Genomic DNA, 60948 nt, shown 5'->3' with positions numbered 1-60948 from the left:
TGCTAGATTACTGTTTCTAAAAGCTTTCACAGCAAATCTTCTGGGGCACAGCCCCACCCACCATGGAGGATTTGAAAAATATGGCCACTCCCTCTGCACTATCTGTTATTTTTTTCCCCTTGATATCCTCCAATACATCTAATCCAGTCCTGGTAAGTTCTGAACTTTTAAGTACAGCCAGTCCTTCTAATACATCATCTTTTTCGTGTTTTAGTTCGGGCTAGAATCAGATATTATGGCTGAAGAAAATGGCTTTAATGGTGGAGTTACTATGTGCTCGAAAGCTCAACTGGGGAACAAACATAACATCATTGTTGTGAATAGCCTTCAGGTCGACAGTTGGCTTACTCATGTGTGTGTTGGCTTAATTTTATTACATAAAGAAGAAGTTACTTCTTTACTTGTAAAGTTTAGTTTTATTTATTAGGCTCAGAAATCAATTCAATCGTACAGTGAGATTTAGTTTGTTTCCCAAGTATGCAACAGTTTTAAATTCAGAGATGAAACTATTCACTAAAACACTTATTTGTGTACCACATCACTCAGAATGAAGTCCAGCATTGGTGTTAACATTTCAGGGAAACTTTGATTACAATGTGGAACATGGATAGTTTGAGTGTGAGGCCTCTAGTGGTGCCGTTGTCACGTCACTTCCGTCAACAACACCACCACTGACGCCAACATTACTGCTCTTGTGACATCAATCGCCTCAACCTCTCCACCTCTCACTCACTTCAATCTCTCCCCCAAGGAATGTGCAGCCCTCCTCTCCAACTCTAACTTTATTAATCAAACCCACAGATAAAAGGGAGGTACAGTAGTGGCATGGTGCACTGACCTTCACATTGCCGAAGCCAGGCACCAACTCTGACACCTCCCCCTACTGCCCTCTCGATTATGACCCCACCCCTGACCAAATTATCATCTCTCAAACCATTCATAACATCATCATCTCAAGTGACCTCCCACCTACAACCTCCAAATTCATGATTCCCCAACCCCACACCACCCATTTCTATCTCCTTCCCAAAAATCCAAACCTGACTGCCCTGGCTGACCCATTGTCTCTGCCTGCTCCTGCCCCACTGAATGTATCTCTGCTTACCTTGACTCTGTTTTCTCACCCAGTCCAGGAACCCCCCCCCCCAACCTACATCTGGGAAACTATCCACACCCTCCACCTCCCCCATGACTTCCAATTCCCTGGCTCCCACCACCTCATCTTCACTATGGATATCCAATCCCTGTACACTTGTGTCCTCCACGCAGATGGCCTAAAAGCCCTTTGCTTCTTCTCCTGCAAGCCCATCTGGTCCCCTTCCACCACCAACCTCATCTGCTTAACTGAATTCGTTCTTAACCTTAACAACTTCCCACTTAGAACATAGAAAAGTACAGCACAGTACAGGCCCTTCGGCCCACGATGTTGTGCCATGGAATAATCCTAATCCAAAAGTAAAATAACCTAACCTACATTCCCCTCAATTCACTGCTGTCCATGTGCATGTCCAGCAGTCGCTTAAATGTCACTAATGACTCTGATTCCACGACTACCACTGGTAAACTATTCCATGCGCTCACAACTCTCTGGGTGAAGAACCTTCCTCCTAGCAGCTTAAAACTATGACCTCTCGTGGCAGTCAATCCTGCCCTGGGGAAAAGTCTCTGGCTATCGACTCTATCCATGCCTCTTGTACACCTTTTATTCTTCTCCCACCTCTGTATTTGCGTCAAACGTCTCTCTAATATTTTCAATTTTGATGAAAGGGTGTCAGCCTGAAATGCTAACTTTGTTGCTTTCTCCACAGTTGCTGTAAAATCTGCAGAGTTTTTCAAGCACTTTGTCTTCCTGGCATTTGAAAGTTCTGCATGTATGACTGTTTGTTTGTCTCCTACTGACAGGCTTCCAGTCATTCCCTACCTCCTATATCAAGACACAGTTTGAAGTTCGACTAGTTGGTGCCAATAAATCAGCTTTGTTCGAACAGTGGTTCTGCTGGTGTTGCTGTGTCAGAGAAGAGGATGAACTCAGAGGAAATTCTAAGTTTATAGTTGTTAGAATTTCAACTATTTAAAATGTAGCTTGAAAATTTTAAGCAAAATTATAATACTAATTAAAACTTACATGAGTTCACGATTATCCTCCATATTTTGTGGCACCTAACTTTGAGGTTGTCTGTTGTTTGTTAAATAAACAGTGCATAATACCAAGCAGAGATAGAAGGAACTGCAGATGCGGGAATCAGAGATAAGTGTTGAGCTGGAGGAGTGCAGCAGGCCAGGCAGCATCAGAGGAGCAGGAAAATTGACCTTTTGGGTCAGGACCCTTCTTCAGAAATAGGGAGGGGGAAGGGAGCTCAGAAATAAATAGAGATGAGGGATGGGGAAGGGCAAGGTAGATGGGATAATGATAGGTGAGTGCAAGTAGGGAGTGGTGGGGATTGGTCGATGAGGTGGGAGAGAAGATGGACAGGTCAGGTCAAGGAGGCAGGGAAGAGAGGGAGAGTTGGATATGGGATGAGGCCAGAGGTGGGGAGATTTTAAAACTGGTGAAATCCACGTTTACGCCATTGGACTGTAGGCTTCCGAAGTGGAATATGAGGAGCTGTTCCTCCAATTTGCAGGTGGTATCGTTATGACCCTGGAGAAGGCCCAGGGTGAACATGTCACCCAGGGAGTTGATCAGGAGTTAAAATGGTTCGCAACTGGAAGGTGTTGTTTGTTGCACACAACGGTGTCTTGAGTCTCTGCTTGGTCTCACCGATTGTAGAGGAGGCCACATTTGGGAGCAGCGGATCCAGTAGATCAACTTGATGGATGTGTACATGAACCCCTGTCTAACATGAAAGATTTGTTTTGTGCCTTGAATGGAGGTGAGACGGGAGGCGTAGGGGCAGGTGTAGCACTTCCTGTGGTTGCAGGAAAAGGTGCCGAGGTTAGTGGGGAGTGTGGAGTGGATGTGGGAGTCACAGAGAGTGCGGTCCCTACGAAAGGCAGATAGGGACAGGGAGGGAGATATCTGTTTGGTTCGGAGGGCTGCTTGTCAGTGGCAGAAGTGTGTTGGATGTGAAGGTTGGTGGGGTGATATGTGAGGACAAGGAGGATTCTGTCTTTATTTTTGTTGTGGGGAGGGGATGTGAGGACAGAGTGTGGGAAACACAACAGATGCAGGTGAAGGCATTTTTGATCACCAGAGGAGTGGAATGGGGAAGTTGAAATAGGAGGACATCTGGGATGTGTGGGCATGGAATACCCTATCTTGGGAGCAGACATGACAGGAATACCTGTTCAGAATCTATGAAGTTCCTAATTAAAAGATTGCATTCTCTTCCTTTGAGCTTCATTTCAACAGTGTTGGCAGATGAAAGAATGATTAGAGCAGAGTTAGGTGAAGGATTAAAATGACCAGTACCTTGAATATCAGCACTTGGAGACTGAAGTGCCGCCTGCTCCAAGTGAGTGTTACATTACAGAACATAGAACAATTCAGCGCAGAACAGGCCCTTCGGCCCTCGAAGTTGCGCCGACCTGTGAACTAACCTAAGCCCATCCCCCTACACTATCCCATCATCATCCATATGCTTATCCCAGGACAGTTTAAATGTCTGGACAAGTTGATTAAAAATATTTATCAATACTGTGGCTACAAATCAGGTCAAAAGTTAGGGCTCCTGTGGTGAGTAACTCACCTCTTGACCACAATCTACAACACACATGTCAAGAGTGAGATCAAACACTTCCCATTTGGCTGGAAGCAGCTGTAACACTCAATACATGTGACACCATCCAGGACAAAGCAGATTGCTTGACTGGCACTACAAATATTCTGCCCCACTACCACCCACGTTCAATAGCAGCAGTGTGTACCATCCACAAGAAGCACTGCAGAAATTCATCAAGAATCCTTAGACCACATGCTCCAAATCCATGACATTTACCATCCAGACAGACAAGGGCAGCAGATATATAGGAACACCAGCATCAGCAAGTTCCACTTCAAGCTCCTCACTTGACTGATTTGGAAATATAGTCGTTGTTTCTTCAGTGTTGCTGGGTCAATATCCTCAAACTCCCTCCCTAGTGTCATTGACGGTCTGCTTTACAGCAAATGGACTGCAGTGCTTCAACTATTCAGCTCACCATCACCCACTCAAGGGCAATTGGGGATGCGCAATAATGGTTGGCCCAGCCAGCAATACCATAATTCAGTGAATGAATTTTTAAAAATATTAACAGAATACAAATCAACAATTGTTTGACCCTGAAGTAGTAATTGGGCACATAAAGTAAGTTTAAAAAAAGGGAGCTGTTGCTTGTACTAGGTGTGCACAGGATGGCGCTATGTGAAGGGCAGAGCGTTTCAGGATATTTGAAGCAGTATGGTGGAGGGAAAGATCCCTTTGGAATGTTGAAAGAGGAGGGTAGTGGCAGGAAACATTTTGTGTTAGCACCAATATTCTAAGCTACACAAACATGCAGCAATCTTGACATTTCTGCACAAGTGAACACAAGTTGCTTCCTTTAAGTTATCATATACGTGCAGCTGAACAAAGAAAATTAAAAGGCCTATTCACATAAGTGAACAGACTGTACAGATCGGGAAAATAATGTTAATGGGTAGATTAGATTACGTACAGTGTGGAAACTGGCCCTTCGGCCCAACAAGTCCACACCGCCCCTTGAAGCATCCCACCCAGACCTAACCCCTGCAACCCACACACCCCTGAACACCACGGGCAATGTCCCAAGGCCAATCCACCTAGCCTGCACATTTTTGAACTGTGGGAGGAAGCCGGAGGAAACCCACGCAGACACGGGGAGGATGTGCAAACTCCACAGACAGTCGCCCGAGGCTGGAATCGAACCTGGGTCTCAGGCGCTGTAAGGCTACAGTGCTAACCATTGAGTCACCATGCCGCCCGCATATAGATGTATATCTGTAAATGCTAAATGCAAAGAATTTACCTCCTAGGTTTTAGCATTTGAACCCAGGAAATTAACATTCCATTCCCAGAAATTCCTGGACAATGCAGGGACACTTGGCAAACCTAACTTCACAGCTCGTATAAGTTACCCTCCCTCCCTCAGCAACACGGATCAGAGAATAAAACCAACTGCGACCACTGTTACAGCTCACCCTCCACCTCCCGCAGCGATCGGCAATCACGGGACTTACCCTCTTATTAGCATAAAACCTAAATCTCTTCCTTTATCCACTGACGCATACCAACTCAACCCTTCTTTCAACAACTTCTACCTCAGTCAACAATCCATATTTAGCTTAAAAGTAAAAATTAGATCCCGGGTTAAGAAGCGTTGGCCAATGCGCACGCGTATAGTGAAGTGGATCACGTGCTCCGGAACTGCTCACGGACAAGTCACATTGGGTAATATTCCTTTCAACTATCTGTGGCGTTTCATTGTTTTCTTATGTAGTGATCTAATAAGGGTTGAAGTTCAGTTGGGTTAAGCAGGCCTCATTGTTTCTCAACGCTGAAATTAAAAAATGGAAACGCAAAACGTGTTGGAGATGTAAGACCGCAACTTAGTGGTCTCCCTCTTTCTGTGAAGGATGTTGATAGCGGCACAGCTGTTGTGCGGGAGCCGTTGGAGTCTCGCAGTGCTCCGGAATTTGAGTTCGGCGTGTGCTGGCTCATCGTGCTTGAACCTGGTGTCCCGCATGGGCTCTGCGGGTGACCAGCAGGAGGCCTTTAGCTGGGAGCCAGCTCGAGCGCAACGCAGGAGCTGGAGCAGCGGATCCGTGTTGGCAGGACAACAGCTGCTGTTGTCCGAAACCCTGTGCGAGTGGGAGAAGCAGCTGCTTGACCGGCTGATCGACGGACTGCTGGGTGGGCAGAGATCATGCCTGGCGGAGGCGATCACCCTAGTGGAGTCGTCTCACAAACACAAGAAGTGTTTGGCTCGGTTACTACTGCAGAGAATACTAGCGTGTCAAAAGGAGCGTGAGCGTCCGAATGGAGGGAAGCCGCTGTCCTTCAGAGTGGGTCAGTACCGCTCTTTATCATTCGGTGTCGGGTAATGTTGATAGAAACAAAAAAAACTTGCCATGGAGGAAATCATTTGGCTCGTTATTACTTATGAACAGATGCAAACATAACGCAGCCCGAATTTTATTTTCCGATGCTTGGTCCCTGATGCTGTATGTTATCGATTTCACAAGTGTTTTTAAATGCGACGAGGCCTTCTGCCTTTATGGCCCTGTTAAATCTTTCCCCTCTCAACTTAAACCTATGCCTCCTGGTTTTGGACTGCCCCACCCCCGGAATAACACCTAATCCATTTACACTATCCATGTCCCTTATGATTTTATAAACCTCTGTGAGGTCACCCCTCAGCCTCTGATGCTCCAGGGAAAACAGTGCTAGTCTGTTCAGCCTCTCCTTGCAGCTCAAATGCTCCAGCCTTGGCAACATCCTTGTAAATCTTTTCTGAACCCTTTCAAGTTTCACAACATCTTTCTTATATCAGGGCAACTAGAATTGCACACGGTATTCCAAAAGTAACCTACCCAATGTCCTGTACAGCCTCAGTAAAACCTCCCAACTTCTATACTCAACACACTGACCGATAAAGGCAAGCATACCAAACAGCTTCTTCACCATCCTATCTACCTGCAACTCCACTTCCAAGGAACTATGAACCTGCACTCTGAGATCTCTTTTTTTTGTTCAGTAACACTCCCCAGGACCTTACAATTAAATGTACAAGTCATGTCTTGATTTGCTTTTCCAAAATGCAGATGCTCACACTTAATACTCTGTGCATTAAACTTTATCTGCCACTGGGTTCATCCATTTCACTAAGCAGACGATGCCTTTTTGAAGTTTTAATACTACTTACTGTTCACAATCCTTCCAATTGTCATCTGTAAATTTTGAAATTATGCTATGTACAGCAATTACCTAGGTCATTAATGTATGAGAAAAACAAATGCCAGGTTGCCAGTCACTCAGCCAACTCTATATCTATGACACTACTGTCCCGTTTATTTCAAGGCCTTAATGTGTAGAAGTTAACTATTGAGCCCACGGAGTTTGATCTGTCATTCAGTGTCTTCATGGCTGATGTGATAATCCTCAATTCTGCTTTCGTGTCTTCCTAATAATTCTTGATTCCCTTATTGATTTAAAATCTCATTAATGAGACTAATGAAAGATCCTGCCTTGGCAGCTCTACACAGTAAAGAATTCCGTAGATTCACTAATCTGAGAAAAAAATTCCTCTTCATTTTTATCTCAAATTGATGACTCTTTGCTCAAAATTATGTTCTCTGGTTTTTGATTCTTCCTCAAAGTAAAACAACCTCCTAGTATCTACCGTATGAAATACACAAAGATTTATGTTTCAATAAAGTCTCTCATTCTTCAAAACAGAAATGAGTACATGTCCAATGTAGTCAAACTCTCAAAAAAACTTTATATCCAACATCAATCTACTAAAAGGTGATAATTATAGTCACAAATGTTATGCAGCACTATAACAAACAAAAATATTGGCTCTAAAGAAAATAATCCAGTTTAACCAGTATTTTCTATGTAAAATAAAAGATGCTGAAAGGAAACGTAATTGAACTGTATAAAGTTACTGAGGTCCAGATGTAGCAGAAACACACATTGCAATTACTATAAATGTCAATAACCAGGAAGCATTGATTTAAAGTAATTGGAAGGAAGATGGAGAAAGTATGGTGCAAAGTCATGATCACATTTCCAAAAAGTGCTGGAAAATCTGATTAAAACAGATTGCTGCTTAGCAAGCAGCAGAGACATGTTGGGCTGAAGGTTTACTTTCCATATTTTAAAACTGATGTCTAGTTAACTGTTTCTCTGTTTTCTATCAATACTCTACTCCCATTTGTAGAAGGATTGAGGACAAAGGGATACAATTTTATGGTAATTGTAAAGGAAGAAATAGAGTCATGAAATAAGCAATCCCACGTAACAAGTGGTTGGAATCTTAAATACATTGCCAGAGAAAGCTGTGGAGGTATGTTCAAGTAAAGCATTTGAAGGAAGCATGAAGAAAGTGTGGGGAGAAAGCCGGGGAGTGGCACCAGATAAAGTGGCCTAAATGGCTTCCTGTTTTGAAACTATTGTGATTCTGGGCAATACTGTTGTTAACATACTCAATTCTCTAGTGGTCAAGGTTTTTTTTTATTTTTGACAGCTACTCTTGAGATTTCTCAAAGGCTAGTGTTTCATTTTCCGGGACTCCCTATTTCATTGCCACTAATTCACTTGTTAGGTGATGCAGTCATGCATTAACAATACATTCTCTATTTGTGTTGACTTATGGGAGATCTACAGTTGTACAGAAACAGAATTAGAAGAAATTGTCACTATTATCAATCAGTTCTCCCTTAAACTTAAAGCTGCAATGCAATGAAAGCATTAAGCTCCTAGATACCACAATTTAAATTGGTACAAGACAACAGATATAAGTTAGCAACAAATGTTTTTAATCAAACAGTTGTCATATAGTTTTTCATAGAAACTATCAATGTAATCATACTTAATTAGCTGTGACCTTACTGGTTTAGAAATAAAATCCCATTTCTTTTGCACAAACCTGGAACATTTTAAAACTGTTCGTATACCTTTTATAGTACATTCAGATTTAAATTTAACCATCAACAATTACAGTGGGTTCTGTGACTTTTTTTTCCAAGTATACTACCTCCTGAAATTATGCAGCCTAAACTAGAGAGTCCACACTTATATTCAAGGAATTCATAACTTTGATTAAAATTTTTTCTTGGAACCCAAACAGCTCCGCATTCCTTTGGTTCTTGGGTTTAAAAAGTATTCTGTTTCCATTGCAGTCTCTCTCTCACAGCCTTGTAGCTCACGTCTTTCAGCTATCTTACAGCCTTTTGCCCTGCCTGAGTCAGACTCATGTTGGCCGTCTGTGCAGGTGCCTACTTGTTGGCCCATGCCCATCTGGAGCTGGCCGCCTCCCCTTATGCATTAGGTAGCAGAAGTAGGCCATTCAGTTCAAGTCTCCTCTCGCATTCAATGAGACCATGACTGATCAGATGATCCTAAGCTCTGTCTTCCTGACGTTTTTTCCATAACCCTTGATTCCCTTAATTAAAAATTTTGTCTATCTCCATAAAGTCACATAGTACAGAAACAGACCCTTTGCTCCAACCAGTCCGTGCTGATCGTAATCCCAAACTAACCTAGCCCCACCTGTCTGTGATTGGCCCATGCCCCTCCAAACATTGCTTATTCAAGTACTTTATCAGGATGTCTTTTAAACATTGTAATTGCTAAATCTACTACTTCCTCTGCAAGTTCATTTCACGTGCAAACCACTCTGTGTAAAAGGATGCCACTCGTGTCTTTTGTAAAATTTTTCTCCTCTTGCCTTACAAATATGGCCCTAGTCTTGAAATTCCCCACCCTAGGGAAAAGACACTTATTGTTCACCTTATCTATATCTTTCATGATTTTATAAACCTCTATAAGGTCATCCCTCAACCTCCTATGCTCCAGTTGAAAAAGTCCCAGCCTCTCCTTGTAACTCAAACTCCATTCCTAGCAACATCCTGATAACTATCTTCTGAACCCTCTCCAGCTTAATAATATCCTTCCGGTACAACTTCAGCATAACATCCCAACTTCTATACTCAAAGATCTGAAGGCAAGCGTACTACCCTACTTCTAAATGTGAATTATGGACCTGAACCCACAGGTCTGTCCATTCTACAACACTACCCAAGGCCCTACTTTTAATTGTAGAAGCCCAGCCCTTGTCTGTCGTACCAAGATGCAATATCTTGCAATACCAAATGCAATCCAAATTAAACTGCATTTGCCACTCTTCAGTTCACTGACCTAATTGATCAAGATCTCTTTCTAATTTTAAATAACTTTCTTCACTGTCAACAATACCACCAATTCTGGTATTATCTGCAAACTTACTAACCATGCTTTCTGTATTTTTGTCTAAATCATGTATATAAATGACAAACAAAGGTGGACCCAGCACCAATCACTGTAGAACGTTGCTGGTCACAGGCCTTCAGTCTGAAAAACAGGCCTCCACTGCCACCTTCTTTCACTTGCTATTAAACTAATTTTGTTTCCAATTGGCAAGCTCACCCTGAATCCCATGTGATCTAATGTTACTATTTAATCTACCATGCAGAACCTTTTCAAATGCTTTAGTAAAGTCCATTAAATATTGTCTACTGCTGTGCCCTCAACAATTATCTTGGGTACTTCTTCAAAAATCTCATTTAATTTTGTGATACATGATTTCCCTCTCTCAAAATCATGCCCTTGATCATTCCTTGCCTCTCCAAATGCATATAAGCCCCTATTATCTTTCAGAATCACCACCAACAATTTATTTGCTACTGATGTCAGGCTCACAAGTCTATAGTTCCCAGACTTGTCCTAAATTCCCTTCTTAAACAAAAGCACAACATTTGCCACACTCCAGTCATCCAGCATATCAGCTGGATTTGTAGATAATAGATATTTCTGCAAGGGGCCCCGCAATTTCCACCCAACACCTGACAACATCTGGGACGCACTAGATCAGGCCCTGAAGATTTATCGACCTGTTATATTTCTAAAAACTCCAGCAATTGCCTCTTCTGTAATGTGGAGTGTTTTCCAAAACATCATTATTTATTTCCGAGTTCTCTAGCCTCTGTTTCTTTCTCCACATTAAAAATGCATGCAGAATATTCATTTACTATCTCTTACCATCTTCTGAGGTTCAATACAAAGACGATCTCTTTAGGGGAGCCTTCTCTCTCACTCTAGCTCACTCTTAATGTACTTGTGGAATCTCTTTGGATTGACCTTAACCTTATTTGCCAAGGCAATCTCATATTCTCTTAGTCTTCCTGACCTACCTCTAAAGAATTCCCCTACACTCTTTGTACTGTTCCAGAGATTCATTTGAATGTAGTTGTCTATATCTAATATGTCGTTCTTTCTTTTTTATTCTTGTCTAGAACCTCAATATCATTATTCATCCATTGTTCTCTAATCCTACTAGCTACACCTTTCACTCTAATAGGGACATAATGACTTGGAACTTTCTCTTTAGCACACTTTTGAAAGCCTCCCACTCGTCAGCTATCCCTTTACCTGTGAACAGTTTACTCCAAACAACTTTCAAAAGTTTTTGCCTCGTACCATTAAAGTTTGCCTTACTCCAATTAAAAACTTAAAATTTTATCGAATGCTTATCCTTTCTATAACTATTTTAAAATAAATCGGATTGTGATACTTAGACCCAGTGTTCCCCTCCTATCATTTCAGGCACTTACCCTGTCTTATAGATGATCCAGCCTCTACAACACTTTGCAGTAAAGAATTTTTCAGATTCGTTGCCCACTGAGAAGAAATTCCTCCTCATGGCTGTCTTAAATGTGCAGGTCCTCATTCTCAAATTATACTGTTCAATGCTAGACTCATCCAAAAGTGGAAACAACCTTTCTGCATATATGCTGTCAAGCCCCCTAACAGTCTTGTACGTTTCAATAACGCTGCCTTATTCTTCTAAACTCAATTTAGTACAGGACCAAATTGTTCAACTTCTTCACATTCTCTCCAAACCTGGAATCAGTGTAGTGAATGTGTGCTGGATTGCCTCCAATGCCACTGTATCTTCCCTTAGGTAAGGAGCCCAAAACTGTTCACTGTATTCTAACTATGGCCTGCCTAGTTTTAGGAAGACCTTCGTATTACTAAATTCAATTTCCTTTGAAATAAAGACCAACATTCCGTTTGCTTTCCCTATTGCCTTCTCTACTTGTATGCTAGTTTATTGTAATTTATTTGTGCAAAGACTCCCAGATCCCTCTGTGCTGTTGCTGTCTGCAGTATTTCTCCATTTAAATGTATTCAGCTCCTCAATTTTGCCTGCCCAAGTGCAGAGTTCCATCTGCTAACATTTTGCTCATTCCCTTAAGCTGTCAATATCCCTTGGCAGACTTTATGTCATCTTTACTAGTTGCGTTTCCACTTATTTTTGTGTAATCCACTTACCTCAAACAAGTCACATGTTTCTGTGGCCCCAGCACAGATTCCTGTGGTTCTCCAGTAGTTAGACTTTGTCATCTTGAAAGTGTCCCCATTATCCTAACACTGTCCTCTATTCGTTAGCCAGTCCTCTATCTCTGTTAATGTACTGCCTCTTACACTACGGGCGCTTTTTAAGTTTTCTAAGTGTGAAACCTTATCTAATGCCTTTTGAAAATTCCAGTTTATTACCTTCAACTGCTTCTGTGTTTTCTGTCCTACTTGTTGCCACCTCAAAGACTTCGTCTAAATTTGCCACATATGAATTCCGCTTCATGAAGCCATGCTGACTTTGTTGATATTATGTCTTTTGAAATTTCCTACTATTAAAACTTCTGGCCATTTTCCCAGTAACAGACCGTAAGCTAACTGTCCTATGGTTGCTTATTTTGTTAGGTTCATTTTTCAGAGACCCTCATGGACTTGATGCAAGAGCAAGGCACTGACCTGGTTACAAAAACACAATCCTTTATTATTAAGCAAGTACAAGTTGCAGAGGATCGCTGTATGCAACCCAGCACAGAGTGCTGAGTATCGTGAGGGATTCTGTCCAAGCAGGGGACAGTCCCTGCTTTTGTATGCTTGGAATTGGCAGATACGTAAGACAAATACTACATCTGAGAACAGCATACAGCTTTGATCATCACGAAGTGTGTGATAACGACAGGATGTGATTTCAATTGGTGACAACTGCCTGGCTTGATCAAAGGCCACTGACCTGGCCATTTCAGCAGAAACAGTGGTGGTTGGCAGTGTGAGTAGAGCCATAAAGATTACAGAGCTTAATGCCATTTGTTTTTACAAATGTTTCACACCCAATCCTATTTGGGCAGGAAGTTGAGACAGTGTTCACATACCTCGGTATGAGGGGAGAAGGAACATAAAAATTCACGGGATGTTAACCCATTAACATCTCCATTTGTTATATCCTTCAGCTTCCTTTTACCCCCACAATCCACTTGCAGCAACATCCTCTCCCTCTCCAGTCTAAACTTCAGCCTCCGCTGAATGCAGCCCATTATCCTGGCCTTCGCTGAGTGCGACTTCTGCTGACTCCCTCACTGCCATCGCTTACTTTCTTTTATAGTCTACCCTATTCACGAGTTTATAATTCACACTCTTCATAAGTGCTGCATTTAAATATATTCCCTTAAACTGAATATTCTCCTAACTGCATGACATTTCACTTTTCTGAATTGAATACATTTGCCACTGTTCCATTCATCTGATTAGTACATTGATCACTTCGTATGGACTGTTGCTTTGTTGCTGACCGTCTTTCCTGTGGCTGGTTTCCACATAATCTATAAACATGTTCATCTTGCCCCATGCATTTATGTCTGAAGCACATTTATCTACCAAAATAGAAGGAATCCAGTTCTGAACTGTCTGGTATTCCACTGGAAATGGTCTTCGAGTCAAGCAAAATTTTAGTTGACTATAACTTTGCTTCCTGTCACTGAGTCAATTTAAATATTAGTCATCGCTTACTCTTGAATCCTTTGAGCTTAATTCTCTGACTGTTTAGCCTTGCAGGACGTTGATAAAATTGTGCTAAAATCCATAAACACCTTATCAAATGCGTTGCCAACGTCATCCATCTTTGCTAGCTCCAAAATATTCAATCCAGTTAGTCAGATGTGACCCTCTCTTTGAAGTTATTATGCATATTAACTGTCCTTAATTATTTAGGTATTCTACTGGAATTTTGGAATTTTCTTTCCAATGTTTTGTCACAGGGTTTAAGGTGATTGGTTTGTAATTATTTGGCTATCCCTTTTCCCTTTTTATTTCGTTAGCAGTCCTTTGGCACCATGCCTGTATCTAGAGAGGATTGTGAAATGATGATCAACTTGTATTTGATTCCATGCTTTCATGAATAACTTGGGACATGTTTCATCTGGCCCTGGTGGTTTATACGCCTTCAAGGATTCAAAGTAATGTTATCTTCCTTATTACGTTTATGTCATCTCATATTTTATTATCCTTAACTAAAATGTCTGTTTTGTCCACTTTTTTTTGGAACAGAAACAAACCTGTTTATCAGGAACAATGCCCACATCTTCCAGCTCTATATAAAAGTTAACCTTTGGTCTCTAGTTAACATTACTCTTATTGGTTATGCTTTATCTATATATTAATAAAATCTTGTGCTTCTGTTTATTTTACCAAGTATTTTTCAATCCTCATCCTTTGCTTTCACAATTTTCTTTAATTTGACTCTGACACTTTTTACACTCTAGACTTTGAGTTTTGGATCTGATAAAAAAAATTATTTTCCTGCCCTTTCCTATTATAGATACTCTTTAAAATCCAGGCATGTCTTAAGCTCAGATTCTTACCTGCAGGTCAGATGTAGGAAGTTTGTTTTTCATTTTCATTTTGGGATCCTGTTATGCTGATCCTTGAATATCTCCCGCTACACTGAAACAAGCTTATCTTCAAGTAGCTGTTCCCAGTCCATGTTCTTTGCCTCATATTGCAGCTTAATAAAATTGGCCTGTCCCCAGTTTACTTTTTGGCCTATTTCTATCTTTTCCATAACTTCATTTAAATCTAACTGAATTGTGGTCACCACTACTAAACACTCTACTATTGATCCTCGCTACCTGCCCCACTATCCCACAAACAAAATCCAGAACTGCCCCTCTTGCAATGGGCTTGATGGGAACTGGCTGAAAATTTTCTCTTTAATGCATTTTAAAAGATATGCACCTCCTAAACCTTTTACACTGAATTCGTCCTAGTTCACTTTGGTAGCATTGGTGTTATGGATCTTTCAAAGCCTGAGTTGCTGTTGCATCATGCACTTTTGCATGTGTAGTAATCTGAAGCAATTGTTAGTAATGGTAATCTTTTCTGATGAAGGGTCTAGGCCCGAAACGTCAGCTTTTGTGCTCCTGAGATGCTGCTTGGCCTGCTGTGTTCATCCAGCTCCACACTTTGTTATCTCAGATTCTCCAGCATCTGCGGTTCCCATCATCTCATGTCCATTTTGTAGCATTGATTGTCCACATTCAGTCGTTAATTGTGTGCTTTCTGTTCCAGCTTTGGTTCTCTTCCTTAATGCATGTTCAGGTTCCCATTTACCCACCTGACTATCTAGTTTAAATTCTACCCAACCCACTCATAAGCTCCTCCATTGAGCTATCAGTCCAGGCTCTTTAGAGATGCAACCAGCCCAGATTATCTGCTCCAAAACATAGGAACATAGTAGATAATTGAGCCTCTTGAGCCTGGTCCACCATTCTTTGATAATCGCTGATCGTCCAGCACCTCATCACTTCTCACACTATCACGTATCGCTTGTTGTTAGTATCTAGAAATCTGGAAATAGCTGTCTTGCGTGAACTTAATGACTAAGTTTCCACTGTCCTCTGGGTAGAAAATTCCAAAGTTCACTTCCCTCTGAGTGAAGAAATTCCTTCCTGCTTCAGTCCTGAATGGCTAGTGTTGCATTCTGAGACACTGACCCCTGGATCTAGATGCCCCATCCACGGGAAGCATGCTTTCTGTGTTCACCAAAGGGTCCCGACCCAAAATGTCTGCTTTCTGGCTCCTCTGCTGCCTGGGCTGCAGTGTTCCTCCAGCTCCACACTGTTATCTCGGACTCCAGCATCGGCAGTTCTTACTATCTCCTTTTAGAATTTAGTTAGTTTGCGTGACATCACATCTCGTTCTTAAACTCTGGCAAATACAGTTTGTCTTCAGCAATCCCAGTGTTCCAAGAGTTGGTCTGGTGAACCTGTACTGTGCTCCCTCTCTGGAACACACGCATCCTTCTTTCGTTAAAGGAGTTAAAACTCCATAGAATATTCCAGGTTTGGTTGCATCAAGGTTTTATACAACTGGTCCTAATCCCTCAAGAATCTTGGCCTACCTCCTGCACCATTTCTGCACTCTCACTCACCTATTTGTTCATCCACTGTCAATCTTGTGCAGCTGCTCAGTGATGTCCAAGACCTTAGCACCAAGGTGTCAGTATACCATCCTGGCATCAGGCTGCAAATTAAGGAAGGCATGTATATTCCCTAATTGTTGAATCTCCTGTAAATATCATGGTTCTAATATCTCTGTTTCTCTGTGTACCTCCCCCCAATCCCCAATCCCCCGTCACACGTGTGTGTACGCATGTATGCGCGCACACGCACACGCACCCTGCACCACATCACCCCCCCCCCCCCCCCCCCCCCCGTCACATTCTGCCTTCTCTTCCCCTCCCCTCCTGCCAATCCGCATGCAACCAAGTGACCTTAGACCCGGTTATGGCTCATAGTCGGTTTGCTTAGTGGGGGTAGGGTGCAGTGGAACACATCCAGTTCGCTAACATTCTTCACAGAAGGAAATGAAATCTGCCATTCTTGTCTGATCTGGCCTGTGTCTTACTGTAGACCCACCGCAATTTAGTTGACTATTAAGTACCATCTGAAATGGCCGAACAAATAACTCAAGTTGTATCAAACCACTACAGAATTCAAACGTTGGACAAACAAAGGCCAGCTAGGCATTGAAAACATCAATGGCAAACTCAGTCCTATTGACTCTGCAAAGTTTTAAGTGGTCATAACTGGGCACTTGGAAAACCTGAAGACATTGGGAAGAGTTTGTAACAGTTTGCGAAAGGGAAGTCTGTGTTCCTTATTTATTTATGCACTTCACCTGACAAAGGGGCAGCGCTCCAAAAACTTGATTTCAAATAAATCTGGATTATAACCTGATGTCATGTGACTTTTTAAATTACATTTCCCTGTAGCAGTACCATGTGCAGTAGATAAAGGAGAAGCTGTAAATTTCATTGTCACGCAACATAGTAACTAACCCTTGGGTCCACCATGTCTCTGCTGATCAACAAACCTACATCCTACACTAATCCCATTTAACGGCACTTGGTCCATAGCCTATTATGCCCTGGCAGTTTGAATGTCAGCCCAGATACTACTAAAATGATACGAGAGTTCCTGCCTCCCATGTCATCCCAGAGACTTCATTAGATTCCAGAAGACATCTGACAAGCTATCACAGAAGTTATTATGGGAAAATGAAAGCTCAAGCTGTAGGTGTTAACAAATAAGCAGGGAAGAAGATTGGTTGGCAGAAAACTGGAAAAATATATGGACTCAACAACTGAAATTGAAGACATACAAGGCACCGTGGCCTATTGGCCTCCACCCTGTGGTCTCAAAGGAAGTGAAAATTCGATCCACGGTTGTAAAATTCCAAAATTTCTTGGATGTGGGAAAGGTTTGGAAAAATGCTACCATGACATTCTTATTCAAAAGGGGTGGGAGGCAGAAAGTAGGAACCTACAGACCAGTTAGCTTTATTGTTTTGAGAAATTGTTAGAATCCATTGTTAAGGAAGCAATAATAGGGCATTGGAAAGTTACCTTGCAATCCATAAACGTCAGCATGGTTTTATGAAGGGTAAATCATATTTGACTAATTTACTAGAGTTCTTTCAAGATGTAACAAGCAATACGGGCATTGGGGACCTTGTAAATGTAGTACATCTGGACCTACAGAAATCATTTGATAAGGGGCTGCACGAAAAAGTTAATACACAAGGTAAGATCACATGGGTTTGGGGTAGCTGTTAGCATGGCTAGAAGATTGGCTAATCAACAGAAAGCAGAGTCAGGATAAATTGTCTTTTTCTGGTGGGCAAGATGTAATTATATTAATGACTTGGATATGGGAATGGCAAGTACCATAGCCAGATTTGCAGATGACACTAAAATAGGTGGGAAATTAAGTTGCAATGAAGAAATAAGAAATTTACAAATTGATGCGGATAATTTAGGTGAATGGACCAAAATTTGGCAGATAAATATGATGTGGATAAGTGTAAGGTGAACTGTTTTGTTTGGAGGAATGGAAATGAAACTTGCCTAAATAGAGAACAATTTCAGAATGCTTCTGTGCAGAAAGATTGTGTATCCTTGTGCATGAAGTGCAGAAAACTAATATGCAGGTACAGCAGGTAATAAGGAAGGCAAGTGGAATTTTGGCATTTATTGCTAAAGGAATAGAGTAAAAAAGAAGTAGGGAAATATTGCTGCAACTGTGCAGCAGTCATGAGACCCTACTTTGGAATATCATGTACGCTTTTGATTCCCTCATTTGAAGCATGTCGTATTGGAGGCAGTTCACAGGAGGTTCACTAGATTGATTCCAGAGATGTTGGATTTGACTTACGAAGTGAGGTTAAGCAGTGTAGGCTCATATTCTGTGGAGTTTAGAAGAATGAAAGGAGATCTAATTGAGATATCGTGGAATCAGGAGATCTAGTTGAGGTATCGTAGAATCACTAGAGTGTGAAAATGGGCCCTTCAGCCCAACAAGCCCACACTGACCCTCAGAACATCCCACCAGATCCATCCCCCTAATCCACACCTCCCCGAACACTATGGGCAATTTAGCATAGCCAATCCACCTAACCTGTGGATCTTTGGACTGTGGGAGGAAACCCATGTGGACACAGGGAGAATGTGCAGACTCCACACAGACAGTCTATAAGATGCTAAAAAGGATTGACAGGGTAGACATAGGATGGTTTCTCACGGGACAATCTAGAATGAGAGGTCATGCTTTTAGGAACAGGGTTAGCAGATTTAAAAATAGAAAAGAGAAATTATTTCTCTCCAAGGATCATGAATCTGTAGAATTCGTTGTGCCAGTGCAGTGGATTCCAGCGTCTTGATTAAATTTAAGATGTGGTTTGGAAGGGAACTAGCAAATGGAATTACTGCTGTGCATCTGCTATACTTGTCCTTCCAGATGGTGGAGACTGTGTGTTTGGAGCTTTGTTGCAATGTATCATGTGGTTAGCGCACACTACTGCTATCATGTGTCACTGGTGGAATGAGAGAATGTTAAAGGTAATGAATACAGTACCAATAAAGTAGGCCGGATGCTGTCATAGAAGTGTATAAAATAAGAATGGAGGAGACTTCTCCGCATCGGGAGCTTGCTGTTCCATTCGATAAGATCATGGTTGAACTATTTGTGTTTTGAATTCCACAATCCTATCTACATCTGATAACCTTTAATTCCCTCACTTTATTAATCTTTAAGCTATTCAACAATCCTGCCTTAACTGATTCCCAAGACAAAGTTCCAAAGTCCTAAGACTCTGAGAAGGGGTAAAAAAATTCCCAATCTTCAACCTAAAGGATGTTTTTTATTTTAAAATAATGTCCCCAAGTTATGGACTTGCCCAGAAGAGAGTATAGCCTTTTCGCACCCCTTGTCAAGACCGTATAGGAACGTTTGCACTTATCAAGTTTCTCCTCTTCTAAACTCCATGGAAACAAGCCCAATGCCTCCAACTGATCCTCATAAGATATCACTAATTCTCGGTATCAATCTAGTATCCCTTCTGTGAACTTGTTGTAACAGATTTATATCCTACCTTTAAGAAATCAAACCAAGTCTGTGCACGGTATCAGAGATGTGATCTCACCAATGCACTAGTAAAACTGAAGTGTAATATCCTCCACTTTGTTAAAGAGCATTTCAGTAATTTTCATAATTGTTCCATTTGCATACTAACTTTTTGTGACCAGTATTCTTGAACATCTAAATCCTTCTATAATCTTGAAATTCTGCAGTTGTTCTCCATTGAGATTTTTCATTATACCTGTCACAATTCCCATGTTATGCTCTATTTATTAGGTTTTTGTCTACTTATTCAACCTGTCCACATATGCCTGTGATCTCTTTATGTTTGGGTTCTTCATGTACGTGATTAACAATTACCAGATAGATTCCATGTGCCAACAGTCCAGAGGGAGTCTTCTAACTTAAAAATCCAATTCCAATCGACATGAAGGTCTTATCTATTTTTTCTGTACTCAGATTTTCTTTGCGATCAGCTTGGCTGGAATTGTGTGCTGTCATGTTTACATTTTTTAATTTTTTATACCTTGAAACTAATTGATAGTCCGGAAAGTTATAGGGAGAGTCTGAGTAGACTGGCAATGTTTTACCTGGAGTGTCGAAAGCCGAGGGATGACCTTTGCGGTTTATAAAATCCTGAGGGGCTTGGACAGGGTAAATAGATTAGGTCTTTCCCCTGGGGTAGGCAGTCCAAAACCAGGCAACGTAGGTTAAAGGTGAGAGGGGAAAGATTTAAAAGGGATCTAAGGGGCGCTGTTTTCACGCAGAGGGTGGTGCATGCATGGAATGAGCTGCCAGAGGAGGTAGTGGAGGCTGATACAATTACAACATTTAAAAGGCATCTGGATGGGAATATGAATAGGGAGCGTTTAAAGGAATATGGGCCAAATGCTAGCAAATAGGACTAGATTTATCTAGGATATCCAGTCGGTATGGATGAATTGGACCGAAATATTTTACATCTTATGACTGTAAATGTGACTAATGCCTGAAATCTAATTTGTGTTAAAAGGCTTATACATGGTGCATTCTTATCTCAATGAAACACTTAGCCCAGCCTGAGGGGGGGATAAAACAATTTTTGTTCCTAATTCTCCTGATGACTTTTATTTTGTGTGGTGAACTAAATGTTGTAAGGATCTTTTTCTATTTGAAAGGATTGTGCAGTTTCGTTTCCAATATTTCTGACAATTATATCAAATATTTAGTGCTCTTTCAAGGCAATAATTTGCATCCATATTTGTGTTGTAAATGAAACTTACTTGTGGTAATTTACTATAGTTATTGCTCTTCAGGGCTGTCTGGTCCACCTGGTGCTGGAAAATCAACATTTATTGAAAAATTTGGCAAGATGCTGACAGGGAAGGGTCATAAAGTTGCTGTTCTAGCTGTTGATCCATCTTCAAGAACCTCTGGTGGTAAGTGAAATTGCATTTGTTAATCTTGTGTGAATAGAATCCATTAGATTGAAATGTAGACTTAACATAGCATTGTTCTTGTTGAACATGCTCCCTGTGGGTAATGTAATTCGTGATTCTAGTCAAGTGGTGGGAATCCAATTAAGAGGTAGAGGGATGAAATGAAAATTCATAGTTCATGTTTCCTCTATAATGACTTCCAGTAAGAAGAGACCCAGACTCTTATACATTAATACTGCTTCTCACGTACTGCAAAGTATAATCAAGCAAGGAGAGGCGGATGACTTAATGGTATTTTCACTGGGCTAGTAATCTAGAGACCAGGTATTGTTCTGAGTTTGGGTTCAAAGCCCACTATGGTAAATGGTGAAATTTGAATTCAATTAAAAATCTAGAATTAAATGTTTGATGATGATTCATTGTTATAACATCCCATTTTGTTCACTGTCGTCCTTTACAGAATCTGCCATCTTTACCTGTTCTAGTCTGCATGTGACTTCAGACCTACAGCAATGTGGTTGACTCTTCACTGCAAATTATGACATACGCTGACATGTGTCTTGTACACAAAATGCAGTTCAAAGTCAACTTGGTCAGTTATGGTCCCATCAATCTACTCTTGACCTTGAATAAGGTATTAGAAGATGTTAACAGTGCTTTCAAACAGCACTTGCCCTGCCCACTACTGCCCACTTTTGGTTCTATCATGGCTAATCACTTCTTAACTTCATTACAGCCTTGTTTTAAACACGGGGAAAAGAAGAGCTAAATTTCAAAGGTGAGGTGAAAGTTACTATCCTTGACATTATGGCACTTCTGGCAGAATGTGACATCAAGGAGCTAAAAACTGGAGTCAATGGGAATTTGGGAGAAAACTCCTTATTTGGAGTCATACCATCTGATTGCCGATTGTTGTCAGACTTACACACAACTCGGGGAGTTTAAACTCCATCCCTTTTGCTAAAATTCCCAGACACATGCAAACAAATATACCAAAGGACAAGATAAGATGAAAGTTTCATTGGTAAGAAAGGGAAAAGTCAAGGGAAATAGTCCTGGCACCACTCAGGATCTCAGATGTCATTGAATTTTCTTTGTTTATTCTGCATTCTTTCAGTTCTTTGCTGATAAGGGATATGGTTTGCACGCTGGTGCTATTTTTATTTCTGAGGAACAGTCTTTAGACTGAAAACATTAATTGTGATTTCTCTCCACAGAGTGCCACATCTGCTGAGCTTTCCCAGCAGTTTCTGTTTTTGTTACTGGTTTTCTTTCACTGACTGAGAATTCACCCCTTTCAGTGTCTCAAAGTGCATTTCCCTGTCTTCCTTTCACTAAAGAATTTGGCAAAGAGAACAGTTTACAGAAAAATGGCAAATTTGAATCATGGCCAGGAGATTTTCGGTTACTCCTTACACTGGAAGGAGGGAAGAGTGATTTAGAACCAGGAATTGGGACTGGGGTGGGATGCTCTTTGGAGGGTTGGTGTAGGCTTGATGGGCTGAACAGTCTCTTCTGCACTGTAGCGATTCTGAGATGTATAGAGTCTGGCATTTAATTTGCAGCTTTCAAAGAGCTGATAGAGGCTCAGCAGGCCAAATAACTGACTTCTGTGTTAGAAGATTCTTTAATTCATTTCAATGAGTTCTTTCTTTGATAGCTTGCAGGTCTTTTTGCTAATATGGATTATTCTTCTACTAGAGTAAATGGCAATTAATAGTATTCAAATATGGAGCATTTCAAAATTACAGCCCTCTTGGAATGGTGTCAGATATAGTGGTACTATGTTACATGGAATACCTTGATTTCAGCAATGCTGTTTCAACTTTCAGGGTCACTCTTGGGTGACAAAACACGGATGACTGAACTTTCAAGGGATATGAATGCGTTTATCCGCCCATCACCAACTTCGGGTATGTTGGGAGGAGTGACCAGAACCACAAATGAAACAATTATTTTATGTGAAGGGGCAGGATATGATCTAGTTCTCGTAGAGACTGTGGGTAAGTAAAATTGTGTACATATTAAAGAAAATCTTAACATTGTACCAAATGCATATCATTTCTTTGGTAAAAATCTAAATTAATCATTGTGCTTAATTGCGCTACTTACAGTATCTCATTCCTACTGTTTAAATGTCATTAACATGTTTTGTATTTATAATAGGCCTAATAATAAAAATGGCACTCATTCAGAAAACACATACATTGTGGCTTTCATAAAAAAGTCATGCATTGACTACAATATCTGGTTAAAATGTGCAAATGTGATCATCATGTAGCAGTAAAAATAGATAAATTCAGCAGTTAATGGAACTGGTGGATGGGATATTAATTGAAGGCTAATGATGAATTAGAACTATATTAATATTGTCAACCAGTGTACCATTCCCATGTTCTAGGTAGATATACATGTATGTTTTATCATTTAAGTACTCCATTTTAGGACCTATTTAATAAATAAGTCGGAGCCTTTCTGTTCTGCATCTTATGGAATTGAATTTAATTGTTCTTCTGAATTGCCTTGATTACTCTGGGTGAAGGTAATCAGTCCTGAAATTGGGTGTTTTTCCTGAGAGACTTTCTGAACTTAATACAAGTATTAACTTTTAGTTTATAAGATTTTGAGTGTTGTGACATGAAAGAGCATTGATTTTAAGTGTCATTTGTTCAGCAATCATAGCACTTGCATCTGTATTTTTTCCCAGTTTGGACAGTTTGTGTGATAGGAACTAGAATATGGTCAACCAAAGGGTGGATGAAGGCAGTGTAGATCAGTAACAGCCCAGAGATGGGGAACATGAAGGATCTGAGAATGAACATCCATTTATTGATTTTGCAATCTACTTATGTGTACTTGGTCCACCTGCTTCAAATTGGCTTGAAACTGTATATCCCAGACTTTTTACCTCTATCAGGGTGATTCTTGTTATATATTTAATATTCATTCATGGGATGTGCTAGCTGATTCAGCATTTATTGTTCATCCCTAGTTGCCCTTGAGAAGGTGGTAGTACATTGTCATCTTGAACAACTGCAGTCCATTCAGTGTAGCTATTATGCCCACAATGCCATTGGGAAGGAAGTTCCAGGATTTTGACCCAGTGATCATGAATTGCAAGTGGTGGTGTGCCATGTATCAGCTAACTTTGTCCTTCTAGTTGGTAGTGTCTGTGGATTTTGAACTTACTGTCTTAAGGACCCTTGGCAGTTTCCTGCAGTGCACCTTGCAGATGGCACATACTGCAGCTACTGAGCATCAGTAATGGAAGGAGTGAATGTTTGTGGAAGTGGTGACAATGAAGTGAGCTGCTTTGTCCTGGATGATGTCAAGCTCCATGAGTGTTGTTGGAGCTGTACTTATCTAGGCAAGTGGGAATGTTCTATCATGCTCCCAGCATGTGACTTGTAGCTGGTGATCATGAGATGAGATATTTGCTGCAAGGTTCCTAACCTTGATCTGTTTTTATAGCTAGTCAAATTTCATTTTTGGTCAATGGCAAAGTCCCACAAAGACAGTAGGGGATTCAGTGGTAATGCCATTAAATATGAAGAGAAGATGGTTATGTTCTCTCTGATGAAGGGTCTAGGCCCGAAACGTCAGCTTTTGTGCTCCTGAGATGCTGCTTGGCCTGCTGTGTTCATCCAGCTTCACACTTTGTTATCTTGGTTATGTTCTCTCGTTTGAGATGGTCGTTGCCAGCACTTAATTGGCAGAAATGTTGCATGCCACTTATATCAATCCAAACCTGGATATTGTCCAGGTCTGACTGCACTTAGAGAAGGGCTGCTTTAGTGCACTTAGCTAACTTCATGTCAAAGGACATGTACTCACTTCTGTCATTGATTTTGCATGGCAATATATTTATGAGCATTTAACTGTAAGCTGTTAATCCCACCCCATTCACTTGCTGTGTTAATTTTCAAGCACCTCACCAACTGCACTGCATTGTCTGGAGTTGTCAATTGTCACTTTGTCCCGGTATTTTCAGTTTTTTAAGATCAATGAGCTAGATTTTCCATGGAGTGGCAATCTCCACAATTTACCACTCTTGTTCTTTTTTACAAAAGAGAGCTCTGCATTTCTGAGGGGATATTCCACTTGAGTCTCCCACAGAAATGTGGTCCCATTATTACATTCCTACAGTTCTTTCATGAATGTAGGGCTTTCAGAGAAAGGCAAGCCATGGCCACTCTATTCAGTAGTCAGCTGTTGTATTTTAAAACTTAAAGATCCCACAGCCACTTTGACAGCTGTTGTCTATGGTTGGGATGTTGGTTCAGGTCCACTGGCTGGCATGGGAAGATTTGGTTCAGTAGGAGCAGGTGGTTTCGGGTCTGGCAGAGAGGAGTGTGTCTGGTTCAGGGGTGAGGGTATCAAATCTCTAGGACTGGTAATGTGGCCGTGTATGGGGTTGTTGGGTCCTGGGGGCATTGGGTCAGAGACTGGGAAGTGTAAGTGATCTGGGGATGATGTAGTTGGGGGTATGTGAGGTAGGTATTGACTTTTGATTTATTGTTGTTAGATGCATCTAAGTACAGTGAAAAGTTTTTGTTTTGCATGCAGTACAGGCAGATCATAACATACAAGGACTTGCAGATCATAGCAGGTTTAGACAGAGTGAGGTATGCAAAGCCATGGCTGCACAGCAGGTGCTCAAAAACAAGATCAACATTAGCTTTTAAGTTAGAGGGGCCCATTCTGCAGTCTAATAGTAGCGGGGAAGAAGCTATTCTTGAACCTGTTGGTAAATGTTTAAGCTTCTATATTTTCTGCCTGACGGAAGATATTGCAAGAGAGTATATCTGGGCTGGAAGGAGTCTTTTGTTGGCTGATGTTGGGTCAGTTTAATAGTAATTCAGGAGGTAAACTATGTAATTAATAATCTAACATTTTATGCATTACTATTTTACTTAATTTAATCAGAGCCATTAAAGTCTTTGATTTGTTATTGAGACTTTCGGAAGATTCTAGGTGCAGAGGAATTGCCCAGAAAAAAACTCAATTTCCTGGGCAATTCTATGATGGGGATTCTGCAGAGTCCCATGCACAACTCCACTCAATGCTGGCATAACAACTGCTTGGTCAGCAGACTCTTTGTCCCGATAATTCTAGAATGGAGCATCTTGTACATGTGTTGTTATGCACATCAAGATTTTTTTGAAATGCTTACAAAATTGCTTTAGTTAGAGCTGATATTAGTACAGCAAGCGCAACACTATCTGAAACCTTCATGTGTCATGGGATAACGGTGTATCTATTTGACTAATGAGATAGCAGGATTGATAAATAGCCATGAGGAAGGTGCAATGTAGCAAATGAATCCAGTGTTAGCTATGGAGGGGAAATGGATGGGGTGGAGGGTAGGTGAAATAATTGAGAGTGTAAAGAGATAGGGAACGTAAGCAAAATAATTGAGGTTTCACTTTTTTAAAATACTTAACTTTTGAAATACAATTCTGTGCTTTTAATTGTTTATTTTTGGATGTGAGCACTTGATTGTCACAAGGGTTCATATTACAAAGTTCAAAAAGATGCTTGTATTTGTAATTACAAGATTAAACATCATGGAAATTTTAATGGACAATTAATGTGACATTGTAGCAACTTCCAAAAATGAAAGCCAAGACTCAGACATTATTTTCCTTCAGTTGAAAACAGAGCAGCTTGTGCTGGTCAGCAACTTGTCAATTTGCTATTTATGGTGTATCTCTTTCTCACCACATACTGTTGACTTGATTTGCACATTTATAATGTGGGCTATTGCTTCTGTTGCTTCAGATAATTCTGGCCCCACACGTTTCTTTTAATGAGACTAGAAACAAAAATGAATGATAAATCACAAGGCAGAATTTTTTAAGCTTTTTTTTGATCAAATAAACACTGACATTATTTGAGGTTTTTTAATAATATTTTTAAAAAGGCTAATGAAATGTAAATTTACTTACAGGCACATTGCATGTTTGAATATTTGTTAACTGCATTGCACTTTGGCCATGAGTTAAGCAACGAAATTTCCTATAAGATCGAATTTAACCATCTGTACTTAGCACTGGTACTACAGTGGAATACTGAATTCCCCACCATCAACAGTGGCTTACCAGTGATAGAAGCTGAATGGGATTAGCCATAAAATTACCATCTCTGTTTGGAGGCTGAAAATCCTGCAGCAGGTTATTCAGCTTCTGACTCAAGCATTTTGCCATCTATAAGGCAAAAGTCAAGATTGTCGTAGGACAATTTACTCTTGCCTGGATAACTGCAGCTCCAACAACATTTAAACTTCAGTCATCCAGGGCAAACAAGTCAGTTTGATAACCTGCCTACTTTATGAACTTAAACATTTACTCTGCTGAACCACAATGGCAGTTTTATGTACTGCATCAACTCGCTTAAGGTTCCTTATGTTTGAAGTTATGAACAAGGAGTCAGAGTTGGCCATTCAGCTCCTCTAGTCTGCTCTGCCATTTAATAAGATCATCGCTGATCTGATTATAACCTCAAATCTACATTCCTGCCTATCCGTGATAACCTTTCAACCTTCCCTTAGGAAGCCATCTACCTCTGCCTTAAAGTTATTCAAGGAAGAGGGTTCCAAAGATACTCAATCCTAACAGAATTATTTTTCACCTAATCTCAGTTTTAATGGGCAATCCCTGATAATGTAAATAATGAACTCTAGTTCTAGATTCTTCCAAAAGAGAAAACATCCTTTCCACATTTACCCTGTTAAGATCACCCAGCATTTTATCTGTTTCAATCAAATCACTTACATTTGTAAACTCCACTGGATGCAAACCTGGCCAATCCAAACTTTCCTCAAAGACAACTTGCTCATTGTAAACTGTCTCCAAAGGAGTTGCACACTCTCTTTAAATGAGGTGACAAATACTGTGCACGGTACTCTAGTTGCAGTCTTACCAGTATATAACTGAAGCATAACCTCCTCTTGTATTCAGTTCTTCTCATGATAACCAACAGCATTCTATTAGCCTTCTTAATTCTTGTACCTGCATCCTATCTTTTTGTAATTCATGCATTATGACACCTAGATCCCCCGTGTCTCCCTGCATTCTCTCACCATTTAGATGATGTGCATTTTTATCCTTCCTGCCAACAAAAAAGCTATATTTTATCCATTTGCCATGTCTTCGCTCATTTACTTAGCCTATCCACTTTTTTTTGTACATCCTTGCGTGGTTTTCCACAAGTTACTTTACTACTTATCATTGTGTGGTCAGAAAATTTGGAAACCCATTCCTTCTGCATCTTTGTTGTCCATCTAAATGTGAACAGTAGAGTTCCCAGTACTGATCACTGTGGTGCACTATTTAGTACATCTTTGCCATACTGAAAAAGATCCACTTAGCTGGCAATATTCTATCTGTGCCAAATGTTATACCAATTTAATAAATTGTAATAAATGTATGTATGAGATAAAAAAGGGTGGAATTTTTTCTCCGAAATTTTTCTCCAAAAATACTAACAATTACACCAGGTGTTTTCATTTTCTGCCATAACCTTTGATGTGACGCCTTATCAAATATCTATGAGAAGCCCAAGTATAATATATCCTCCTGTTCCCCTTTTATCCACAACACATGTTACCTTCACAAAGAACGCGAGTAGTTTGGTCAAATACAATTCCTCTTTCACAAAGCCTTGTTAAATCTGCCTAATTACTTTGAACTTATCCAAGTGCCCTTCTGTAACTTCTTTCATAATTTCTGTCAAAGGGTAAGTGTTAGAAAATAAGCTGCCCTTTGGCACCATCCAAGCCTAATACCTATGCAACTGTGAAGAGCAGTGTTATCAGATGCCATTACCTCCAAATTCCCCTTAAAGCACATACCATTTTGACTCAGAACTGTATAGCTGTACCTTCACTATCACTCGATCAAAACTCTGGAAGCCCTTTCCCCTCAGTGCTGCAGATATACCAGATGACTATCGCAATTCAAGATGATGACTCACCACCAACTGTGAGCAACAGATGCTGGCTTTGGTTCAGTTGCCCTCATTCTACGATAGAGTAAAATTTTAAATGATAACAAAGTGTGAAGCTGGATGAAGCAGCATCTCAGGAGCACAAAAGCTGACGTTTCGGGCCTAGACCCTTCATCAGAGAGGGGGATGGGGAGAGGGTTCTGAAATTATTAGGGAGACAGGGGGAGGCGGACCGAAGATGGATAGAGGAGAAGGGAGGTGGGGAGGGAACAGATCAGTCTGGGGATGACGGACAGGTTGAGGAGGCAGGATGAGGTTAGTAGGTGGGAAATGGAGGTGCGGCTTGAGGTGGGAGGAGGGGATAGGTGAGAGGAAGAACAGGTTAGGGAGGCGGGGACGAGCTGGGCTGGTTTTGGGATGCAGTGGGGGAAGGGGAGATTTTGAAACTTGTGAAGTCCACATTGATACCATTGGGCTGCAGGATTCCCAAGCGGAATATGAGTTGCTGTTCCTGCAACCTTCCTGGCATCATTGAAGCACTGCAGGAGGTCCATGATGGACATGTCGTTTGAGGAATGGGAGGGAGAGTTAAAATGGTTCGAGACTGGGAGGTGCAGTTGTTTATTGCGATCTGAGCGGCGGTGTTGTGCAAAGTGGTCCCCAAGCCTCTGCTTGGTTTTCCCAATGTAGAGGAAGCCACAATGGGTACAGTGGATACAATCTACCACATTGGCAGAAGTGCAGGTGAACATCTGCTTAATATGGAAAGTTATCTTGGGGCCTGGGGTGCGTGTGAGGGAGGAGGTGTGGGGGCAAGTGTAGCACTTCCTGCGGTTGCAGGGGAAGGTGCCGGGTGTGGTAGGGTTGGAGGGCAGTGTGGAGCGGACAAGGGAGTCATGGAGAGAGTGGTCTCTGCGGAAGGCAGACAAGGGTGGGGATGGAAGAATGGTTTGGGTGGTGGGGTCGGATTGTAGATGACAGAAGTGTCGGAGGATGATGCGTTGTATCCAGAGGTTGGTGGGGTGGCATGTGAGGACGAGGGGGATTCTCTTAGGGCGGTTATTGCGGGGGTGAAGTGTGGGGGATGTGTGTCGTGGGAAATGCGGGAGACATGGTCAAGGGCATTCTCGACCACTGTGGGCGGGACGTTGCGGTCCTTGAAGAACGCGGACATCTGGGATGTGCAGGAGTAGAATGCCTCATCCTGGGAGCGGATGCGGCGGAGGTGAAGGAGTTGGGAATAGGGGATGGAATTTTTGCAGGAGGGTGGGTGGGAGGAGGTGTATTCTAGGTAGCTGTGGGAGTCGGTGGGCTTGAAATGGACATCAGTTTCGAGCTGGTTGCCTGCGATGGAGACTGAGAGGTCCAGGAAGGTGAGGGATGTGTTGGAGATGGCCTAGGTGAACTTGAGGTTGGGGTGGAAGGTGTTGAAGTGGATGAACTGCTCGAGCTCCTCTGGGGAGCAAGAGGCAGCGCCGATACAGTCTTCAATGTAACGGAGGAAGAGGTGGAGTTTAGGGCCAGTGTAGGTGCAGAAGAGGAACTAATTAACTTCTAACCTTTGAAGGTTCCACATAACCTTCAAAGAGGCAGGCATAGCTTGGGCCCATGCGGGTACCCATGGCCACCCCCTTTGTCTGTAGGAAGTGGGAGGAATCGAAAGAGAAGTTGTTGAGGGTGAGGACGAGTTCGGCTAGGCGGGTGAGGGTGTCGTTGGAGTGGGACTGGTCAGTCCTGTGGGACAGGAAGAAGCGGAGGGCCAAAGTTTGTCACCATGCCACTATTAATGAACTTTGCTTGCTTTTTAAGCTGGTCTTTTTCCTGTCTGTATTTGTGGGATGAAAGCTGAAAACATTGCACAATAGAATGTAGTCTTGAACAGGTCAAAAGAAGGCTACTAAACCAATTATGTATCCCTGTTTTGTTGTAGAGAATTATCCAATTAATCCTATTCCCCTGCTCATTGCCTATTCCTTGCATTTTTCCCTCTTTCAAGTCTTCAATCTATTTTGATATTTAATATTTAGTTTTCTTTCAGGCAGCGTAATCTAATTCATAACATTTCTCTGGTTCGTTGTTGATTACTTTAGATCTGCATCTCCAGGGTGGAAAAAAAACTTGCCTTTTTTTTCTCATTTGTGTATTTATTACCTCTAGACTTGACTATTCCAATACCCTTTTGACTGGTCTTCCACATTGTACATTAAGTAAATTTGAGGCTATCCAGAACCTTACTGGTTATGTTCTAGCTCCTGCCAAATCTTGATTAACCGTCAACCTTGTTCTCATTGGCACATTTGGCTCCTGTTCGAGCAATGCCTTGAGTTTACATTTCTTACCTTTAGATTCAGACTTATCCTTGCGAGACTTAATTTACTAGATCTAATTGAGGACTATTTGTTCTTTGCAAACATTGATGATATGGTTTTTTGGTGACAATATTAAAAGCAAAGAAGTTCTGGTTTGAAGTTTTTTCCAGAGAATAATATCTTGGGAGAGCAGTGAATATGGCATGATTAGCACTGTTATTGATTATGTATGAATGGCAGCAATTTAATGTTTAAAATGCCGCCGAAATTTGGTTTAAAATAAGAACCAATAGAAGATTGAAAACTCAAATTGCAGAAAATTGAGAGGGAACGTATCTGTTTTGTTATTAATGGAAATAGAGCATTTTGTCTTAACTGCATTACTTGTCATGTTACCTTTCAAATATGACAAGTAACTGCGACCTCCAATTTATTTGTTAGCTGTTCTGACTGACAGGACCCAATTTTGTTGAGCCTTATTTTCCTGATCATATAATTCTCATGTAACTTACTTGTTACACCAATGTCACTGCATGAATAATGCTACAGTCCAGCGATAAACTCAAAGGGCTGTGTTTAAACAGGCTATCCGTGGATGCAAAAACAGGAAAGTGAACCCATAGATTGGGGAGCCATATTACCTGTGGTCTGTCCAACTGACTATCTCACTGCAATTTTAACAATGGCAGAAGCCATGTTGGATGGATCACCTAGCCTACCCATGGCCGGATTTGTGACTTCTGGGTGGTCAGTCTGTACTCCATCGCTTCTCTAATTTAATTGGCAGTGAGAGAGACTTTCACTGAGCGTGCTTTGTGGCACAAAGTTTATGATGGGCAGATATAAGCATTCATATCCGTCAAGCATAACATTCTTCTAGTCACTCCTGGGGTAATCATGGTGCCTGCCCAAGATTATTTCATGCCTTCTAACTTTGAACTTGTATTTATGAACTGCTTTTAATGTGAGTAAAATTTGAAGGTGTGTGCATTTGTTTTCCAATCCTCATTAGTTATGCAAGTGATTCAGGACAGCTGGGGTGGTTATGCTGACCAGCTCTTTAGAAAGAGGAGGAGATAGATGGAGTAATTAGTTTGGTGCTGTGACATTGCATAAATGACCAAGTCAAAATGCATCATTCTGAGGGCAACGTGTAGTTGGTAGTTCTGCTCATGCTCTAGGTGGGCTTTTAAAAGTGCTGCCATGGGAATCTTGGCAAGTTCTGCAATATATCTTGTTGATGGTGCAAGTACTGTGTGGAGACATGGATGCAGTGCAAATCAAGGAAGGTTGTTTGCTGAGGAAGGTGTCATGCTTCTTGTGTTGAAGCAACTCATGCAGGTGTAAACTATCTTTTTTTGTTTTTGTGTATTTAAAAACTACTGCATTAAGGACAAAATTGTTTAAAGCATGTGGATTTATTGGGATGGTTGCATAATTTCACAGCAAGAAATTAGATACCTGTTCTGAACTTTTTTGTGGCTATGGGTTTCTGCGATGTGCAGACAGTAAGAAGTCAAGGAGTTATTCACAAGTGAAGCTGATTGGTTCTCAGCTAACTCAGCTGGTTGGAACCAGAAACAAGTTACAGAGACACTGACACACAAAGATATAGAAGGGTGCGTTGTTCTCCCCAGCAGAAGCTGCCTGTTCTCTGCAAAACTTTAACATTGAAGAAAACCAGTTATCTTTCCAGCAGCAGTTCCTGTGAGCTGTAACTTTTGAATTAATAAATCTGACCTCTTTCAAATGAATCAGTTGTTCTGTACTTCCTGCCAACAAGTGGAAGTTTCCAGAAGGAGACAACTGAACACCAAGGGACTCGTTAGCTCAAATAAGATTATCTCAACATCACAATTGTGAAGCAAAGACCGCTGAACTGACTTACTGGTTTTTCTACCTCACCGGTAATCTATTTTCCCTGTTTATTTATCTGTTTGTATGTGTAAGGGGATAAGTGATTTAGTTGGTAATGTTATGTACCAATAGTTTATCTCTCTTTACTTGTAACTATAGTGTAATTACTTATGACAAATAACTAATTAACTTCTAATAAATAACATTTCTTGTTCAGTGCAGAAACTTTGTCTGTATTTTCTAGCAACCTTGGACTGAAAGTCAGGTAAATTTGGGTACTCTGCACACCTTAAAAATAATCTTCATATTTAGCATGCTTCCAGAATAGTGGGGCTCAATTTATGGCATACAACCTAGTGAGCTGGAACAAAGTTAGAGGGCTTTTGGGCATAGAGATTTGCAGTGTTTTTCTCCAAAGGGAATATAATCTCCTTTCCATCAATGGAAGAATTCAAGCACATAACTCGTCTAAGAGATGCAGCGGTGACTCTGATCCCTTTTGGAGAAAGATTTAGCTTTCCTTCCAGAAAGTTTGTTGAAATTTAAAGTATTGATAAATGGAATAGACAGACAGTATGTCTCATTTCTGTTGTACAGTGTCTTGGCTAGCGGTACTCAGGGTAGTAAAGAAATTGCCCATAGATGGAATTGATTTACTACTAAGAGATGGTTTGGCAGCAGTGAAAATCATACCATTGGCTATAATTGTGGAAAATCCATTTGCGCCTAGAAATACTAACCGATTTTCCATCATATGTAGTGACCAGAGCATTGGCTAAACAAAGTCTCTCAAGAGGTAATAGTAAGTACCACAAGCAAGGTGTTGAAACTCAGTTTAAGGATGAGGATGGTTCAAGAGAAGTTTTGGATGTGTATTCATTTATTGAAACTCTGGAAGCGGATCCAGAGTTAATTAAGTTAGCAAAGATTGTTCACACTGAACCTGAGGCTGAAGTAAAGAAGGGGAGACATTCTCAAAAACCTGTGGATGAACAGTGGACTTAGCTTTGGCTTGTCCATCAAATGGTGGTACTGCCAAGAATGTCGTAAGGAGATATTGTGAGGAGCACGTGGAGTTCCTACAGCACAGCATACATAATACTCGTGTTTCCTGTATCGATAAACAGGTATTTTACATGACCAGGACTTCATAAAAGTTTATTTTTAACAGAACTGCACTACATGTTATACATGTCAGGTGGTAGGAAAACATGAACAAGTAACCAAACCACTACTTTTTGATACCAAACCAGTTTTTGAAGAACCACTTAATTCAGTTCTTGGATTACATGGGGGCATTACCAGAAAAGCAGGACATTAATTTATCCTCACAGTTATGAGCATGACAACTCAATGCCTAGAGGACATTCCTTTTTGACTAGTCCATCCTGTTCCAACTCTGAGATCAGCGAGGTTCAAATTATAGCCAAGTGATTCCTAACATAGTAGGCAGGTGGGATGCGTTCATTCACGCTTCTGATGTATGCTTTATGGATGATGGCTTTGAGAAGTTAATTGCCACTGAATTCTCAACTGCTGGCATTGTCTTGTAGCCATTGTTTTTATATGCCTCCTCCAGTTAAGGATCTGATCTGTTATGACCTTCATGAAGCATGAAATTGAATGATTTACTGCTGCATTGAATGATCCATACATACTGTTTTTATGTAGAATTGTTCCAAATGCTCCCATATTTGTGGCTGCTATATTTTTAAAAATTATGCTTGGGATCAGGACTTCACTGTGTTAAGACCATCTCTGTGGTTCTTTTAGGTTTTGAAATGAGTTGAAGTTGAGAATCGAACTTTAAACAGCAGTTTTTTTTAGAAAAAAGAGAGAGAATAAAAGGCTAATATTTGCTGTTGGAAACTGGCCTGGAAAGACAATGCAGATTTCTTACTGCTGTCAGAATACTGTGAATGATTCAGTGCTGAGATGGGCCAGGAAATGGCAGCAGTTTGGATGTTGAATTGATCAATCAAGGGAGGTCTAGTGCTACTCAGCCAATCATTTTTATAAAGAAAATAATAATAATGAGTGAACTGGATCTGACTGGGTTTTGGGTTGAAGACAGTTTGATTTTGGAAGTTGTCTGACTGGACTGTGAATTTTGTTGTTGGTTCTCTCAAGTTATTCTTCAGTTATCAACTTGTTGAAAGTTCTCAGAGAAAGAACCTCTGTCATAAGATACACGTGGAAAGTGTCCACCTGTCTGCAGAATAATTTTACTTTAGCTAGTGACTTTGGAATTCAAGCAAAATACACGTACAACCATCGTCAAAGGGTTTCACGAAGGCCTGATGATCATAATTGAAACGGTTATTAAACTGACATATTAAGATTCTTTTATTTTCATTTCTACTTTATCCCGTGGCTGTGTCTGCCAGTGCGAGAATGTGAGTTTTCACTCAGACTGGGCGTATGTTGTGGATATTAATTAGATTGCCATGGAGTTTATCAGTGTTCTGCTAAAGTTAGATCCATAACTTATTATTTATTTTATTAAGGTTTAAACTTGATGTCCAAGATCTGTTATTTGTAAACTCTGGTAGGAATACGTGAGCAATTTTGACGGTCCCTGAATATTTCAAGTTTGCTGTGTCATGAATCCAGTGGTTGTGTGGCTGCTTTGGTTAAGTTTACTATCCCTGTGCAACAATTAGCTTATTGCTTCACCCTTGTTGCCCTTAACAAAGTGGTTGTGAGCTGCTTATTTGAATCACTGTGGTCCATTTGGTGTAAGTATAGTACTTCTAGGAGTGAAGTTCCAGGATTTTGTCCAGGTGACAATGAACAAATGGTGATGTGTCTCCAAGTCAGGATAGCAAATTAACCGGAGGGGAAATTGCAGGTGATTGTATTTCTATGTATCTACTGCTCTTGCTTTTTCAAATGGTCGTCATCATGGGTTTCGAGGGTATTGCCTAAAGAGCCCTAGTGAACCTTACAAAAATAATTGATAACTCTTGTGGGTCTGTAGAACTTCTGCATTCTTTTGTGCATGAAACTGATTCTAATTCTGTTCTAAAATGCATCATTGTTACTTATGTTGTGAAAGTCTTCTCCATTGATACTAGCTTGATGGATGAACCATTTAGCGTCACATATATCTAAGGAGATGCAGTGAAAAGCATTCTATCACCACAATCCAGCACCATTTTGAAGTACAAAGGAATAAAAAGGAAGTACTTAAATAGAGTTTATTTTCATCAGCTAGGATCCCAGACACAGCTCCATGCCTTCTGCGAGGTTCCTGTTCCAGGCCTACCACAACAGGAGCCCTCTCTCTGGGCATTGACCACACTGCAGTCAACCCCTGCCACTGATAAAGTCCACACTCTGCTGCCATTCCAGGAATCCATGCATCAGGCCTACAAGCCAGTAGTCACTGCCAACACTGCTCTGGCCTCCCTGCAACATTAGGAAGATGAAGAAAAGAGAGAGAGAGCGAGCGAGAAAACAAATGTGGCCAACCTGGAGTGGAGGGGCTCGACTCAAACACTACCTACAGTGTCACTGCAGCCAGCCTTTTTTTTAAGAAAGAATTTGCATGTATCTGTCTGTTTCAATTCATTAGGATGCTACAGAGTGCTTCCGCAATCAGGCATTTCTGAAGAATAGTTGCTTTTGAAACATCGGGAACGTACAGGCAAGTTTTAATATTCCACAGTTGAAGCTGTTCCTTTGTTCTGCACTGTACTAATGACTTATGTAAATAAACACAAGCCCAAGAAAGAGGATGAACCCTTCTTGACTTTCTTGTCAAGGTGCTTGACCTTCTGATTTACCAGCGCGAGTACTGACTCCGTTTATCAACTTATGCAGTCAGTATTGTGAACTAATGGTGGTTTTGACTTTTAATTTTCTTTCTAATGTAAGCATAAATATAAATGTTGCATTATTAAAAGTGTGGCATTTTAACCTTAATGTTAAGTTGTTCAGATGAATGTTCAAAATTCTGTAAAATCCTCAGAAGACCAATAAATTTTACTGTAGTCCCCAAGGACCATAGGTTTGCGGTTTCATTAGAAAGACCCAACAGGTGGTGGTTTAGCCTGGAGAGGTTGTGTAGGAGAATCCTTCATGATAAACTAGGTCTTGCAGGAATTGAATTGCCCTGCATCGCAAACTAGCTTCCAGCCAGCTGAGCTAACTGACTCCTAAAAATATAATATGATTGGACATTCAGAAGGATTTTAATAATGTCTGCCACAGGCAGTTGGCTAGCAAAATTAAAGCAGATGCTATAAAATATAATGTACCAGCATGAGTTATGGATTGGCTAACGGACAGAAAACAGTAGGATTAAATGCGTTATTCTTGTTGGCAGACAGTAATGACTGCGATGCTACAAAAGATCTGTCGTAGGACCTCAGCAGTTCACAATTTACATCAATTATTTGTATATGGGACCCAAATGTAACACTTCCAAATTTGCAGAGTAAGATGCAAAATGATTTTAAAAGAGCATTTGGGCAGGCTTAGTGATTAGGCAACATGCTGACCGATATGGAAAAATTTGAGGGATATCGATTTTTGATAGGAATACTAGATGTGTAAAATACTACTTAAATGGTGAGAGGTTGAAATGTGTAGATATGCAAAGGGATTTAATGTCCCTGTCAGTAAATCACTGAAGGCTAGCATGCAAGTGCAGCAAGATATTGCAAATGCCAATGGAATTTTAGTCTTTATCACAAAAAGATTTCCAAGCAGGAGTAGTAAATTTAGCTTCAGTGTCTACTGGAGCTTGGTAAACTGTACCTGGTGTACTGTTTCAGCTTTGGTCTCCTTATTTTGTTGCCATTGTGGAGAAAAACAAAGTTTTGTGACAATGCTGTGCCTTTTAAAGAGACGCGTTCTGACCTCCTTCTCTTACAGACAGGTGTTGTCACAGTGGTACCAAAATGTCTCCTTTGGACAGGCAGTTGGTAAACAGCTTTGAGTTCTCCATAGATAACAAGGTGCAGAGCTGGATGAACACAGCCAGCCAAGCAACATCAGAGGAGCAGAAAAGCTGATGTTTCGGGCCTAGACCCTCCTTCAAAAATTTCTGAAGAAAGGTCTAGGCCCGAAACATCGGCTTTCATGCTCAATTGATGCTGCTTGGCCTGCTGTTTTCATCCAGCTCTGCACCTTGTTATCTCAGATTCTCCAGCATCTGCAATTCCTACTACCTTTGAGTTATCAATATTTTCCCCCCACTTCAGTAAGACAAAGAATCATGAGTGGGTCGGATCAAGCTCATACAGCATCAAAGACTTTAGTTTTGCTTTCAGCTAGTGGTGCAGGTTTTTGCTGGCTGCTGGGGCTGAAAGCTTGTTCTCTGCTACTAGAGTGAAGACTTAGAGAGGCTTCGTCTTAAAAAAATTAAAAAGGGCAGATTTTTTTTTTGTTGTTTTGTTTTACTGGTTAGGAGAGACAGCACGTGTGAATAGTAACTGTGTTGCTAAGTTGTCTTTGTCTTTGCCAAGTATGTGTTTAAGGGGTGCTGCCTATATGGAAACAGTTGATGATTAGTGGTTAAATAATATGTAATCTTCTTAAGTATTTCAGCAGTAAAGCTATACCAATTCTCCTTATTCTTTAACAGTCTTATAAGAATAAGGTGCATTTTGATTAAAGATTAATGGTGTGCCTGTATTCTTTATAAAATTTTGAAAAATGATGGGTGATATCATTAAAATCTACAAAATACTTCAAGGAATAGACAAGCTAAATACAGATATTTACTCTGCAATTAAATGGCGGATGCTATTTAGTACAGATGAGAGTTTCTTTGGAATTCTGCACCCCAGAGGAGGCTCTATCTTATTTAACAGAGAGGTTGATGCATTTTTTTTTTGAACATCCCATAAAAGGTTATAAAATGGTGTAAGTAAAAGGTTTTGATGTATTCGATCTACCGTGATCATTTTAAATGGCAGAGCAAGCGTGACTGTCTGAATGGCCTATCCTACTCATAATATAGTTTTACAAGAACGTATTCAATGCGACAGTGTCAGTATGGTGTTTTCCTTTTTTGCAGGTGTGGGCCAGTCTGAATTTGCAGTAGCAGACATGGTGGATATGCTGATATTATTAATTCCACCCGTAGGAGGAGATGAATTGCAGGTGAGATGCAAGCTGTTGTACGTTTTAATGAATTAATGGTTGATTTGTGGAATTTAGACAAAATTGAAACTTTCTCAAGTTCTTTTTAATTTAAATTATTACTACCATTATTGGAGGGGGTAGTTGGCCTAGTGATATTATTGCCGGACAGTTAATTCAGATGATCTGGGGACCCGGGTTGAATCCAATAACTATCTGGAATTAACAGTCTAATGATGACCATGAATCCATTGTCACTTGTCGGAATATCTGGTTCACTAATGTCTTTTAGGGAAGGAAACTGTCATCCTTACCTGGTCTTGCCTGCATGTGACTCTCGACCCACAGCAATGTGGATGATTCTTAACTGTCCTCTGGGAAATTAGGGATGGGCAATAAGTGCTGCCTAGCCAGTGATGCCCGTATCCTGTGAATCAAAGAAAAAAAAATCCAACAAATATTTCAAAATTGTTTGGGTTCATTGCATTTGAAGGGAATGGACCAAGAATAAACTTGAGATTTTCAGTTGATTTGTGTTTAAAACTCTGCTGATTATTGCACAGGTACCCTTACTTTTCCTTTAAGTTATGGCCTCACCTTTGAGATTGTATTGTTGCATTTATATTTTTCCTACCTTTCCCTGTCCCTGATTGAGAGATTCTGAGACTAGTTAAAATGTTTTGCCTGATACTTGGCATGTAATATGACTCAAACCTGCAGTATCTTCGTAGTTTTTGTATAAAATCAAACGAATCATTTGGAAAGTTGTTGGAGATTTTATGTGGAGTTAATTCTTGCATTACTTTTGTTGTTTTAAATCGTGATTATAGTCACTTGATAATTTTTTTTTTACCCAAGTTTTGTTGGACTGTATGCCAGTACTTGCCTACTTGTAGAATGAATCCATATTGACCTTATTGTTTTAAACTAATAAAAATATAATTTCGGTTGTGCACATTTAATTTTGATTAAATGAATTCAGCAGCAGGGTATTAATGTTTTAAAATTTTTGTAAGACATGTTAAATTGACAGTTTAAATTATATTCCTAGAAAGGATTTCAGCACCAAGCTGGAACTTTGGAAATTTAGACACTTTTCTAAAATGCGGGGGCAGTTGTGTTCCAGAGGTAGCATGTGAATATTTTCTTTCCCCGTCGACTTTGCTAAAATGTCAAGCTTCTATTTTACTGATTTGTATCACTAATATGCATAGATGACTCTTTAAGTTATCAGTTCTAAAATTAGAAATTAGAAATGTGATGAGTAAGCTCTTCCTCTCATTTAGAATTATATTTGTTATCCCCAAGATATTCATGCTAAATTACTTGGACATTAGGCTGACAAGTGATGAGATGCACTTTGAAGAAATTGTCTAGTTGTTGTCGGAAAGTGGCAAATTGCTTTCGATTCTGGGGAAGAGTAAAGGGTATAATGTAAAATCAGCCTTGTCCAATAAAAACAAATCTGTTAATAAGGAACACAAAAGTGTGCATTTGGCAGCATTGGAATATTTCATAGACAAGAACATTACGTGCACTCCTGGAAGTGAAGTTGGTGTGCAACAGGGAAACAGAGAAAGGAAAATAATTTAAAACTTTAAATTTGAAGCCTCCAAATAGTTATACTTTGTGTTGGAGCCTCAGACATTCTGCTGTTGCTTGCTTGCACATCATTGAGCAATAGCTTTGCTTCCAAATTCAAGTTAAGTGGCTTCTGAGGGAACCCAAGTGACTTAAAGGGGTTCCCAGTAAATTGGCTGTTAAATTAGCACATCTCACCTAATGTGGAAAATAAAAGTTGACATCTATGCCCAAGTTGGGGAGAGGAAAATCAGTAAGCATTCCCATCAATAGTCACAATTGTGGAATTGCATATGTGTGAATATTAATTGTTTGTTCTATAAAGTATGAACTATGTATGTTCAGCTGTAATGTCTCAACTAGTTGAGTAGCCTGCCAATCCCACTGCCCTAGCTCTTAGATAGTTAATGGCCAAGAGTGTATACTATAGGTGGATTAATTTAACCATGTTCCTTCAAAGGACAGGTGGAGAGAAAATCATTAAAGAGGACTGAACTTTTAAAATATATAAAAATAAAAATATATCATTTCCTCTGTGGTGAAGTTTGTTATACCAAAGTAATTCAAATTTTTTGTTCATTAGGGTATTAAACGTGGTATAATAGAGATGGCAGATTTAGTTGTTATAACGAAAGCTGATGGAGACCTCGTTGTTCCAGCTAGAAGGATGCAAGCTGAATACACAAGTGCGCTGAAGTTGCTTCGTAATCAGTCGAAGAACTGGAAGACAAAGGTAATGTGTGCTAAATGTGGACTATGTACGCTTGCCTAGACTTGCTCATGAACCACTTTAATACTTTTTATAGACAGGAAAACGCAAGTTCTATGCCATAAAATATAGCAGCTACTAGTTACATATTTAGTTTTCTTCAAACTGTAGTTCTGTACCAAGGGCACATTTTACTCTCTCTTTAAAGCTTCACTGCTCCACAGATCTTTATTCGGGATACCTCTGCCCCTGCAAATGCGAAGTCTAATTTTTTTTATTGTATCTAACAAATAGACTGCTTTTCAAAATTTTGTGTTCATTCTGTTCACCCATGACATTCATTAGAAAATAGAATATATTCCGTATTTTGAACATGCGAACTGACCTTTGCCATGCACTTAAGCATTTTCTCCTTTACTGCGTAAGTATCATTCAATTAGGTAGATACATCCAGGCATTTAAAAACTGATTCTGTGGTAGAAAGATCTGCTTTTTCTAATACTACAGTCCAAGCTTGTGTGGCCCTTTGCATAATACTCTTTTATTCATGACTACGTGCTTTAAAGTCGAAGTCATTGAAACTTGGATCGTCAAAAATTGTAAGTTGGGTTTTTTTTCCTATAGTTGAGAGCTATCACATTAATTTTTTTTCCATTTACTGTTGGTGCAGTTGCTTCCTTGTGTGCATTCTTTTGTCATTTAGGATACCTTTTGAAATAAAACAAGTGACAGAATTTTTCTGCAACTGCCTGTGAATCTTAAATCACATTGCGTTATAAATGGCTTTCAATTGAAGCTATCAATGACTGACTGACTTCGATGGAAGAGGCGTTGTAATCGAGGGAAGAAAGGGAGGTATATTAATTCTCTCATAACACCATGCAGAACTGCTCTGTTGTGTCCTTTACAATCTAACCAGTTTTGGTGCCTATATGTAGTCGTCACTGCATTGGAAATCTTGAACTGTTGAACTTTAAGTGTCAGAGGTTATGGCAGCAAGCTGCTGGGTTTTAATGTTGGGCATCTTGAGACTTGCATTCATCCCCTTTTTGTCTCAGGTGATTCCAGCCATCTGACGTTGACACTAATGTGCAGCTCCTACTATCTCCTTCATAATTCTGAGGGAGGTAACTGGAAGGCAATGATGGTTCACCATCTCAACTATTGTCTCTTACTGTTAGCTGCCTCTTGCTGATGAACAAAAGATCTGTGTTTCTTTCACTGATAGAAAAATGACTAAAGTTCTCTTGTTACCTCTGCATCTTCAGCTCTTGTTAGATTGAAGCCCAGATCATCATAGTGGTGTGTACAATGGATGTACAAAACTGCATCTGCATTTGGGCTCTTGGTCCTTGGCTCTCTGCAGGTTACCTTGGAGTTATTCTGTCCACTGTGTACTGCAAAATTATTATTCAACCCTGCAAGCATTTTAGGGTTTCATTTATGCAGATTCTGTCCTATTTCATGCAAGGAATAGTGAAGAATTTTTAAGAACTGATGTTAATTAATCTGTTAAATCAGTAAGCAGTGCTTCAGAGTTTCCCAGCCTACAAAAAAATTGCAAAGAATTGACTAAAACAGGCACCTTGTTGATGAAAGCGTAACTTCCACAGTGGCTCTCATGCCAGTTATTTGGTGGGTTGCTCATTTTGCTTCACAGATAGAAGGTTGGCTGATCCAGTATCTGAGGCTTTCAGCAGAACTTCCTCAATAGGCATGTTCTATAAGAACAGGTATTTTCAAGATTAGTCTGTGACATAAGGTCCAAATCCATTTCTAGCATACATTCCACTTGGTATCAAAAGTCATGCTTTTTGAATCGTTCTGAAAATTTTTAGTGAGAAATTGTGCTATAGTGTGTTGAGATAAAAAAGCCTTTGCTTTTGCTCATAATTTTGAGTAGTTTCATCAGCAGCGTGGTCAGGACGCTGCACAGTGGTGAAGTTTGCGATAAATATCTTTTCCACAAATTTTTTTTTTATTCATTCACTGAACGGGCAGAGGGCAATTAAGAGTCAACCACATTGCTGTGGATCTGGAGTCACATGTAGGCCAGATTAGGGTAGGATGGCAGTTTCCTTCCCTAAAGGACATTAATGAACCAGATGGATTTTTCCAACAATTGGCAATGGATTCACAGTCGTCATTACCCCCTTAATTCCAGATATTTATTGGATTTATATTCCACCATCTGTCACGGCAGGATTTGAACCCAGGTCCCCAGGACATAATCTGGGTCTATGGATTAATAGACCAACGATAATACCACTAGGCCATCGCCTCCTCCAGAAACGTAGTCTGCAGAATCAGAGAGGCTAATGTTTCTCGGTGCTAATAACTTATAGATTTCTAACTAAACACTCATGTTTGGAAGTTTTACAAGCTAAACTCTTAAGTAACTGTTGTCTGAACTGTCCTAAACTTTCCAGGAAAGAGACTAAACTTCTAAATTCAACACTGGAATCTTGGGAACAGAACTGAAAAACTTGTTTTTTTATTTGAGTTCAATTCAGAAACTTGTCTTAAATTCTTCTGCACTAAAAACAAACTGGTTCTGCATGTTTAGTCTAATTTTCCTAGCCTACCAATATAAACATCTTTCCATTAAAACCACAGGCTTTGTAGCCCCTTGCTGTGTGATAAATACTAGGTCACTGTTTCATAAGGACACTGATCATTTTATTTGAAGAAAATCCTTCACAGAAATAACCAACATTCATCATACATCTATTTTGTAATCCAAATTCCAAAACTAAAATATATGTAAAATATGTGCCTTTCATCACGGTATGTTCTGTGATAAAGAATTCCATAGATTCACAACCCTCCGAAAAAGATTCTTCATTTCTGTCACAAGTGATTAACTCGTTACTCTGACATTATGCCCTCTGTTGTGACAATCTCCCACAAGGAAAAACAGCCTGGCTGCATCTCCCCTGTCAAGCCCCCTGTGAATCTTTGTTTCAACAAAATCTCCTGTCTTTCTCTTAAACTCCAACGTGTACAAGCTCAACTTATTCAACCTCTACTCAGGAGGAAATTTCTCCACACCCCAGATTAACATAATGAACCTTTCCAGGACTGCATCCAATTCCAGTGTATCCTTCCTTTAAATTAAAGGACCGGATTGTTTATAGTTTGACTTGTGTCTTGTATAGTTTTAGCAAAACCTCCCTTTTTTTTCTCCTTCACTCTGTTTGAAATAAAGGCCAGCAGTCCATTGCTTTTCCTATTATGAGCTGAAATTGCACACCAACGTTTTGATTTATGCGCTAGAACTGCCAAATTTCACTGGTTGGAACTTTCCTTACTTTAATAATATTCAGTTCTTCTATTTTTCTAGCTACAGTGCACATTTTCCTACATTATATTGCATCTGCCACGTGTTCGCCAATTCCCTTTATGTCTTACCACCTATTTTTGTAATTCACAGATGTGGCTATAGCATATTCACATGTGTCATCCAAGTCATTGATTTATGTTATAAATAATTGTGGCCCAGCATTGATCCCTATGGCAGTCCTCTAGTTACAAATTGCCATCATGCTGAACTTCTTTCGTAGTCCATTCCACCTAACTCAGCCCTCATCCCTTTGTAATTCTTATTTAAGTTTAGTTACATTGTTTCCAACTCAAGTTATTCACTCTCAAACTGAATGCTAAATTTTACCATGTTATTGGTCTCTGTTCTCCAGAGGATTTTGTTTTTTACTGAGATCATTTATTAAGCCTGCTTCATTGCATATTATCATATCTAAAATCGTTTGATCCCTGAATGGATCCACAACATATTGTTCTGGGAAACTGTCCAAAATGCACTCCAAATTCTTCGTCGTAGCTACATGTGCCTATTTGGTTTTCCCAATCTAGATTAGTCTTAAAGTCATTTATGATTAATGTGTTTTGTACATGTCTTCTGGAAAAACGGTACGATAATGCTCATTTTGTGGGATGAGAGTGCTGCTGGCTGGCCAGCATTTATTGCTTGTCCGTAATTGCTCTTGAGAAGGTGATGGTGAGCTGCTTTCTCAAACACTGCAGTCAAAAATCACCCACAATGCCATTAGGGAGGTAATTCCTGGATTTTGACACAGTGACAGTGAAGGAAGTGCAATATATTTCCACGTCAGGATACTGAGTGGCCTAGAAGAGAACTTGAAGGTGGGATGCTGTTTCTATTATATCTACTGCCCTTGTCCTTCCAGATGGAAGTGATCATGGGTTTAGAAGATGCTGTCTGAGGATCTTCGGTGAATTTCTGCAGTGAATCTTGTGTAAACTGCTGCTACTGAGCAGTGGTGATTGAGAGAATGGATGCTTGAGGATGTAGTGCCAATTAAGCGGTGTGCTTTGTCTTAAGTATTATTGATGCTGAACTCATCCTGTCAAGTGGGGAATGTTCCTGACTTGTGCCTTGTAGGTGGTGGACAAGCTTTAGGGAGTCAGGAGGTGTGTTGCTTGCTGCAGTATTTTAGCCTCTGATTTACTCTTGTAGCCACTTGTGTTTGTAGTGAATCCAGTTGAGTTTCTGGCCAATGATAACCCCAGGATGTTGATGTTGGAAGATTCCGTGATGGAAATGCCACTGAATATCAAGGGCCGGTGATTAGATTGTCTCTTATTGGTGGTGATGATAGCCTTGCATTTGTGGGTGTGGATGTGATTTGCCACTGGTCAGGCCAAGCCTGAATATTGTCCAGATCTTGTTGCATTTGAACGTGGACTGCTTCAGTATCTGAAGCCACAAATGGTGCTTAACACTGCAGTTATCAAACATCCCCACTTCTGACCTTCTGATGGAGGGATGTTCATTGATGAAGCAGCTAAGATGGTTCGGCCGAGCACACTACCCTGAGGAACTCTTGCAGAGATGTCCTGAAGCTGAAATGACTGACCTGTAACAACCATAACTGTATTCCTATGTGTTGGGTATGACTCCAACCGTTGGAGAGTTTGGCTCCTGATACCCATTGCTTCCAGTTTTGCTAGGGTCTCCTTGATGGCACACTTGGTTGAATGTAGCTTTGGGCCCCACACCTCAGGAAGGACACACTAGCCCTGGAGCGTGTCCAGCGGAGATTCACACAGATGATCCCTGGAATGGTAGGTTTAACGTATGATGAACTGCTAAGGATCCTGGGATTGTACTCATTAGAGTTTAGAAGGTTGAGGGGAGATCTAATAGAAATTTACAAGATAATGTATGGTTTAGAAGGGGTGAACGCTAGAAAGTTGTTTCCGTTAGGCGGGGAGACTAGGATGTGTGGGCACAGCCTTATAATTAGAGGGGGTAAATTTAAAACTGAAATGAGATGACATTTCTTCACCCAGAGAGTGGCGGGCTTGTGGAATTCGTTGCCACTGAGTGCAGTGGAGGCCGGGACGTTGGCTTCAAGTCAGAGATCGACAAATTCTTGATCTCGCAAGGAATCGAGGGCTACGGGGAGAGTGCAGGGAAGTGGTGTTGAAATGCCCATCAGCCATGATTTAAATGGCGGAGTGGACTTGCTGGGCCGAATGGCCTTACTTCCACTCCTATGTCTTATGGTCTTATGGTCAAGAGCTGTCACCCTAACCTCACTTCTGTAGTTCTCCTACAGGATATCTACCTTGTAAGGGGAATAGTGTTGTCTTTCCCTCGTTATTTCTTGCCTCCCCCCAACATGAATTCTACATCATCCAAAACAGGATCACTTCTTGCCGATGTATTAATTCCATCCTGTGCTAATAAAGCCACTACCACCCGTTCTTTCCTACCTGCCCTTTTGAAGGGTTACATTTTCCTGATTGTTCAGTTCCCAGCTTTGATCTCTTTGCTGCCATGTCTCAATAATGGTTATTGACCTCTGTATACTGTTAATTTTTTCATCTTATTTTGAATACTATGCATATTCAAGTAAAGAAGATTTATTACATTTCGTTCCTCCTTTTTACCTATTTGACACTGTTCCTTATGTTTTTATACTCTGCCCCTTGCTATTTCACTCTAGATAGCATTGCCCAAATATCTACCCTGAAATGTTGCCTTATACATTTGATTTGCAAGCCTACATTTCTCACTTCTTGACCTGCTTCTCCCAGAGCCTTGGTTGTTTGATTTGCCAGGAACTGGTCCCAGCATGGTTCAAGTAAAGCCCATCTGACCAGAAGATCACCTTTCTAAACCGGTACTAGTGTCAATGCCTCATGAGCTGAAACCCATTCCTTCCACACCAATCCTTCTGCCACACATTTCACTCATTTATTTATCCTATGCTAATTTGCCTTGGATCTAGTGGTAATCATGAGATCATAACCTTGGAGATTCTCATTTCTAGTTTACCTCCTAGCTGTTCATAACCTTTCACTAAAAGCTTCTCTCTTGTCCTGTCACTGTTAGAGCCAATGTCAGTGACAACAACTGCTTCAATCACCACTCCTCCACCCCCCCCTCCAAGTTCCTCTCCAGCCCTGAGACAACATCCTTACCCTTGTTCCAGCAGTGAATACAGCCTTCAGAAATCATGCACACAGCTGTAGAGAAGAGTGTCCCCTCACTCCATTACATTCCTACTTTCTCACTCAACTTGAAAGGCTCCCTGTTTCACGGTGTCATGGTCAGGTTGCTCATCCTCCCTACAGTGCCCACACTTATCCACATAGGTCGCAAGAACAATACTACAGTTGTACAATTGCAGGGACTGATGCGCTTTGAGAACTGTGTTTTGGTACACACAATAGCTGTGCCCATAATTGCACCATACTGTCCTTAATCACAAACCAAACTTGAATGACCTAATTTAAAGGAGCATGGCTGCCTTCTGAAGCAAAATGCTCAGGCAGCTTTACCCTTCTCTGATGCGGCATATTGTCTATAAGTCAGATTCCTAATATTCAACTCAGATATGAAATTGCTCCATCTGGAAACGCTTGCTCCAGATGTGATTACCTTGGTATTCAGAAGTTCCCCCATGTTGCAGCTGCAGCACACGGTCCGATCTGCCAAGTTGGTAGTAGTTAATGAAGTTACTAATTAAAATCATTCTAGTTTTCTAACAATTAATCCCTGTTTTTCACACTTTACTAGATTTATGATCTTAGTTCATAGAATCCCGACAGTGTGGAGACAGCCTCTTTGGCCCAACAAATCCAGACCAACCATCAGAGCATCCCACCCAGACCCATCCCCCTATAACCCACCTAACCTGCACAACCCTGAGCACTATGGGCAATTTAGCCTGGCCAATCCACCTAGCCTGAACATCTTTGGACTGTGGAAGGAAACTGGAGCATCCAGAGGAAACCCACGCAGACACTGGGAGAATGTGCAAACTCTGCACAGGCAGTCGCCTGAGGGTGGAATTGAACCTGGGTCCCTGGCGCTGTGAGGCAGCAGTTCTAACCACTGGGCCACCGTGTCTGTTTTTCACTTTTTAATATCAGCATTAATTTCAGTCTCATACCTAAAATGTTATTAGTAAGAGGAGAAAAGAATCAGAAACCTAGAAACAAACTGTAGTTTTACTTTCACATTTAAAGACTAGAATACTCACCAGTCAGCTGCTTTTTTTTTTTGAGGGCAGTAGTCAACCAAGCACCTCTGGTTCTTTCTCCTCTGAACTCCATAAGATGGTTAATTCCATTTTTATTGTAAGTCATACTTTTTTGTGTTCAGTTACACTGGGTTGGCTACTTGTAGCAATATTCCAAACACACAGGGCCTGCCTCACTCAAGTGAATGAGGTTAGTTTCAACTAGTTCTTGCTTAGGCTGCTGTCACAGTGCACCCTTTGAAAATAAGCCTATTTGAAAGCCTTCAAGTGCAGAATTTAAACTATTGATTTCTCTTTAAATAAGTTATAATCTAAATTAGTTTTGCACAATTAATGATTTAGATACTTGCATTACAAATACATGCACTCAATCTGAGTAGAACATCTAATCGAGAAGGCTAATGGGATGCTGTCCTTTATTCATGAGTGAAATTGAACATAAAAGTAAGAAAGATGTTGTTCAGTTGACGTGGCTTTGGTGATCCTCATCCCAAATACTCTTAAAACAAAAATGTAAACACATTGGTAGGGGCTCTGAAGAGGTTTACTGTATTGATGCCTGGAATAAGTTGACTTATGAGGATATGCTGGACAGACTAATCTTGTTTCCTTTTGTAGGTCAGTCAATAGCTATGACCACTTCTTTCAGGACTGAGAGAAATTTCGTCTCGGAGACATTGTAACCCTCTGTCAATAACCTTGCCTCATGGATCGCTTGAGACATAGGATAACTATTTGTCAGGCAGCGAAATCAGGTGTATGCGAATGTGAAATTTGTAAGATGAAATGATTAGCCCTGATCTTAGTGAATGCGAACAGGCTTGAAGGGACAGTGGCCTGCATTTTCTGTTTTGTATGTTCATACTGCTATGCTTAGTGTGACAGTTTTGAATGGATTTTTTTTGATGTAAGCAATTTTAGTACCATCCCCAAACCCGATCTCCAGCAGGACTTGGGGGTTGTACAGTGTTCAGATTCTCATTTCAAGTAAATGATGTTCACAATCTCTTTGATCATTTCAGCACCTCATCTGTTCCTAGTTACCACCTTGAAACACTGAAATACTGAAATAATATCTCTTAACTTACGCTCAAATGGGAGCTGTGCTGTAATCCAAAGTTAGGCCTTCCCAGATCTCAGCCTTAATCTCACATGTCCTCCTTCAGTGGTCCCATATCCATCTCATCTATTCATTCCGTGTTCGATTCAATCATTTCACTCATGTTCCAGCTGTTTCCTTTCAATGTACTATCTACTTTGTTCCTTTTTGTAGGCAAGGCCAGCATTTGTTCTTCATCCCCAAGAGCATTTTTTGAGAAATAAAAATTTAAAAAATGCTAGAGGAAATCAGCAAACCTGGCAGGTGTCTTTGGAAAGAGAAACAAAATTAATGTTTCAAGTCTGGTATATGACTCTTTACGGAACATTGTTCTCCACTGTTTATGGTTGATTGTGGCAGGACTGTTGAGCTTTGATCTGATCCTTTGTTGTGGGGTTACCTTGCTTTGGCTGCTGCATTCTGCCTCTATTTGGTATGCATATAATCCTGTGTTCTTACTTCACAAGATTGGTATCTAATTTTTAAATATATGCGATGCTGCTCCTGGCATGTGTTCTGCATTTCTCTTTGAACAAAGTTTCATCTCTTGGTGTACTAGCAAACTAGGTACATGTCTCCAATCATATGGCTGGTTATAGTTAAATTCAATTCTCCTGTTGCTCTGATGGCCTAATGCACCTCATGGATGTCCAGTTTTGAGCTGCTAGAACTGCTGTTAATTCTTCCCTTCTGGCATGGTCATTGTGCTAAACAACATGATAGAATTCTCACTGTGAATGTAGGATTTCTTCTCCACAAGTGCTTTCACTAGCAATATTGTGGATTACTTCACCTGTAACAGGTTAATTAGTGAAGGTGATGTGAAGTAAGTTTTTTTTTGTTCCTCTGGATTCCCTCACCACCATCTGTAGGTCCAGTCTGGAAGCTGTGTCCTTCAGGACTTAATGACCCTTGTCACTAGTTGTTCCATTGAACCAGCCTTGGTGATGAATAGTGAAAACCCCCACCCAGAGTATGTTCTGTGCCCATGTTACCCTCCGTATTGCTTTCAAGTGACGTTCAGTATAGAGGGATACTGTTTATTAGCTGAGGGATGTTTTCAAGTGGAAAGCCGGGAGTTTGCCTATCTCTTGTTTACTCGGAACCCTGTAATGTCTCAAGGTATCAGTGTTGATGTTCAGAGCTCCAGGATCAGTTCCCTCGTGACCACGCAGTACTTTGTCACCACCTCCTAACAGGTCAGTCCTTTAGACTGAAATTCCCAGAGATTGTGATTGAGGAGGCTGCAATCATTTTACATTATCTGAAAGCTGCAATTTCATGAGTATGACTGTCATCTTTGACATAAATCCCTGGGTAGTTAGCAAGGTGGTCTTTTTATTACAGGACAGATGTGCCATTGCTACCTCCTAGTGCTTAGCTAGATGCCAAGTGGTCTACCCAGCTTTATTCTTTTTATTTAGTGGTCCTATAACTGTTTGGTTCAAGAAAACCTTGCTATATCGTTCGAGAGTTGACTACATTATATGCATCAGGTGAATTGTAGGCCAAACAAGGTGAAGACAGCAGATATATTTTCCCTTATGGGACTTTAGTGAGTGAGATAGAGAGGGGTTTTCACAAGAGTCCAATTAGTTTCATATTCATTGACACCCAGGAAGAAACTTGATCCCCCTCTCTGGCCATTGCCACTTCACCCTATGCTCTCCCTTACCTGAATCCCATGCTTTTCTTGTACTGCAGTATATCTTTGTGACTAATTCCTGCATGATTCCCATTTTGCTGCATTCCTAAATCCTAGTGATGTGATAAAATATTTTTCAGATTTAGGAGACAATAGAGACCTCCAGAATGAATGAGACAGAAACAATGAGAAAAGAGATTTTACTACAAAGATGATCAGGATAGATTGAAGAAGTTAAGTCAAAATCATGATGGGTCTGGCCAGTATATTTGGTGAAACTATCCCCACTCCTTAAAAGATTGAGGACGACAGGGTACCGATTTGAAGTAATTTGCAGAAGAAGTAAATGTGCCATGCGAGAGAATCTTTTCACACAGCACTTAGTTAATAAGTATCAGTGCTGAGTCCACTGCTTTTTGTCATTTACGTAAATGATTTGGATGGGATCATAGGAGGTATAGTTAGTAAGTTTACAGATGACATTAAAATTGGAAGTGAAGTGTTCAGCGAAGAAGGTTACCTCTGAGTACAATGGGATTGTGATCAGTTGGGCCAATGGGCCGAGTAGTGGCAGATGGAGTTTAATTTTGAAAAATGTGAGGTGCTCATTTTGGAAAGGCAATTCAGGGCACAACTTATGCACTTAATGGTAAAGTGCTGGGGTGTGTTGCTGGACAAAGAGACCTTGGAGTGCAGGTTCATAGTTCCTTGAAAGTGGAGTCACAAGTAGACTGGTTAGTGAAGAAGGCATTTGCCTTTATTGGTCAGTTCGTTGAGTGTAGGAGTTGTGAGGTCATGTTACGGCTATACAGGACATTGGTTCAGCCACTTTTGGAGTATTGTATGCAATCCTGGTCCTTTCTACAGGAGAGAGATGTTGTGAAGGGGTTCAGAAAAGATTGAGGATGTTGCTTGGCTTGGACTAAAGGGAGAGGCAGAATTGACTGGGGCTATTTTCCCTGGAGCATCGGAGGCTGAGGGGTGACCTTTATAGAGGTTTATAAAATCACAAGGGGCATGGATAGGGTAGATAGACAAGGCTTTTTCCCCAGGGTGGTGTAGTCCAAAACTAGAGGGCATAGGTTTAAGGTGAGAGGGGAAAAATACAAAGGGACCTAAGGGGCAACTTTTTCACGCAGAAGGTGGTGCATGTATGGAATGAGCTGACAGAGAAAGTGGTGGAGGCAGGTATGATTACAACATTTAAAAGGCTTCTGGATGGGTGTATGAATTGGAAGGGTTTAGACGGATAGGGGCCACATGCTGGCAAATGGGACTAGAAATGTATGGAATATCTTGTTGGCATCGATGAGTTGGACCAAAGTGTCTGTTTCTGTGCTGTATATCACTGACTGTAGTTCAGCATTTTCCAAGTGGGGTCATAACATCTGAGGCAACAGTGGCCAACCTGCCCGTTCCCCCTTTTCTTATAGGCCTTCGCATGCAGTTGGATTTCCAGAAACCATTCGATAACGTACCACATAAAAGGCAAGCAGAAGACAGGACACATGGTGTTAAGGGTCATATATTATCATGGATTGATGAAGACATACATAGAATTAGTGAGTCTTTTTTAGGTTGGCAATATGTAACTAGTGGACATCTTTACTATCTATATTAATGACTTGGACATAGGGCAGAGTAAATTATCCAAATTTCCTCCTAATACTAAAATTGGGGAAGGGTATGTTGTAATAACAACATAAGAAATCTACAGTGGTGTGTAGATAGAATGAGGGAATGGCAAAAACCCAATAGATGGAATTTAAATTCAGGAAAATGAGGTCATGCTTTGGAAGGCAATATCAAAAGGCAGCCTTTGTTTAAATGAAGAGCAGCTTAAAAAAGTGCAGTAGAGGGATAAAGGTGTTCTCAACCATGCAACGCAAAAAAAAAGCATGCTGGTACCGTAAGTAATTTGGAGGGCAAATTGAATTTTGACTATCTTTCCTAGAGGATTGGTGTTATAATATGAAGGCCTTCATTCATTAGGGTTTAGAAGAATGAGGGTGACTTTATTGTGATCTACAAGATTCTGAAGGGGGTTGCCCGGTTAGATGTTGAGATGTTTCCATTAGTGAAGGAATTTTGAATCGGGGAGATGAGGGTTGTGAGAAACTGGCGTAAAGAAGAGTTGAGGCATTGGGAAGTCTAACATGATCTTCTAGAATGGTAGGATTGTCTTGAGGGGGTAAATGGCCTACTGCCTCTATATTTCTTATGTACATATGTTCTTTTTAGGTGACACGTGTGTCTTCAAAAACTGGGGAAGGGATTCCAGAACTCTGGGAGAAAATAGAAAAATTCAAGGCCGCATTACTAGAAAGTGGTGAGTTGCAAATAAAAAGACAAAAGCAACAAAAAGTATGGATGTGGAGTCTGATTAAAGAAAATGTTACAGAATACTTCTGCAACCATCCAGCTGTCAGAAATCAGATTCCAAGTATAGAAGACATGGTAGTCAGTGGCGATCTAACTCCTGGTTTGGCAGCAGACATCCTTCTGAAGGCATTTTCAACAAAGGAATAAATACCTTACACTCAATTGATTCACATTGGGAATCTGTTATGAATCATGAATTTTGAAGTGAGCATAATGTTTTCGCAGACAAATGTTAATAAGTCACATGTTTTAAAGGACCATTCCTTGCTGGCTCAATGGGATCTCCGTATGGAAGCTCTTTAATGAAGATTCTAACACTTAGTTTATTCAGGCATAAAATCATAATATGTTTATACAGATTATTTCCTGGATGAGCGTAGCAATGTGGACCATTTTAATTTTGTGAAGCTGACTGTGGTAACCAATCATTTTGCCGCATGGACTAAATGGTCAGTTTTTGTCAAATAAAAATTGTATGAAATATGTATTTTGTTTTATTGTTGTAGTTATTATGCCAAATTATTTTGACCAGGAGTTTATTTTTTTTTCAACTACACAATGTGAAACCACGTAGAACTAAGAAACTCTGAGAAGAGCTGCTCCTCCAATCGTGGACTGTTGCATTCCCTGACTTGCTGCATATTTGTTCACAGGTGAATCTACCAGCAGCAAGTGAGTGGTAAGTAAGTAGTTAGATGGGAATAGAGCAGAAATGTCTGCAAAAAAAGGAGAGAATGAAGGCAAAAATAGTGAGAAATGACTTCAGAAAATCCTAATTGTTTCTCTCATGATTTTTTTTTCGTAAGCATTTACTAGTAGGAACTTCTGTAAGTACTCGCTCAAGTAATCAAGACTCTAGTTGCAGTCTCTAGACATTGTATAGTGATCATACGTTTGGCAAATGTTAGAACCGCCCAGTTCCTATCACATGACAAAGTTTTGTATTTCTCTAACAAGTTAAAGAGGTATTTCACTTTTTGATAGTTATAATTCATACATAAAACAATTAGTCTTTGATTGTCTTGGCTTGTGTTGTCATTCTAGGGTCATGTTTCTGGGTGAATCAACTAGGTTACATGTGAATCCCACCTTATCTACTGTGATAGATCAGAACTTGACTAACTTTTTTCAGTTTGTTGTTACTAACATGAATGCCCTTCAAGGAAAATATAATTATGTACAAAGTCTTCAATGCTATCTGTTACCCTTTATTGCATCAATTTTTTAGCTCAGTTCAAATTTTTTTCTGACTTCATCTCACATTACTGCTGAAGCAACCCTTGATGTGGTGCTATTTTAGTCTTTTTGTATGAATTTGTTTTTATAATTAAGAAAGTAATTATGGATTCAGCAGGAATAAGAGCTCAAAATTTATGTAGATGCAGTGGGCAAAGTCATCCTTAAAAGTGGCCAAATAGATCACTGTTGAGAAATCAGAAATGTTACCAAGAAATAGGACAGCGAAATTTTGAAAAGTTACTCCTCCAATAACAGACTGTTGCATTCCCCAAACTGCTGCTTATTGGCTCAATGATGAACCTACCAGCAGCAAGTGAGGGAAGGAAACAGCTGATATTGATGGAGTGGTAAAAAGCAAGTTTCAAGGGTGAAAAAGCCTGGGGGCGGGGGGGAGAAGACAAGTCTGTTGGGTGAAGTGACAGTGATTGGTTAGATTGGGAGGGGACGGAAATGTCTACAAAATGGGAGAAGATGAAGACAAGAAGCCAGTAGCTGCGAAGGTGGAGAGCAGGGGAGTAGCAAGTGATTGCAGAGGGGGAGAGGGGTGAAAAAGGGACTGGTTACAAAGGAGAGTGAATGTGGTTTCCAAAAATAGCTTGTCAGCATAGGAATATCTAGCTGATTGGGAGCTAAGGAAGCTAGGTTTTGAAAGAATGCAAATTTTCTACTTTTTATGAAGTGTGTCAATCATTTAGAAACTTTTTTCCACTTACAACTGTCTTATGTCACTTTAAAACTGGAAATTTAAATTCTCTTTGTGTTGTGGCTTTACTTTTAAGTAGAGTGGACAATTATTGGGGATTGTCACAGGCAAAAGGGAAATGGTGTTAGTTTTAGACTGATTGCTTTTTCCCATCTTAAGTCAGAGACAGCAATACATTGATTTAGTCCTTTCCTTTTTTTTATTACTTCTGACCTTTGCTGAAGATAGGCTGAAGGATGTTCCTTAAGCACTGGTTTTGATTTCCAATTATTTGAAAATAAATCCACAAACAAACCTTTTTGATCAAAAACCATGGTGATCAGTCTCAGCCATTTTAAGTTCAGCAAGATTGGCGATTTTTCTTTTTTAAAAGAAATAAGTTGAGCCCACAAATATAGAATGTGGTTTTCTTCATGCACTCTGGCTCTGATGTACTTTCATACTTGGTAGAAAATAAATAAATTCTAATCTTTTAAAACATCTTTCAGGAGAAGAGAAAAAATTAAGGAGCTCCATTAATGTCATTTTATTCTTAAGTAAAGGGGGGAGAAAACATCAAAAGGAAGAGCATCCCACAGACAGTGTTGCAGTGAAGCACTCTGGGAAGAGTGTCATGCAGTGTGCATCTCAATGAAGCAATCTAGGAAGAGTGTCCTGCAGTCAGTCTTGCTGAACAAAACAAATGACATCACAGAAAATCTTAAGTTAATTGACTGGTAAGAAACTGCTGTTAGGGACTGTTCAGCAGGTACAATGTAATAAAGTAATATAAATTTAAAGTAGGACAGGGGAAAGAGAATAAAGTTAACATAAAGGGAGTCCGTTTAAGACTATGACGAACTGACAGAGGAGGACGGGCCTATGGGTCATACAATCTACAGTATGTAGGCATGTTGGAATTTCCTGGCATTTTGAATGGTTTCGATCCCCTTGAGCATTGGATGGAGACACAGCAGTGCGTCCCACAAAGCTGAGACTTGTGTGGATGGTATGTTTTTAGATGTTATCTGCAGCTTTGAGGAAATACAGACAGAGGGGATGTGGGTAACCATCAGTCAAAAGAAGGGTGGCTTATGGTTAATCAGCAAAGCCCCAGGGTGTGCGTATCTCAAACTTATTTTGTGTGTTAGAAAATGGAGCATGTGATGATTCCCCTGGGGATTGCAGCTGTACAGGGAGGGGGAACAATAGTGGTAGGTGATTCAATAATGAAAAGTACAGGTAGACATTGTTTGTTGCCTCCTTGGGCCAGGGTCAAGAGTGTCACTGTCTTCAGGACATCCTGAAGGGGGAGAGCAAACAGATGATCGTGGTTCATGTCAGGACCAATGATGTAGGTAGAAAGAGGGATGAGGGATTACAACAATAATTTAGGGAGCTAGGTAGCAGACTAAAAAGCAAGTTTGCAAAGATTGTAATCGCTGGATTACCCAGTTACATGCTAGTGATATAGGAATAGGTGGAGTGAATAGATGAATGTGTGATTGAAGAGTTGAAGCACAAAGGAGGGCTTGAGATTCTTAAATCATTGGTTTGTTTCTGTGGAAAGTGAAACTGAAGTCCCGTTGGGTTGCCCCTAAACTGGAATGGGACCAATATCCTTGCAGGGAGACTTGCTAGTGTGATTGTTAGAGATTTAAACTAATTCAGCAGGACGATGGGATGCAGAAAGGAGTTACAGTAGCTACTGATGCATAGACAAGTATTGAAGAAGGAACCAAGTCAGCCTAAAAGGTAGTTAAAACATAGCCCACTTAAGGCATGGCTGGGTGACATTTTTAAAAAGCAACAAGTTAAACCCAGCAACATAGAGAATATGATTTTCTTCATGCTCTGTGACCATGATGTGCCTTCATGTTTGGTAGAAAAGGAGTATTGCAAATATAGTAGATGTGTTGAGGGTGTGATATAATTGCTATCCATGGACATGACTGAGGAAGGAGCAGAGTACAATATTTTGCAGAATAAAATCTTTCAACAAGGTGGGTGGTTTTTAAAAAAAAGTGGATGTTACATCATTGATCATGGTGTCAGTTACTGTAGTAAGAAGGGGCTGACATTTTAGAAGGTTCCTCAAATGTACCATACGGGTGGAACTCGAAGATAAAAATGGGGGCAGTCACCGTGGGGGTGTACTATAACCCTCAAAACAAGGAGAAAAAGAAATCTAGGCAGACCTCAATGTGTAAAAATAAGTGGGTGATAATACTAAGAGATTCAAATTTCCTCGATATTAACTGTCATAGTCAAAGTGTAAAAAATCCTAAGAGGTGGCGAACAGAATTCTTAAAACTTGTCCGGAGAGCTTTTAAGCCAGCGAATGGAAAGCCCTACAAGAGAAGGGTTGTTACTTGACCTAATTTTAAGGAATGAAGCTGGGCAAGTTGGGAAGCATTTCAGTAATGACTGTAATTCAGTAAAATTTAAAGTCATTGGATAAAGATGACAGTGGAATGGAAATGGTGGCCCTGAACTTGGGAGGAGGCTGATCTTTATAAGGTAAACAGGATCTGGCCAAAGTGGACTGGTAGCAACTGCTTGTGGGAAAATCTATTTTGGAGCAGTGAGAGGCATTCAAAGGGTAATCATGTGCAGGGCCAACATCTTCCTGTAAAGGTGAAAGAGTGACCAACAACTGCAGAGAGCCCTGGATGTCACGTGATATACAGGACTCGATGTGGGGAAAGAAAACAGGTGTAATTGATTGATACTGAAGGAGCAAAACAGCACATGCCCTGGAACAGTGCCATAGAATGTGCAGATGATATTTAAAAAGAAATTAGGAGCATAATGAGGGAGCATTGAAAAAGCTATGGTGGATAACATTTGGGGAAAATCTAAAGGAGTTTTATAAGTATGTTGGGGACAAGAAATTAACTAGGGAAAGAGTGGGTGCCATTTTCCTCCCTAATGGACATCTGTGTGGGAGCCAGTAAAGAAGCTGATACTTTGAGTGCTTTGTGTCTGTATTCACAGCAGTAAGGACAGTGCCAGTCTAGAAATCATTATGAGACACTTGAACAAATTAGCATTTAAAAGGATGAGATATTCATGATTTTAGCGGTCTTGACCATGAATAAATCCCCAGATCCAGATAAGATGTATCCAAGGGTGCTATGGGAAGCAAGGGAGGAGATTGCAAGTGCTCTTACATTAATTTTCCAATCCTCTCTGGCCACAGGTGGGATGCCAGAGGACTGAAGGACAGATAACATAATACCATTATTCAAAAAGGGTAGTGGAGATAAACCAGGAAACTACAGGCCAATGAGTCTGATCATCAATGGTAGGGAAGCTATTGGAAAAACTTCTGAGGGGAAAATACTAATCTCCACTTGGAGAGGCAAAGTTTAATCAAGGATAGTCAGCATAGCTTTGCAACAGGGAGATTATATCTAACAAATCTGGTTTGAATTTTCTGATGAGGTGAATAGGTGCGTAGTTGAGTTTTCTTTGGGGCTGAAGCAAGGTTTGCGGTGGAGTTCTCTAGGGGTCAGTATGGGGAAATTTTCTGTTTTAAATACTAATGAGAGAGAGTTTGGTGTTTAAGGAATAATTAGATTGTTTGCAGAATATACAAAAGTTAGAAACGGTTTTAACTGTGAGGACAGTGTAGAACTCCAAAAGGACATGATATAGACAAGTTGGTGGAGTGAACGGATAAGTGGCAGATGAATCTCAATGTGGAGAAGTGAGTTGATACATTTTGGTAGGTTGCAGGAGTAAAGGGACCTGAGTGTAAATGTGCATGGATCATTGAAGGTGGTGGGACAGATAGAGAAAGCAATTAAAGCATGTATTATCCTGGGCTTCTATACTATTAATAGGGTTGTAGAGTACAAGAGCAAGGAGGTTGCGCTGAACTTTCTTTAAAATAAAAGCTTGTTAGTCCTTTGCTGAAATATGTGTGCAGTTCTAAGCACAGCGCTATAGCAAGGATGTGAATGCATGGGAGTGTGCAGAAGCAGCTTCCAACAATGATTAGAGATGATGGGAACTGCAGATGCTGGAGAATCCAAGATAACAAAGTGTGGAGCTGGATGAACACAGCAGGCCAAGCAGCATCTTACGAACACAAAAGCTGATGTTTCGGGCCTAGACCCTTCATCTGAAGTAAAACTTGCCTTTGATTATCTTTTGTTTATCTGCCTTAATATTTCCTAATGTGGTTTGGTGTCCCATTTTGTTTTGTAATACTATTGTTAGATGTTTTAGAACATAGAACATAGAACATTACAGCACAGTACAGGCCCTTTCTTGCTTTTTTTTCTCTTATGGGATATTAGTGTTGCTATCAATGCTAGCATTTATTGCCTGTCCTTCATTGACCTTGAGAAGTTGATGGTGAGCTTCCTAGCAAAGCATATTATGTCACATTTTCCCGTTGGCTGCCCCATTTACCACATGCATGTCTACTTTCTTAGCTTATTAATATCTTTTTGCAACTGTTTATCTCCACTTTTCAACTAGCTTTCTTATCTATTTTTGTCATCAGCAAATTTAGTCACTGTACCTTCCATCCCTTATCAAAGCCATTAATATAAATTGAGGCCCCAGCACAGATCCCTGTGGCACACGACATGTGACATCTTCTGAAATGAAAACCACTCAAACATCTATTATCATCTTCCTGGTAGCCAGTCAATCTTTTATACGTAGCCTACACAACTTCCTACACCATAAACTTTGATATGGCAATTTATCAAATGCCTTTTGGAAGCACAAGTATCCCTCAGTTCCCCCTTCATCCACAATACATGTTTCATCCTCAAAGGATGCCAATAGATTGGTCACATGATTTGCTTTCCAAAAAAACATGTTAACTTTATCTGATTATCTTGAACTTACCTAAGTTCCCTGCTATAAAATTTTTATTATAGCTTTGAGCATTTTCTTTATGACATTATTCAACAAACTGAACTGTGGTTTCTTGCTTTTCCCCCCTCTTTTTGAATGAAGGAATTACACTTGC

The 60948-nt window shown here is 40.4% G+C and overlaps 1 protein-coding gene across 1 annotated transcript; it reads left to right on the top strand.

The window, feature by feature from the left end:
- Window positions 1-5337: 5337 nt before the first annotated feature.
- Window positions 5338-54512, top strand: mmaa (metabolism of cobalamin associated A). Its single transcript, XM_048540590.2, has 6 exons — window positions 5338-6005; window positions 20758-20880; window positions 22713-22883; window positions 39022-39107; window positions 41251-41400; window positions 53894-54512. The coding sequence occupies exons 1-6, from the start codon at window positions 5573-5575 to the stop codon at window positions 54179-54181; spliced, it is 1251 nt and encodes a 416-aa protein (XP_048396547.1). The 5' UTR covers window positions 5338-5572; the 3' UTR covers window positions 54182-54512.
- The last annotated feature ends 6436 nt before the right edge of the window (window positions 54513-60948 follow it).

Source organism: Stegostoma tigrinum, chromosome 1 (assembly GCF_030684315.1).
Source record: "Stegostoma tigrinum isolate sSteTig4 chromosome 1, sSteTig4.hap1, whole genome shotgun sequence".
NCBI classification, from domain to species: Eukaryota; Metazoa; Chordata; class Chondrichthyes; order Orectolobiformes; family Stegostomatidae; genus Stegostoma; species Stegostoma tigrinum.
The sequence above is the reverse complement of the archived record's forward strand: the minus strand, read 5'-3'. Positions and strand labels throughout refer to the sequence as shown.

Bases quoted from the DNA above. Each gene is read 5' to 3' on its own strand.
- mmaa (XM_048540590.2), top strand. From the start codon at position 5,573: ATGTTGATAGCGGCACAGCTGTTGTGCGGGAGCCGTTGGAGTCTCGCA. The intron at 6,006-20,757 runs GTCAGTACCGCT...ATTGCTCTTCAG, and splicing joins GCCGCTGTCCTTCAGAGTGG to GGCTGTCTGGTCCACCTGGT. The intron at 39,108-41,250 runs GTGAGATGCAAG...TTTGTTCATTAG, and splicing joins TAGGAGGAGATGAATTGCAG to GGTATTAAACGTGGTATAAT.